Genomic DNA, 69,536 nt, shown 5'->3' on the forward strand with positions numbered 1-69,536 from the left:
ATGCAGCTGGTGTGCAGTCAATGCATGTGAACTAGCTGATAGGCTAATCAGAGGAAGATCAGATCAAGGAAAGTACCTTACTTAAGCTCTCCGCTCCCCACCCAGTGTTCTGAAACAGGCAGCTACAGGTGAGAGACCGGCCTGCTGAGAGCTGAGCTTTGTAGCCAAGACCCGAGTGGTGTTACTTGGACTGCTGGAGTCCAGAGGAGCAGGATGGCCCGGTTACCATGGCAACCCGAGGTTGCTCTAAGGGCAGCTGGTGTTCAGATCTCATTTGGACTTAGAGATGCAGTGGAGAGCCTAATGTAATGATGGTTCAGATGCCACACAAATCCAAATAATCCCCTCACGCATTTGGCCACTAGAGGCGGGCACGTGGGTGCCAGGTTATACGAACTGGAAGATGGACCGTGATCCTTTCAGGAGTGGAAGATGCCGACCCAGCTCCAGTCTGGGAGAGAGTTCCCTCAAGGACAGGTACACATGCTTTACAGATGCCACTGAAGCCATTTGTGCAACTGTCTGCTGGTCTATTAGTATCAGTGGCTTGCTGGTGATGGAGGTCACGGCCGGGAGCCAGGATCCTGGCCTCAGGTTAAGGAAGGTGTCAGGAGAGCATGGTCCCTGGAGGGAGACCCCGAGGCTCCCCCATGGATTAGCCGTGTGACTGTGGGCAAGTATCTTGGGTTCCCCAAGACTCCATGCCCTGTCCATCAAGTGGACGTTCACAGAATCTACCCCATTATGCTGCTGAGGGAACTTCAGAGCCTCACAGGGTGCCCAGCACACCACAGCCCTCAACAAAGCACTGCTCTGGAGCACGTGCTGAGTGGCTTTGGAGAAGTCACTACCTTCTTCAGGGCTCTGTTCCCAGAGTGAGTATTATCCAGGGTTCCTTCCACTGCAGACTCCAAAACTCCGTGTTTGCTGTGTGCTCATCCAGAACCCGAGTGGTGCTGCACAGGCCATATGCCTAATGCCATCGTGGGGGCAGGAGGAGCCTCTCTTCACTTTTGGATTTCACTTTCTTCAAAATGCAGGATGCTTTTTTAGAAATCAGATTGCTCAGCCTCACAACTGTAACCCCAGCACTTCGGGAGGCCAAGGCGCATGGATCACCTGAGGTCAGGAGTTCAAGACCAGCCTGGCCAACATGGTGAAACCTCGTCTCTACAAAAATACAAAAGTTATCCAGGCATAATGGCGGGTGCCTGTAATCCCAGCTACTCTGAGGCTGAATAGGGAGAATGGCTTGAACCCGGGAGGTGGAGGTTGCCATTGCACTCCAGCCTGGACGACACAGCAAGACTCTGTCTCCAAAAAAAAAAAAAAAAAAAAACACCACGTGCGGTGGCTCACACCTGTAGTCCCACCACTTTGGGAGGCCAAGGCGGGTGGATCACCTGAGGTCAGAAGTTCGAGACCAAGCTGACCAACGTGTCAAAACCTCTCTCTCTACTAAAAACACAAAATTAGCCGGGCGTGGTGGCAAGCACCTGTAATCCCAGCTACTTGGGAGGCTGAGGCAGGAGAATTGCTTGAATCTGGGAGGCAGAGGTTGTAGTGAGCCAAGATTGCACCACTGCACTCCAGCATGGGCAACAAGAGCAAAACTCCGTTTCCAAAAAAAAAGAAAAAAAATCAGATTGCTCTTTTCCTCATTCTAGCAGAGAACTTAGTCCACATGGGAATTAGCACCATCTCTTGCTGTTCTGTCTTTGCCTGGCACACTGACCTCCTTGAAGGTCTTGTGTCCTTAGTAATCCTACCTCAGCACCTTCCCTTTTGATTTTCTTAGTAGTCCTACTGTGTCCAGAATTGGTGAGTTCTTGGTCTCACTGACTTCAAAAATGAAGCCACGGACCCTCGCGGTGAGTGTTAACAGTTCTTAAAGGCAGCATGTCCAGAGTTTCTTCCTTCTAGTGGGTTCATGGTCTTGCTGGCTCAGGAGTGAAGCTGCAAACCTTTGCAGTGTTACAGCTCTTAAGGCAGCACGTCTGGAATTGTACGTTCACTCCCGGTGGGGGTTCGTGGTCTCGCCAGCTTCAAGGAGTGAACCTGCAGACCTTCGTGGTGAGTGTTACAGCTCATAAAGGCAGTGTGGATCCAAACAGTGAACACTTACAAGATTTAATTGCAAAGAGCAAAAGAACAAACCCTTCACAGTCTCAAATCACTATGCTAGCAGATTGCCACTGCTAGCTGGGGCAGCCTGTTTTTATTCTCTTATCTGGCCCCACCCACATCCTGCTGATTGGTCCATTTTACAGAGAGCCAATTGGTCCATTTTACAGAGAGCTGATTGGTCCATTTTGACAGGGTGCTGACTGGTGCATTTACAGTCCCTGAGCTAGAGTCAAAAGTTCTCCACGTCCCCACTAGATTAGCCAGATACCAAGTGTTGATTGGTGTATTTACAAACCCTGAGCTAGACACAGAGTGCTGATTGGTGCATTTACAAACCTTGAGCTAGATACAGAGTGCCCACTGGTGCAGTCACAATCCCTTAGCTAGACATAAAGATTCTCCAAGTCCCCACCAGATTAGCTAGACACAGAGCACTGATTGCTGCATTTACAAACCTTGAGCTAGACACAGAATGCTGATTGGTGCATTTACAAACCTTGACGAGCTAGACACAGAATGCTGATTGGTGCATTTACAAACCTTGAGCTAGATACAGAGTGCTGATTGGTGCATCCACAAACCCTGAGCTAGACACAGGGTGCTGATTGGTGTGTTTACAAACCTTGACCTAGATACAGAGTGCTGATTGGTGTATTTACAATCCTCTAGCTAGACTTAAAGGTTCTCCAAGTCCCCACTAGACTCAGGCGCCCAGCTGGCTTCACCCAGTGGATGTCGCACCAGGGCTGCAGGTGGAGCTGCCTGCCAGTTCCGTGTGGTGCGCCCGCACTTCTCAGCCCTTGGGCGGTCGATGGGACCGGGCACCGTGGAGCAGGGGGCGACACTCGTCCAGGAGGCTCAGTTCACGCAGGAGCCCATGGCGGGTGGGGGAGACTCAGGCATGTCGGGCTGCAGGTCCCCAGCCCTGCCCCGCGGCGCGGCAGCTAAGGCCCGGCGAGAAATCAAGCGCAGCACCGGTGGGCCGGCACTGCTGGGGGACCCGATGCACCCTCTGCAGCTGCTGGCCCGGGTGCTAAGCCCCTTACTGCCTGGGGCCGATGGACCGGCCGGCCGCTCCGAGTGCGGGCCCGCAAAGCCCACACCCATCCGGAACTCTAGCTGACCCGGAACTCTAGCTGGCCCGCAAGCACCATGCGCAGCCCCGGTTCCCGCCCGTGCCTCTCCCTCCACACCTCCCCACCCGCTGAGGGAGCCGGTTCCGGCCTCGGCCGTCCCAGGAAGGGGTTCCCACAGTGCAGCAGCGGGCTGAAGAGCTCCTCAAGCGTGGCCAGAATGGGCTCCGAGGCCAAGGAGGCACCGAGAGCGAGCGCAGGCTGCCAGCACGCTGTCACCTCTCACTACCTCAGTACCTTCCCTTCTCATTTTTCTTCTGCTTGGAGAAACTCCTACTTCTTTCTTTTTTTGAGACAGGGTCTCACGCTGTTGCACAGACTGGAGTGCAGTGGTGTGATCACAGTTCACTGCAGCCTCCACCCTCTGGGCTCAAGGGATCCTCCCACCTCAGCCTCCTGAGTAGCTGGGACTACAGGTGTGTACCACCATGCCTGGCTAATTTTTTTTAATTTTATTTTTTGTAAAGATAAAGTCTTACTAAGTTGCTTAAGCTGGTCTTGAACTCCTGGGCTCAAGCAGTCCGCCTGCCTTGGCCTCCCAAAGTGCTGGGATTCCAGGCGTGAGCCACTGTGCACGGCCCTTCCTTTGTATCTTGTACCTGTTATTACATGTTTCTCCAGTTACTTTAACTATTCCACTGGCCCCTGCGCATCTTGAGGGTAGGGATTATGGATTATTCATGTCTATATCCCTAAATGTATCACACGGTAGGTGCTCTACAAACATTTGTAGAGTTGAATCAAATGGAACATGTGAGGTGTACACTTGTGCAAACAGATTGAGCTTCTTTTCTGATAATTTTATTTTGGTGTAAGTTTGCTTTCAGTTTAAGTAGTCAAAACATTTGGATAGCTATTCTTTTTTTTTTGGATAAGTATTCTTGAGTGGACTAAAAATAGATTTTAATTGATTTCTAGTGCTGATGCTGCAAAACTGGAAATCTAAAAGATTTTATCCTTTTATTAGAGTCTGAAGAAGAAAAAGAACAAGGGAGTGGAAATGCTTTTAACATTTTATCTGCCCCCTTTCCTGTGCCTTTTTTTTTTTTTTTTTTTTTTTTTTGAGATGGAGTCTTTGTCACCCAGGCTGGAGTGCAATGGCGTGATCTCGGATCACTGCAACCTTGGCCTCCCAGGTTCAAGCGATTCTCCTGCCTTCCTGTGCCTAAGGTTAACACAGCGCCTTAAGAGGCTAACACAGAAGGGCAAGGTAAGTCTCCATAAAACCCAGAGAAGACTGTGAACCCCTCTCTGGATCCTGTCTGGAGTCACAGCTGGAAAACAAAAACACATTTATCTGGTAGGAATAAAGAAATTTAGAAGAAGCAGAAAAGGAAAAATGATTTTCAGATCTAGTTTTTTGTTCTTCCAAAAGGAGGAATTTAAACATGAGGGAGACTAATTTATTTCCCCTTTTTACTTTGGGTTTCATAACTCAACAATCTTCCCTGAGGCCCCAGGTGAGAACAGTGAGTTAGCTATGAAGGCAGAAATAAGTAACTAAAGATCTTAGGTGGTTAATATTAACTGCCTTTTTCGTGAATAAACCATATCACCTGGGATTAATGGGTGAAACACAGAGAACTATTAACTAAACCAGGGATTGGCAAACTTTTTCTGTAAGGGCCAGATGGTGACTATTTCTCAGCCATAGTGATGCAAAATCAGCCAGAGAAACATGCAAACAAACGGGCGGGTAGCTGTGTTGCAATAAAACTTTATTTACAGCAACAGTTGGAAGTTAAATTTGGCTTGGTGGCTACAGATTGCTGACCCCTGAATGCAACACTCCATTTTCAGGTCTAAGTATTCCCATTCTCTTAAACACACCATCCTAGCTCAGGATGCTCTAACAGAATACCACAGACTGGATGGCTGAAAGAATAAATGTTTCTTTCTCACAGTTCTGGAGGCTGGGAAGTCCAAGATCAAGGTGCCAATAGATCCAGTGTCCTGCGAGGGCTGTCTTCCTGGTTTGCAGACAGCCTTCTTGCTGTGTGCTCGCATGATGCAGAGAGAAGAAAGGGGCAAGCTCTCGGGTCTCTTCTTATATGGACACTAATCCCAGTCACTTGGGCTCCACCTCATGACCTAATTACTTCACAAGGACCCCACCTCCTAATGTCAACACACTGGGGGTTAGGATTTCAACCTGTGAATTTTGGAGGAACACAAACCTTTGGTCTGTAACACACAGCATGCTTATATAAAAGGAAGAGATGTCCACCAAAGTTGTAAGGTCCATATGGCACAGGGACCAAATTATTATTATTTTTTGTTTGTTTGTTTTGAGATAGAGTCTCACTGTGTTGCCCAGGCTGGAGTGCAGTGGTGCAATCTTGGCTCACTGCAATCTCTGCCTCCTGGGTTCAAGCGATTCTCATGCCTCACCCTCCAGAGTAGCTGGGATTATGGGTGTGAGCCACCACGCCCAGGTAACTTTTGTATTTTAGTAGAGATGAGGTTTCGTCATGTTGGCCAGGCTGGTCTCAAACTCCTGGCCTCAAGTGATCTGCTTGCCTCAGCCTCCCAAAGTGCTGGGATTATAGATGCGAGCCACAGCTCCCAGCCATGACCAAGTTATGAGTGAAAAAAACACACCTCTCAGGACTGGAAAGATGTCAGATGAGGCCGGGAGCACTAGCTCATGCCTGTAATCCCAGCACTTTGGGAGGCCAAGGCGGGCAGGTCACCTGAGGTCAGGAGTTCGAGATCAACCTGGCCAACATGGCAAAACCCCGTCTCTACTACAAATACAAAATTAGTCAGGCATGGTGGTACACGCCTCCAGTCCCAGCTACTCGGGAGGCTGAGGCAGGAGAATCGCTTGAACCCAGGGGGCGGAGGTTGCAGTGAGCCAAGATCACGCCATTGCACTCCAGCCTGGACAACAAGAGGGAAACTCCATCTCAAAAAAAAAAAAAAAAGATGTCAGATGTGTGTGTCTGGATGGTAGAAAGGATGACTCACCTCCCACCTGGGTAGACATCCCCTCTCTTTGTCCCTGGCGCCTTCAATGGCCTATCTGGCTTTCACTAACACCCTGTTTTACCCAGCGCCCACTGACTTTGAGTTCTGAGGGGCCATGAAGGGAATGGGCTGAGATGTGGGGATTTGCTTTACAGTTGGGAAGGCCGCAAAGCTACACAGAAGCATGGGCCGGCTCCGTGACAGAGAAAGCCCACGACAACCAACTAGAAATGTCAAATTTTAAAAATATGTAGGAATGAGAATTTGCTTATTACCCAGAGAGATTTTATGTGACTACCATTAAAGTAACTTTTACCAAAAAAAAGTATAATCACAATGATTAAAATCTTAGTTTCTAAGAATGTATTTAAGACTAAGTCCACTATCAAACTTACTCATGTTTAAAACCCCCGAAGAGATACAGAAGGTTGAGCTTTGACAAGTGCAAACCTAGACCAGGTACGGGAAACAGGGTCTTAGGACTGTAATCCCAGCACTCTGGGAGGCCAAGGCAATAGGATCACTTGGGGCTAGGAGTTCAAGATCAGCCTGGGCAACATAGTGAGACCCCTAACCCTACAAAAAAAGAAAAAAAATAGCTGGGTGTGGTGCCTCGCACCCGTAGTCCCAGCTATTCAGGAGGCTAAGGCAGGAGGATCACTTGAGCCCAGGAGTTCAACGCTGCAGTGAGCTGTGATCGTACCACTGCACTCCAGCCTGCGCAACAGAGTGAGCCTCTGTTTCTTTAAAAGAAGAAGAAAACTGCAAAGCTGACTCCATTACTCTCCAGGGGAGCTGTGCAGCTCATAGAATCAAGTGCACGTTTTCTTACTTTGAAGTCTCAGTGAGGACAGCTGGGCTGTGCCACAGCAAGAAACGGCCCCCAGCAGAAATGGCTTCTGACAGCAAAGGTTTGGCTGTCAGCCAGGCTACACGTCCATCACCAGCCAGCCAGGGGACCTGCTCCACGACTCCCCTTCCAGGACCCCGGTTGATGGAGCTGCCACCATAGCGAGCGGTACCAGTTGCTGCAGCCAAGAGAAGGAGAATTTGGATGGCATCTTTCACCGGGATTGAATGCTCCAGGCCAGAAGTGACACCTGATCACACGGGGCGGGGAGTGCCTTCCTGCTGTGTATCCAGGAGGAGATGTTTGGAGAACAGCGTTCAGGGCTATCAGACATGGCATTTTGGATCTCTCCTATTTCTCCAGCCTCATTTCCCATGACTTGAACAGTTTATAAGAACGTGATTAGGAATGTGTGTGTGTGTTTAGGGGAGAGGGAGAAATTCCCTGGCAAGAGAGAGGTTGGTTTACAATGAGATCATTACCCAAATCACTGAGCTGCTCAAACTTCCGGGTTCATAGTGTCAGAGGGACTAGTAGGGCCTTAGCTAGCCCATATTGTACCTTCCTCTAGGGGGATACAGCCCTGCTCCATGAGGACAGCTTGGTGAATGGAACATGGCTGGCTTGCGGCCTCTATTTGCTTCTTGGTCAGGCACTCTTGTTTAGTGAACAACCTGTACAACCCTACGTGTAGGGTGACCAACTAATCTGGTTGACCACCATGACCTGCGAATATTCTCAGTTCTGGGGAAACAGAAATAGGTGGTCACTGTATTAGTCTGTTCTCACATTGCTATAAAGAACTACCTGACTTTGGGAGGCCAAGGAAGGCAGATCATGAGGTCAAGAGATCGAGACCATCCTGGCTAACATGCTGAAACCCCATCTCTACTAAAAATACAAAAAAATTAGCCAGGCATGGTGGTGGGTGCCTGTAGTCCCAGCTACTCGGGAGGCTGAGGCAGGAGAATGGCGTGAACCTGGGGGGCGGAGCTTTCAGTGAGCTGAGATCGCACCACTGCACTCCAGCCTGGTTGACAGAGCGAGACTCCATCTCAAAAAAAAAAAAAAAAAAAAAAAGAACTACCCGAGACTGGGTAATTTATAAAGAAAAGAGGTTTAATTGGCTCACGGTCCTGCAGGCTGTACAGGAAGCATGGCTGCTGAGGTCTCAGGAAACAACCATGGCAGAAGGCGAAGCAGAAGCCAGCACATCCTACATGGCTAGAGCAGGAAGAAGTAGGCAGGGGGACACACTTTAAACAACCAGATCTCACGAGAAGTCACTCACTATCACGAGAAAACCAAGGGGGATGTCCACCCCCATGATCCAGTCACCTCCCACCAGGTCTCTCCTCCAACATTGCCGGGAATACACTTCAACATGAGATTTGGGCAGGGACACAAATCCAAACCATATCAGTCACCCCACCTACATGGTGGCCCAGGGTAACGGTAATAGTTGCATATATTCAGAGCTCGGCTGGTCTATTCTGCTAGGTTTGTCGTTTATTTGGGTACAGATAGCATCATGAAAGAACCATGGGGTCTGGAGAGAGAGTGGCTTGAGTCCCAGCTCTGGCTGTCACTGGCTTCAAGACCTTAGGCCAGCTCCCCACTCTTCGGAGCCTCAGTTTTGCCATCTGTAAAATAGAGGCAGAAAATATCTATCTTACAAGGTTACCGTGAGGCTCATTTAACGAGCCACAGTCGGTAAAGGGTCAGGGCAGGGCCTCTCGAAGTGTCAGCTGTCCCCATTGGGTGGAGGTTGACTGCGCGGTGAAGGAAAGTTGCACTCCAGAGGACAGGGATCGTGCAGCCAGGGAGACTTGTACAAATGTGCACAGGCATTAATCAGTAATCGCCATGAGCAGGCTGGGACTTCAACTCCACTTACCAAGTTAAACAGCTACAAATTAAAGAGCTAAGAGACGCTTTTAATATTTAATCTGGGCCTTGACTACAGCACTCTATTCCTTTGAGCTGATTAATTGACTGGTTGGTTCTCAGCTCTCTAATGAGAAGAAGGAACTTAAGCATCTTCCCAGGTGTCTGGGACCATGGGATGTTCGTGTGCAGAGGTGACCACCCCCACCGGGCAGCTTCCACATTAGAGAAGTTGATATTCACAGTGGGGGGTTTGAGCTTAAAGTTGGACATTTTATGTTTGTTGCACACTCTTTTTAGCCAACAGTATTTAAAGGTTAACCTCTGTAATAAATATTACATGTTAATGGTCAAATTTACACAGACTCAATTCCCTTTCCCAGCACTGCCCTCCCTCTCCCCTCAAACCTTGTCCTCAGGATGATAAATGACCCCACCAAAGCCTAGGGTCCGAGTATGTTTTGAGTGGCCTCCAAATCTCACGCTCAAAACTGTGGGTTCATGGACAGGGGAGTCAGCTCACAGATCACTTTGTGTAGCAGATTTGCAAGGAGAAGGAAGCTTAACGTTCACTGAGGCCAGCGGCTGTGGACACTGTACTGGACCTTTCTCAGCTGCTGTGTGCATTGCCCCTGGAGACAGGACAGTCCCACACAAACATCATCTCACTCAGTGGGCCAGGGATGGGCACCTGAACCTCAAGTAGCTCCAGTTCAAGGCGGCCAGCTTCCTGCCTGCTCAGCTAATCGAAGCCTGTCCACCCCACAAACCCACCAACCCCCGCCCCCCGGTCTAAATTCCTAGCCGGAGTAAAAATCCAATGGGAAAAGAGTCTTATACACATGGCAGCGGAGTGAAACCACATCAGCTACCTGGTCATTTTTTTTTCTTAAATATAAGCAGGAGTCAGTGGGGGATGATGCCCTCGTCCCATGTAAAGATCTTAATCACTCCTTAGGTCCGATGCCCACTTCTCACTCCCATCTCCTTTTATCCCCGCTGACTGTGTCCCGGAGTCTCATCTGTCAGTCCATTGACCCTGTTTCCTCTCCAGCGTCTGTCATCATGGCATAGACTGCAATTGCTCAGCCTGTGTCATCTGGCAGCTCTCTACTGTCAGTTTTCCATCTTTCAGAAATGCGTTGAAACCTCTCCTTCGTGATTTCCCTCCTTCTTACAACTCCTCCTCTATCCCTTTTTCTTTTATCTTAATTCCAGCAAAGTCGCAAGTACCAAGAGAAGGCAACTCTGCACCCGGTCTGCTGTTTTGAGCCAGAAGCCATGAGATGCCTCTAAACGAGAACTGCTCTAGTCATGGAAAGTATGCATCGTAAATTCCAGTGCTAAACCTTTTGTTTAGATGGGGTACAAGTCATGGTCATTTTACTGTCAGAATTTTTTACAGTGTTATAGAACGCGCCAAATCAGCCATGACCTGGACCTGCCAACCCCGAGGACCTCACGTATCTTATTTCTGAGTAAATATTGAAAAGAGTTCTGTAACTCATTAATTGTCCTTAATGAATAATGGTGATTCGCCCTTATATTTTGTTTTCCCCTCTTGATGCTGAAACCATGAAACCAAATGCAAAAGCTTGGACACTTTGGTAAAAGACAATAGCAATTATGTGGGCTGCTGCTGTCCAAACATATCAGCATTCGTTAATAGCACTGTGGCTCTCTCAAGTTACCGATTAAGCATTAAAAATAGAAACATGGCTTGCTTATGTTTCAAATGCCGTCTCATTTATCACCCAAATGCAAATATTATCTGTCTGCATATTCATAAGAACCAGCACCTGCACAACACATCTTTCTTACGTAACGGCTTGGGAGTGCCATGATTGGTGGGAAACTGCAGGATATCTGAGCAGGGAGAGTAGATCTGCGAGTCCTGAAGCAGGGGCCCTGGAGTGGGGTTTTGAAAGGTGGGTTGGTTTGGCAGGCTATTGTAATGACTGGTCCACGAGTCGTGGTGGGAGGAACTGGCTTCATCTGCAGTAGATGCCTGGCTATTCCTGAAACCAAGGAAAACATCGTTCGGGTGCCCGAGTCCTTCCAAAAAGTATCACCAACTGTAGTCCTCTTCCAGGGTTTAATTTGTTTAAGGAAAGGAAGTTCTATTTTCCCAGAGTTAAGCAGAGAGTTCCCAAACTGGGCTTCACCTTCCACCCACCATCACCAGCACCCACGAGCACTATCACCGCATAAAAGAATCCTTCAGCTGCAGGTGTGACTGCCAGATATTTTCTTAAGAAGGATTACACCCCATTTCAATTCTCCAATATTCCTGAGACGTTGCTAACTCTTTCGGACAAAAATTCTTATTTATTTTTAGAGACGATCTTAGGGACATTAGTCATGCGGAAAGCTTTTAGGTTGTTTGCTTATTATGGGAAGCTTCTAATAAAATCAATCTGGGTTTTCAGCATATTTGATGGAAGCCAGGTCTACAAATGTAGCAGATTTTAAAATGTTCTCTCAAAGTGGAAAGAATGCTGGCTCTGGCATTCCTCCCGCTGAAGCGGAGCTAATGACAAGTTTTGGGAAACAGTGTTGGAATCAAGAGTGGCCAGAAAAATTGGTTGCCCTGGGAGGTGAACGCAGGGAGCTGTGGATATATTTAAACGTGAGTCACGTGACTAGCTTCTATTTCGGCAGAAGCAAAACATGTTTTCCTTTAAATGATTAAACTGAGTGAACTCAAGAAAAATCTTGTTTGCCTCTAAATGCTGTTGTTCTTTGGGGTTTAAAGAGTTTCAAGATGAGATTTGTTTTCTTAAAAACTTATATCAATAGCTTCCAAACGAGACACATCTGTGGACTTAGCGCACCCAAATGACATCTGTGTTTGGCCCCACATCCTACACCTGGATGGTTAAGATGGCACATCAAAAAAAAGGGGGGGAGAGGCCAGGCACGGTAGCTTACGCCTGTAATCCCAGCACTTAGGGAGGCCAAGGCAGGTGGATTACCTGAGGTCAGGAGTTCAAAACCAGCCTGGCGAACATGGTGAAACCCTGTCTCTACTAAAAATACAAAAATTAGCCGGATGTGGTGGTGCGCGCCTGTAATCCCAGCTGCTCAGGAGCCTGAAGCAGAAGAATCACTTGAACCCAGGAGGCGGAGGTTGCAGTGAGCAGAGATCCGGCCACTGCACTACAGCCTGTGCAACAGAGCAAGACTTCGTCTCAAAAAAAAAAAAGGCAGGGGGATCATAAATACTTTCTTTTTAAAATTTTTTTTTCTTTTCTTTTCTTTTTGCTTTTTCCTTATTTTTTGTTTGTTTGTTTGTTTGTTTTGTTTTGTTTTTGAGACGGAGTCTCTTTGGTTGCCCAGGCTGGAGTACAGTGGTGCGATCTCGGCTCACTGCAACCTCCGCCTACCGGGTTCAAGTGACTCTCCTGCCTCAGGCTCCCGAGCAGCTAGGACTACAGGTGCTCTTCACCATGCCCGGCTAATTTTTGTATTTGTAGTAGAGACAGGGTTTCATCATATTGGCCAGGCTGGTCTCGAACTCCTGACCTGAAGTGATCCGCTCGGGTCAGCCTCCCAAAGTGCTGGGATTACAGCCTCATTTTTTTTCTCTTCTTTTTCTTTTCCCTCTCTGTCTCTCCTCTCTTCTCTCTCTCTTTTCTTTTCTTTTCTTTTCTTTTTTTTTTTTTTTTTTTTGAGACAGAGTCCAGCTCTGTTGCCCAGGCTGGAGTGCAGTGGCGTGATCTCGGCTCACTGCAACCTCCACCTCCTGGGTTCAAGTGAGCATGCCCAGCTAATTTTTGTATTTTTAGTAGAGACAGTTTCACCATGTTGGCCAGGCTGGTCTCAAACTCCTCACCTAAAGTGATCTGCTCGCCTCAACCTCTGAAAGTGTTGGGATTACAGGCATGAGCCACCACGTCCAGCTAGATTATAAATACTTTCTTGTTCTTTTTTTTTTTTTTTTTTGAGACGAGCCTCACTCTGTCGCCCAGGCTGGAGTGCAGTGGCGCGATCTCGGCTCACTGCAACCTCCACCTCCCGGGTTCACGCCATTCTCCTGCCTCAGTATCCTGAGTAGCTGGGACTACAGGCGCCCGCCACCACGCCCGGCTAATTTTTTGTATTTTTAGTAGAGACGGTGTTTCACCGTGCTAGCCAGGATGGTCTCGATCTCTTGACCTCGTGATCCACCTGCCTCGGCTTCCCAAAGTGCTGGGATTACGGGCGTGAGCCACCGCGCCCGGCCTCTTGTTCTCTCTTAATAATAAAAATAAATGGATGTGAATCTGAGTCCCATTTTTATTCCATTTTCTTAGGCATATGTTTTTTAATGTCTACTCCTGAAGTGATAAAATAGTAAAATATCAAGTCTGTAGTTGGGAAAGTTTAGCCGAAATTCCATTTTCACAATTATTCTGGAATCCAATCAATCAGGATAAAAGTTAACGTCAAGTCAAGATAGGTGAGTTAAACCCAGGACTTCTGAATTGCCCTGTCTTGGAAAGGCTGGAATTTAAAGTTGCGGGAGGTGGGCAAGGGAAGGAAGTAATCACATTTAAGTAAAACACAGAACCAACCAACAGGAAGGCTCGCTGGGTTTGAATTCGGCAGCTTTGGAGTGTTTTCTACTCTGGGTTGTGGTTAGTTCACTTAAAAAGAAAAGCGGTTAAGGAAAAAAAAAAATTCCGAGACCAAAAGCTAGACTTATGACCACCACCTAGGTATTTCCTTTTGCTTCTTTCCTGTGGCGGGGGGAGGGCGGGGTGGGGGTTGCTTTGCCTTTCTCCTTCATTTTCAAAGTTTTTCTTTCCCAAAAGTGGTGACTATTTGGAGGTTTTGATGAGGCTCAACCTTCACACATCCAGTTTCCGCTGGGGCAACAGAGGGAAGGAGAAGGCCGGAGGGGGCTGTTGGTGCCCGGAGGATCGCCCCTTCCCTCCCGAGGCGTCTTAGGCCTGGCGGACACTGAAAGGTCGGGGCGCACTGACGGCCGGACCTCGCGAACGCAGCGCGCGCAGCCCTCAGGGTCTTCCCCTGCCCACCCCGCGCATCGCTAGGGGGCTCAGGCGCTGGGAAGTCCCCCCAAGCTCCCGCCGCCTCCCACGGGCCCGGCGAGCGTCGTCTGGGGAGCGTTTCCATAAATGAACAAACCCAGCCGGGCCCCCCGCGTGTTCAGCAATTCCAGAAGGTCCGGACAGGGCTGACCCGACGGCTGGGAGCGAGGGGACCCGTGGGCGGGAGTGGGGGGACTGTAGGGGGAGACCCGGGAGGGGAGGCCGCGCCCGCACCCGGTGCTCCTCGCCGGGGTCTCGGGCCCGCCCCTCCCTAGGGCCGGTGTGCGCCCCCTCGGCACGCCCATGCAGCCCCTGCCTCGCCCGCCCCTCCCCAGGCTCCGGCTCGCACCCCCGTCCTCGGGCCGCGACCCCCCGGGAACCCTAGCCCCTGGCCGCGGCCGCTTCCCGGGCCTCGCCCCGCGCCTCCCCCTGCAGCCCGCCCCGGCCGCACCCCCTAGCGTCCCCGCCCCCGGCCGCGCCCCCTCACGGGGGCCCCCTCGGCGGTCCGGGAGGCGGCGGGCGCGCCATGGGCAGCGGCAGCAGCCGGAGCAGCCGGACTCTGAGGCGGCGGCGCAGCCCCGAGAGCCTCCCTGCGGGGCCCGGAGCGGCAGCCCTGGAGGGCGGGACCCGCCGGCGGGTGCCGGTGGCGGCGGCCGAGGCCCCGGGGGCAGCCGCGGAGGAGGCGCCCGGCCGCGACCCCAGCCCCGTGGCGCCCCTCGACGGCAGGGACGAGACGCTGCGCCTGCTGGACGAGCTGCTGGCCGAGTCGGCGGCCTGGGGCCCCCCAGAGCCCGCCCCGCGCCGCCCAGCCCGGCCCCGACCCACCGCGGTCGCGGGGAGCGCGGTGAGTGTGGGAGCCGCAGGGCCTCGGGGGACGGCGGGGACCCCACTCACCGGCCGCGCGTCCCTGCCCCAGCCCTGGGCGCCGGTCGCGCTGCGCCCCCTTCCAGCCTCCGACCTGCGTGCTCCCCGCTGCCCCGGCCTCCCCGCCCCTGGGCCCCCAGGTTTCCTCCCTCTCTGCCCCGTCTCCGGGTCTGTGTCCAGGCCTGGGGGCGATCGCGCTGGGAGCGGCCGAGGAAGGACACCCCTAGGCGGAGCGCGCCGGGCTTCCGGCTCCCCTCGGGCCCGCGGCCCCGCCTGGCCTTCCCGGGCCGCCCTGGAGCGGGGCGCCGGCGGTGGTGGCACGGCAGCCAGACGGTGGCTCAGAAGCGCCCTGCCGCGCCCACCGGTCCAGATCCTTGCCTTGCTGGGCAGGCAATTCTCATGTTACTGCTATTTTTAAGATGCTGCGGAATCTCTTTTGCGCTTCCTATTCTCTCTCCCTGAATACTCGTAATAACAGTCCTGCTGTTATAAAAAAACAATAAAACAAGCACTCTGGTTTGGCAACCGTCTTCGCTCCAGCAGAGCTGAATGAACAAGATCTTCAACATCCGCTCCCGGGCTCGGGGAGGATGCCAAGGGCCTCGTCCTCCTCCCTGGGGTCCCGGAGGCTTTGCTTAGCAGCCGCTGGGAGCCGAGGAAGATGCCTTCCTGGGTGGCCACCGCACCAAGGAATCCTGAAAAGGCCCCAGGGAGGGTGGGGGAGAGGGACAGCCCCAGGCGACAGTGCACAGAGCTCTCTCCCTCTGCCCCTGGTTCCCTGCTACTCTCACTTACGATCTTTAAAAAGGAAAAGCGAGCTGCAGTGAGTAGGGCTGAATTATATAACAAGATTCCTTTAATACCACATCAGCCTGCAGTTATATAACACTGCCTGGACAAATAGCTGAGAAATTTGGGAGGAATTCACACATAGCAAGGAGGCAGTTAATTTTAGTGTTCATTTTCAAGTGCTTTGGAAACTCGGAGGTGAAAATGAGAGGCAAATAGCAAGAGTGAATGTTGTGCCCTCTGATTTGCTGATATTATTCATCATGGTGACTGCTCGCTCTTTAAGTCATTTTCCAGCTATCCTTTGAGCACCGGTCCCGCTGTGGGTGCTAGGGATGAGGCCACACGGCATAGCCCTTGCCCTAAAGAAGTCTGCAGCTCGATGGGGGAAAGTAGAAAGCAGGGCGATGAGAGATCCGTATCAAAAGGCCACAGGAGAAAGCGGCTAATCCCAAGGGAGGCAGGTAGGCATTCCCGAAGGGATGAATTTGGAAGTTGTCCTGAATCTGGAAGGGTCTGTGGACGTGATCCAGGCAGCAAGTTCTGTGCAGAGAGAACCTCATGCCTAATGTCACTGGTGGCTGGGGCAGCTGGTGCCCAGGGCAGGGGTCAGAGAGGTCTTAGGAGAGTATGCCAGGCTGCAGTGCGCCATGCCAGGGGTATTCCATGTTAGCGAGTTTGGATTACTATGAAAGTTCTGGGTATCTGAAAAGTAAGGATTGTGACAGTTTGTGTTTTAGGAACGTCACACCGACAACTGTGGGGAGGATGAACTGGACAGAGTCAGACTAGGGATAACATGACCACCTGTGTGAGTGGGTGGGGGAGTCTGCAATGGTCCAGGTGGCCGAGTCCTGAACCGAGGCAGTGGCGGTGAGAGGCTTGCAGAGGAGATGGTTTCAGGAATTGTTGAGGAGGTCAGCCAGCTGCAGTTGCCCTTCTGGGGTGTGAACTGTGTGTATCTTTTTTCTTTCTTTCTTTCTTTTTTTTTTTTTGAAACGGAGTTTCACTCTGTTGCCCAGGCTGGAGTCCAGTGGTGTGATCCCGGCTCACTGCAACCTGTGCCTCCCAGGTTCAAGCGATTCTCTTGCCTCAGCCTCCTGAGTATCTGGGATTACAGGCGCCCGCCACCACGCCCAATTTTTGTATTTTTAGAAGAGACGGGGTTTTGCCATGATGGCCAGGCTGGTTTCAAACTCCTGACCTCAGATGACCCGCCCACCTTGGTCTCCGAAAGTGCTGGGATTATAGGCGTGAGCCACCTCACCCAGCTGACTGTATGTATTTTCTGCACCATAAATGTTTCTTGAATAAATGAATGAATCCTAGAATCACAGATTATTCGAGGCGGAAGGGAGCCCTTGGGTCCAATTCATTATTTTCAGATAACGCCTGCATACCACAGATGCGCGCCACCACGCCCAGCTAATTTTTGTATTTTTAGCAGAAACGGGGTTTCACCATGTTGGCCAGGCTGGTCTTGAACTCCTGACCTCAGGTGATTCACCCGCCTTGGCTTCCCAAAGTGCTGGGATTACAGGTGTGAGCCACTGCACCCGGCCAATAACACTACTTTTAGTTTCTTTAGGAAGAAAGGAGGAAAAGAAACCTTTAATAGCTTCATAACTGTCTAGCATTTTGGAGGAGAGACATAATCTTCATAAAAGAACATCAAACTCAAGTGAAAGTTATTCTTTTAAGCACTCACATTTAAAAATTTTGACCACTGTTGACTGGGAATGTCTTAGAGACGGTCTGTTTATCCCTGAATCATCATTCTGAATATTATGTTTTGTTTTTGTTTTTGTTTTTGTTTTTGAGACAGAGTCTCGCTGGAGTGAAGAAAGGGGGAGTGAGGTGGCAGGCACAGAAGCTGGGGTTGTGCTGGGGGAGGGGAGCTTCTGCAGTCATCCAAGTGAGATGTGGGGTCATTTGGACCAGGTTGGCGGGCGGTGGTGAGGGGCGGTTGGCTTATGGACTCACTAGTGGGGTGACTGGGATGTGTGAGGAAGAAAGGAATCAAAGGTGAACCAGGAGTTCTTGGCCAGAGCAGCTGGAGGGATGTAGCTGCCGTGAACAGACACAGAAGATGTGGAAGGGGCAGGTTTGGGGTGTCATTAACCAGGAAGTTGGTTTTCAGTATGTTAAATTTGAGATGCCTGTCAGACATCCAAACAGAAATGTCAAGTGGGTAGATCTTTGTAAGAGTTTGGCATTCAGGGGAGAGGTCAGGTTTGGAGTTCGTTTAGAAGCCATTAGAACATGGGAGGATTTAAACCCATGAGGTTAGATGGGATCACCAGTGACGATGCTGCCAGCGTGTGCTTAGGAAGCATGGATGGGCACTGGGCTCTGTCCTGGGAGCTTCGTGTATGTGAACTAACGTGGGGCGAGGCCAGGGGTTGAGCACGCTGTTCGAAGGTTGAGGAGATAGAGGCATCCTAAAGAACAGCCAGTAAAGGGGAGAAAACCAAGAGAACATCCGGAAGCCAAGGGAGGAGGGTGCTTAGGACGGAGGGCATGCTCAGCTGCTGGAAGTGCTGCTTGGTGGGATATATGCGGGAAGCCTGAGAGCTGGTGGTTGAATTGAGCCACTCGGAGGTCTCAAGGTCCTTGGTGAGAGATGGGTCAGAGAGTGGTGGGAGGCGCCTTGGGCTGGAGTTCATGGAGAATAGGACACAAGGAGTGCGGTGCAGTCAGCTCTTGTAGGAAGGCTCTTTTTACAGCGTAGCAGTAGTGGATGGCGGTAGGGATGGTGCTGCTGGACATGGAATTCACCAGAAAATCTTAGTCCCAGAATGGGCTGGATAAGAGGAGGTTTTGAGCATTAGAGGCCCTCGTGAAATTTGAAGGAACCTTTGGAGAAGAAATTTTGGTTTAATCAAGTAGACCTAGATTCAGTATTTTAATTTTCATTTAATTTTATTTTATTTTTGAGATGGAATCTTGCTCTGTCGCCCAGGCTGGAGTGCATCGGCTCACTGCAACCTCTGCCTCCAGGATTCAAGCAATTCTCCTGTCTCAGCATCCCGAGTAGCTGGGACTACAGGAGCATGCCACCACGCCTGGCTAATTTTTTTGTATTTTTAGTAGAGATGGGGTTTCACTATATTGGTCAGGCTGTTCTTGAACTCCTGACCTCAGGTGGTCCCCCTGCCTTGGCCTCCCAAAGTGCTGGGATTACAGGTGTGAGTCACTGTGCCTAGCCAGATTCAGTATTTTTATTAGCAGGTGGTAATTCAGATTGTTTTCCTCCCTCTGCCTATAAACCTGGGTCACTCAAGGTCAAGGGAAGTACGTTATCTTGAGAATTTTTCTGTTTTGCAAGAAAGTCTCGGGCAATAGTGTCCTCTCCTTAGGCTGAGGGACTCTGTCATCCACCATTTTTGGAAAGGTTCCATTTGCTGTAGCCATGGAGCATCCGGATAATTCTTTCTTGCCTGTTACCCCAGCCAGGACTTTACAGTAATCTTGGCATGCAGCTGCTATGGAACTCACGGTGTAAAGAGAGCAGTCACAGTGAGTGCCTGGCGGGACAGCACCTCCACAGAAGGACGTCAAGGTGATGGGTAACTTAATGGACTTGCAGCAAAACAAAGTCACTGTCCTGAAGACGGTGACTATCTGCCTGCGTTCAAGTCTGTAGCAAAAAACACAAATTTAAATGGCAATGAGTGATATTTCAATTGATCCAGGGGACAAGAAGAAAGGATGGTGCGGACCCCCAAAAAGCTCATAACTGTGTTGGGAAGGGGTGCGTAAATGCACGTTTGCAAGTTCCCGTGGAAGCATGTTGTAAAGGCATGTTCCAGTGCGTCTGCACACGCGGAGGCGTGGGAATCCCACCCGAGGCAGAAGTCTTCCAGTGGATCTGGTGTCTGAGTTGGTTCTAAAGGATCACTATGTGTTCCAGCGGTTGACAAAGGGTGAAGCTTTCCATAAAGAGGAAACAATGTGTAGAAAACTCCAGAGGTCCAGAAGCGATTTTTTTTTTGAGATGGAGTCTCACTCTGTCTTGCCCAGGCTGGAGTGCAGTGGCGCATTCTCGGCTCACTGCAGCCTCCGCCTCCCGGGTCCCAGCAATTCTCCTGTCTCAGCCTCCTGAGTAGCTGGGACTACAGGCGTGTGCCACCATGCCCAGGTAATTTTTTTATTTTTAGTAGAGACGGGGTTTCGCCACGTTGGCCAGGCTGGTCTCAAACTCCTGACCTCAAGTGATCCATCCGCCTCAGCCTCCCAAAGTGCTGGGATTACAGGCATGAGCGACCGCACCTGGCCCAGAAGTGCTTTTGAACAGCCTGGAGTTTATGTGCCATTCAGCCAGGTGATGTCGGAGAGCAGAAACCAACGAGACGGGTTTGGGTCACATTTTCACAGGATTCCAGGCTAAGAGGTTGAACTGTCCTGTAGGCAGTGGGGAGCTAGGCGAAGTTTTCTGTGTTTCATTATTTTTAAATGTTTATTTTAAAAATTAGAAGAGGTAATACACAGGCACACGAGGGGACATTGAAAACATGCATTGCAAAGAAAATTTCCCTTCCTCCCAACTCTTTCCCCAGCTCCGCTCTCCAGAGACAAGCAGCTTCTCAGTTTCTTGTGTGTCTTCCCAGCCTGTGTAATAGAAGGATCCACAGTGGCGGGGGAGGTTGTACTGGGGGAGACTGCATGGGGGCAGGAGCCCAGGTAAGGGAGGAATCCAGGTGAGAGGTGGAGGAGGAGGTGAGGTGAGCCACTGAGTTTGACAAGCAAGGGAAAGCGAGTTTCTAGAAAGACTCCAAGATTCCCTGCTTGGTAGTTGAGAAGATTCAGAATGCTATTAACGGGATGGGCCTAGTTTTGTACAAGTTGAGTTTTGAGTCCTAGGTGGATAATTTCCGTGGGCTGTCCGAAATTCCTGTCAACTGCGAAAAGTGGTTGGAGCTGGAGCTGTCATTTCGTGGACATCAGCATTTGGATAGTGGCTGATGCCATACCAGAGTACAGTTGCCGAGGGAGAGCGTGTGGATGGGTGGGGAAGGATGCCAAGCCTGGAACATGAACATCAAAAACTGAAGGAAGAATTGTCCTCTCTGGAATTCTATAAAAAGAGTAGGATTAAAAGATGTTAGAAGCCCAGTGCCTCGACCCGGGGGAGGAGCGGGCAGCCTCAGAGGCTCTCTCCCTTCATGGTCCCTGGCTGCTGGCTGCTGTAGGTGATTAGAAGCCTGGTTGCATCACGGTCAGGGGTACAGCCTCACATTTCCTGCCCTGCTGAGAGGCCGTGGTGGCTGCTGCTGAGTACTGGGCACGGCAGGGTGTAGAAATGCCGTGGAAAGGAGGATGTTGGCTCATGCACTCTTCGAGAGATGCTGACCAAGAGCTCTTAACCTTGGAGCTTTGAGTCCCATAGGGCTGGGGCAGACCCTAACTAGACTCTGGGAAGGAGGGTCAGAGCAGTGGTTTGTGCACAACACAGGCCCTTCTGCCCCTAAATGCCGTGAGCCCATTACCCAGCAGGGAAAGCAGCCCCCTGCCCAAGGCCACCCATTCCGATTCCCACCAAGCTCTGTTTCTTGATAGTAAATGGCCAGACTGCTGTCATTTCTTTCTATTGCTGAAATCCGAGATGACTTGAGCTTAAGGGACCTCACAGATGGTTCAGTCCCACCTTCTTATTAACATCGGAGGACTTTGGGGCCCAGCAAGGAGTGGGAGGGTGCCTGTTTGCAGGTCAAGCCAACCGCAGTCCACACCCTGCTAGCACGGACAAGTCTCTCAGACCCTGAGTCCAGTGACAGCCTCTCTGGGTCTCCCTTGCCTTTTTCCCTGTGGCTTTGGAAACACCTCCTTCAAGGCAAGGCCTTCCCAGTGAGACGGGCCCCGGACTGGCAGCCCACAGCCGGGGGTGGGGGGGTGGTTTCCCAGAGCCCCTTGTCACGTCCTTGTCATGTTAGCCATGCAAGACAGGTCTCATCGCAGAGCCCACCTGCACCACTGCCCCCCAGAGCCCACCTGCACCACTCCCACACAGCCAGCCTGCACCGCCCCGCATGCAGAGCCCACCTGCACTGCTCCCACACATCTGCTCTGCTCCCACACATCTGCACTGCTCCCCCGCGCAGACCCCACCTGCGCCATCCCCCCCTACGCAGAGCCCACCCGCACCACTCTCCGACTCACAGCCTGCCTGCACCGCTCCCCCACCGCTCCTCCACCTGCACTGCTCAGCTTCTGCTGCCTGCAAAGCCCTACAGTGGAGCTTCCCCAGGGCACTGGGATCTTGGCCTCTGTGTGGGGAGAACAGTGCCCTCTGGTGGTGAGCAACGGAACGAGACTAGCAAAATTGTGAAAGCTGGGTCAGGTCCAGGAGAGCCGTTGTAGGAGTTTCTCTACCGTACATGTTCAAGTTTCCTTAAGAAAACCGAAAAGCCAAACAAACCAAACTTGGGCTTCAAAGAAGGATAATTCTTAAAGAGGAAGGGGGAAGTGTATCCATACGATGGAATAAAAGGAATGGAATTGTTCTGCCAATTACACATATAACTGGTATGTGTATATACATACATATTAAGCTGCTAAAAATTAAGAGTTAATGGAAGAACTCTTTCAGGAGAAGAAATCCACTGTATATTTTATTTTTGGTAAATATGCAGTGGATTTTCTAAAAAGTAACCTTTGGGCCGGGCATGGTGGCTCACGCCTATAATCCCAGCACTTTGGGAGGCTGAGGCAGGTGGATCACCTGAGGTCAGGAGTTCGAGACCAACCTGGCCAACATGGTGAAACCCCAGCTCTACTAAAATTCAAAAATTAGCCAGGTGTGGTGGCGGATGCCTGTAATCCCAGCTACTCAGGAGGCTGAGGCAGGAGAATCACTTGAACCCAGGAGCAGAGGTTGCAGTGAGCTGAGATCGCACCATTGCACTCCAGCCTGGGCGGCAAGAGCGAAACTCTGTCTCAAAAAAAAAAAAAGTAACCTTTGAAACTTTAATTTTCACAAAAACTTTGGTTTTAAGAGTCAAAAACTTTAAGAGATGATCTTATCCGCTTCATTCTCATATGTTTTCTGCTTCTTGTTTAGCTGTGGTTTGGTCTTTCCAAAGCCCCCCTAGAATCTCAAGGGATGACACACACCCCTCGCATGCACACAAACATACACATACAAACAGGTTCGCACACACACACTGGTCCTGAACTCAGCTCAGTTCCCAGGGCCCCAGCCCAGGTGCTGCCGGTTCCCCACGTCCGTCCAGGTGTCTCAGTGATCTGCAGGTGGAGGCAGCCCCCTGGAGGAGCCCCTGTCTGCAGGAGGCTGGAGCCACCATCTGGGGCTGCTGTGTCTTTGCTTTTCATACCAGCTCCTCCTCGCTGCTTCAGCAAGCTTGTGTGTTCTGGGAGTCTCATGCTTTTTCCATCTGAGAAAGTAAGTTCAAGGCTTAAACAAATTGGCCAGATAAAGGGCCACGCAATAAAATCTCAGGCACAGAGAAAAACACAGGTGAAAACAACAGAAACAGCAAGGCTGAGCCATCAGGGAAATTGCTTACTCCTGCATCCGCTCTGGGGGGCCGTTCACGCACTGGATGGCATTCCATCCTTAAGGCTGCCCTGAAGCTGCAGTGTCTTCATGTTAGTGAGCAGCGCAAAGTCAGGTCCCTACGCCAGGCATTCCAAGGCCCCTGCTGCAAGGGTCCCGCTGCCCTTTCAGAAGGGCAGCAGCAGGCAGCTCAGTGTCCACCCTGACAGGCCCTGGGCTTGGCTGGATGTCCTGCCTTAGCTTTAAGAGGTTCTCAGAGCCGGGCACGGTGGCTCACGCCTGTAATCCCAGCACTTTGGGAGGCCGAGGCCGGTGGACGGCCTGAGGTCAAAAGTTCGAGACTAGCGTGGCCAACATAGTGAAACCCCGTATCTACTAAAAATACAAAAAATTAGTTGGGCGTGGTGGCGGGCACCTGTAATCCCAGCTACTCGGGAGGCTGAGGCAGGAGAATCGCTTGAACCTGAGAGGCAGAGGTTGCAGTGAGCCGAATCACGCCACTGCACTCCAGCCTGGATGACAGAGCGAGACTCCGTCTCAAAACAAAACAAACAAACAAACAAAAAGGGTTCTCAGGCTGGGCGTGGTGGCTCACCATGCCTGTAATCCCAGCACTTTTTAGGAGGCCGAGGTGGGGGGATCGCTTGAGCTCAGGAGTACAAGACCAGCCTGGGCAACATAGGGAGACTTCGTCTCTACAAAAAGTACAAGAATTAGCCTTGTGTGGTGGCATGTGCCTGTAGTTTGAGTTACTCAGGAGGCTGAGATGGGACGGTTGCTTGAGCCCAGGAGTTGAGGCTGCAGCGAGCTATGATCAGGCCACCGCACTCCAGCCTGGGCAACAGAACAAGACCCTGTCTCTAATAAATAAATAAATATGCCAGGCGCAGTGGCTCACACCTGTAATCCCAGCACTTTGGGAGGCTGAAGCAAGTGGATCACTTGAGGTCAGGAGTTCAAGACCAGCCTGGCCAACATGGCAAAACCCCACCTCTACTAAAAATACAAAAATTAGCCAGGTGTGGTGGCATACATCTGTAATCCCAGCTACTCTGGAGGCTGAGACAGGAGAATCACTTGAACCCTGGAGGCAGAGGTTGCAGTGAGCCGAGATCACGCCACTGCACTCCAGCCTGGATGACAGAGCAAGACTCCATCTCAAAAAAAGTAAAAAATAAAAATAAAACAGGTTCTCCATCTCAGCACGGGGACCGCAGCGATAGAGGTCAAGGCAAAGCCACACCCGTCAGAGGGTACTGGGCCGGGCTGGGAGAACCCTGGGGAGCTCCTTGGCATTGAACCAAGTACACCAAGGCCCGGAAGGTGAGGAGACGGGAGCGTGAAGACGCTGTTGTTGCGATCCCTTCTTACCCTTGCCCTCCCCCTCTTCACCTGCTGAGCGTTCATAGTGACCCTAGAAATAGAAGTGCGTGACTTCAGGGTGTGTGTTTGGCCTTGATTTTGAATTCTAAGAAGGGGGCATGAGCTGTTGGATCACCCAGCCTCTGTCTGGCTTCAGTGACAGGCATCTCACTGCTTCCAGGGGCAGCCTCTCCCTCACAGGCAGCTCTGACTTAGTCCTCTGTGTTGAACACAACCCACCTCCCTTTAGTGGGGACACACTGAGCCCCTGGGACAGGCAGAAGAAGTGTGGCCTATTTCCACATGAGCTCTTCAGATATTTGGAGCAGCTACTCTGATCGCTCAGTTTATGTCATGGGAACTTTGGACATTGACAGGTTGCTTTCTGGCCTTATTACACATTATCCGAAGTTTCCTCTGCCTTGCATTCCTGGGTTAATTCCATTAGGCTCATGAAACCTCTATCTTCTATGATTTAAAAAAATTATTTTTTAAAATATTTTTTTCGGCCAGGCGCAGTGGCTCACACCTGTTATCCCAGCACTTTGGGAGGCTGAGGCAGGTGGATCATGAGGTCAAGAGATCGAGACCATCCTGGCCAACATGGTGAAACCCTGTCTCTACTAAAAATACAAAAATTGGCTGGGCGTGGTGGCACGCGCCTGTGGTCCCAGCTACTCGGGAGTCTGAGGCAGGAGAATCGCTTGAACTCAGGAGGCTGAGGTTGCAGTCAGCCAAGATTGTGCCACTGCACTCCAGCCTGGTGACAGAGCAAGACTCCGTCTCAAAAAACAAAAACAACAACAACAACAACAAAAATAAAAATAATTTTTTTTCCTCCAGAAAGGGTAATAGGAGATAAACTCTAAGTCTTTGTATGTCTGAAAATATCTTCATTTTCTTAATACCTGATTAATAGTTTATTTGGAATTAAAATTCTGAGTTCAAAATAGCTTTCCCTTATACCTTTGCAGCCATTATAACAGTGGCTTCCAGTGTCACTGATGAGCAGGTGAGGCCACCTGACTCTTGGTTTCGTGTAGGTGGCCTGTCTCCGCCTGCTCATCCCTTCCTGGAGACTTTTATTTATTTAATTTTTTAAAATTTAATTTTTTAAATTCACTCCAGGCTGTAGTGCAGTGGTGCAGTCTCAGCTCACTGCAACCTCTGCTTCCCGGGTTCAAGCAATTCTCCTGCCTCAGCCTCCCCAGTAGCTGGGATTAGAGGTGGCCGCCACCACACCCTGCTAGTTTTTGTGTTTTTAGTAGAGATGGGGTTTCACCACATTGGCCAGGCTGGTCTGGAACTCCTGACCTCAGGCGATCCACCCGCCTCGGCCTCCCAAAGTGTTGGTAGCCACCACGCCTAGCTGGTTCATCTTGATTATTCTTTCATGTGCCCTCCCCCTTTAAATGTTTGTGAGTCGTTTTATGACCATTTATATTTATGAACCAAAAACTGGTTGACTAGCACATGCAGTTGGAGTGGGTTTCTTTGTAGTCGTGTACACCTATTTACCCAAAAGTTTTTTCCTTTGAACAGAAAGATCTTGCAAGCTCTAGGAAGTTGTAAGCTCAACCCAGGCACCTCTTATGTTTGCAGCCTAAATTCTCATCACCTGGTGGTCCAAAATACTTCAAAGTATAGATTTAATTTGAAGTGGTTTCAGACCAGGGATGCCTGCTATGTGCCTGGCAAAAGCAAATGCATCCCCTCTCTGGAGGAAGGCCTCTTAGGCCTCAAAGAATACCCAGAGGGAATTTTTCAATGATGACAAGCTGCCAATGGCAAAAAATAATCAACTCCCCAAAGAACCAAGTGAAGACTTAGAAGAAACAAGAAACAAAAATATACCAATGAAGATCTTAGTTACTAGGATCACCAGACACAGACTATAATCAGCTATGTTTATTATGTTTAAAGAAAACACCTGCAAAGGACAAGGACTATAGAAAGTGACCTAGAAGATGTGAAAAAGAACCAAATAGGACATCTGGAAATGGAAAATATAATAAGCAAAATGAAAGATATCAATGGTATAAGTTTAACAGATTAGACAGAGATGAAGAGAGGATCAGTGAGATGGAGAGAGGGAGATAGAAATGACCCAGAACACAGCATAGAGAGACAAGGACCTGATAAAAGATAGCCAGAGAAGAAACTACAGCAAATATCATATTCAGTCATGATGTGACAGAAACTTTTTCTTTCAATAAAGGATTAAGATAGAGATGACTGTCATCATCACTTCCTTTTACTGTACTACTGGAGGTCCCAGCCAGTGCAGAAAGGTTAGGGGGAAAATGTATAAGGACCAGAAAGGGAAAAATCAAATGGCCATTATTCCCAGATCATGTGAATGGGAAATAAGAAAATCCAAAGGAAGCCATAAATTACTAGAACTAATAAGAGAATTCAGTAAGACTACTAAGCACAAGATAAATTCATATATCTCTGACCAGGCCCAGTGGCTCACACCTGTAATCCCTACACTTTGGGAAGCTGAGATGGGAGGATTGTTTGAGTCCAGGAGTTTAAGACCAGCCAGGGCAACACAGTGAGACCCCATCTCTACAAAAAATGAAAAATTAGCTCTTCATGGTGGCACGAGCCTGTAGTCCCAGCTACACGAGAGGCTGACATGGGAGGGTTGCTTGAGCCTGGGAGGTGGGGGCTGCAGTGAACTATGATCAGGCCACTGCACTCCAGTCTGGGCAATAGAGCAAGACCCTGTCTCAAAAAAAAAAAAAAAAAAAAAAAAAAAAGAATTTTTTAAAAATGTATATATCTCAGTCATTTCTGAAGCATCAAGCAGGTAGAAAATTTTATTTTAAAAAGTTAACATTGCTGGCTGGGCACGGTGGCTCACGCCTGTAATCCCAGCACTTTGGGAGGCTAAGGTGGGCAGATCACCTGAGAGGTGAGGAGTTCGAGACCAGCCTGGCCAACATGGGAAAACCCCATCTCTACTAAAAATACAAAAATTAGCTGGGTGTGGTGGCGGGCACCTGTAATCCCAGCTACTCAGGAGGCTGAGGGAGGAGAATCACTTGAATCCGGGAGGCAGAGGTTGCAGTGAGCTGAGATCGCACCATTGCACTCCAGCCTGGGCAACAAGAGCAAAACTCTGTCTCAAAAATAAATAAATAAAATAAAAAGAGATATCCATGGTATCTCTATAGGGAAAATGATAACTTCTTAGAAGACACTAAAGGAGTCCTAAATGAATAGATATTCCCTATTTATAAATTTGAAGACTCATTATTGTAAAGCTATAAGTCCCCCTAAAATGATCTATAGTTTAATACAACCCTAGAAAAATCCCCAAGGTTTTTTTCCCCCAAATATGACAAGCTGATTATAATACATGTATAGATGGTCCCTGATTTTGATGATTCAACATAGGATTTTTCCACTTTGCAATGTTTTCTTCGAGCCGTAACCCCATTGTAAGCCGAGCAGCACCTGTACGTGGAAGTGCCTATAGCCAAGAATCACCAAGACTCTCTTGGAAAAAGAAAGAAGCTGGGAAGACATGCTTTAGCGGACAGCCAGGCTTGCCTGATGCCAGGAATGAGACAGGGTGGTTCTGGCACTGCACGGGTAGGCAAGTGGACTGTCGGACCATAGAATCCACGGCAGCCACATGCTGTGTAGACACGTCCTTGCCTTATGAAGAGAAAGCACTTCAGTGGGGGAGGGAGAGGGTTCTGGGCAATGTTTAGAGTGGGGTCGGGGTCACGTGGTTCCTGGAGGTGACACACGGGGTGTCCTCGTGCTAGGTGGCAGTGGGTCCCAAGATCCCTGGAGGTGACACACGGGGTGTCCTCGTGCTAGGTGGCGGTGGGTCCCAAGATCCCTGGAGGTGACACACGGGGTGCCCTCGTGCTAGGTGGCGGTGGGTCCCAAGATCCCTGGAGGTGACACACGGGGTGTCCTCGTGCTAGGTGGCAGTGGGTCACATGACCCCTGGGGGTGAGAGATAACCCTCACATGGGTGGCCGTCTGGGAGGCAGCAAGTCTGGCCCTGGCTCTGCCACTTGCTCTGTGTGTGAGCTTTCCAAGTCGCTTTCTTTTTGCAGCCTCCGTTTTCTTGCCTGTGCAATGAGTGGATGGAACTTGACAGCTCGAGAGCCTTTCCGCTCCGAGGCTTATGGATCCTGGGTTGAAAGTGGTGGCCATCGTCTGTCCACACAAAGCCAAAGCCTTAGGCAGGCTGCACTGTTGACAATCTTTGAATGTCTCTTCATTTCATCTTTCTCAAGGTGTGCGCAGAGCAGAGCTCAGAGGGCCACCCAGGGAGCGGCAATGTCTCTGAGTAAGTACCAGGGAGGCACATCTCTCCCAGAAGCCACGGGTTCTTTTTGTTGACTCCAGCCAGCCTCAGAGCCCTCCTGTCCCCCACTTTCCTCCAGGTCCTCACGAGGTTTCCAGAGGCAGCTCCCTCTAAATGCAAAGCCCTAGCCCTCAAGGGAAGGTCCTGCCAAGGAGATTGCAGAAGGCTCACCATCTCACCGCAGCTTTGCTCTTCCTCCTAAAAAAGGTCGTGACCTGGATCAGACCAGGGCATGCCCAACCCATTTCCTATTTGTGCTGTAACTCATTCAAAAATATTCAGGTGCCATGCTGTGCGCTGTGGCCAGATCTAGGAACAAGACACAGCCCTTAAGGAACTCGCAGCCCAGGGCCAGCAGCGGGCCCACCTGCAGCTCCACAGCATGTTACCAGGGAACCACGCTGAACACCCTTGAAGGTAGCAGGCGAGGAGCCTGGTCTCATTTCCTCCTTTAAAATCCCCCAACCCCAGAGCCCAGGCCTTGTCTGTCTGCTCCAGGGATGTCTTTCCACCCCAGGCCGGTCACCACCTTGGCTTGCTGACCTCCAGCTAATGTGGTAAGGGGTCACTGGGAGTGGGTGATTGTCAGGTAAGATTGTGGGAGTGAAAAAGTTTGGAAATGTTAGCCATTGTCCTTAATTACAAATGATTTCAGGACAGGAACCCTGCTGAACTCGCTTATTTAACAGACACTGGGAGGTCCTACCCTGAGCCCCACAGCGGTGCTGAGGGCTGCAGTGCAGGGGCTGGGTCTGAGGCCCTTCCCGGGAGGGGCATGGTCTCGGGAAATGCAAGCAGCGAGCTCCAGGGGAGGTCAGAACTGGTGTTTAAGATGGCTTGAAGGGGCCGGACCCAGTGGCTCACGCCTATAATCCCAGCAATTTGGGAGGCCTAGGCAGACGGATCACTTGAGGTCAGGAGTTCAAGAGCAGCCTGGCCAACATGGTGAAACCCTGTCTCTACTAAAAAAATACCAAAAAAAAACCCCCAAAAACAAAAATTAGCCAGGCACGGTGGTGCGCACCTGTAATCCCAGCTACTCCAGGGGCTAAGGCAGGAGAATCACTTGAACCCAGGAGGTGGAGGTTGCAGTGAGCCAAGATCGCGCCACTTCACTCCAGCCTGGGTGACAGAGGGAGACTCTGTCTCAGAAAAAAATAAATAAATAAATAAAAATATAAAAATAATATGGCTTGAAGGACGTACAGGAGTTCGCCGAGGAGAGAGGAAGGAAAGAGCCTCCTGGGACACTGTGTGGACAGGTGGGGGTGGTAGGAGGGAATTGGGGAGGGAGGATTAAAGTGTTGGGAGGGCCTTGAATGCCGAGTGGAAACTGCTGGCCATTGCTTCCCAGTAGAATGCTGTGGCCGGCTCTGGGCAATGTTAGAAGCCGCTGCAGAGGGGGAGGTAGTGAGGAGTGAGGATGATGCCCACGCAGCTCTGCCCCTGCACTGTCAGCAGGGACTTTAGAGTTTCCATCAGCCCAAGGAATTTAGGATGAAATCCTACCATGAACTAATTAGCTATTACTTCTTCTGACTTCTACACATGCACATTCCAGGACACCCCTGACATTTCCGTTACTACCACTCACCAGTGGTACTTCACTCATTCAGTATACTTATTTATTTATTTATTTTTATTTTATTTTTTATTTTTTTGAGGTAGAGTTTTGCTCTTGTCATCCAGGCTGGAGTGCACTGGTACGATCTCGGCTCACCGCAGTCTCCACCACCCGAGTTCAAGCAATTCTCCTGCCTCAGCCTCCCAAGTAGCTGGGATTACAGGCACGAGCCACCCTGCCCGGCTAATTTTTGTATTTTTTGTAGAGACAGGGTTTCGCCAAGTTGGCCAGGCTGGTCTCAAACTCCTGGCCTCAGGTGATCCGCCCACCTTGGCCTCCCAAAGTGCTGGGATTATGGGCGTGAGCCACTGCACCCAGCCTTTTCATTCAGTATACTTTAATGGGAGCCTCCCTGAGTGCTGCCCTAGGCGTAGGAGTGCCCAGGGCTCTGTCAGCCCCTCCAGCACCGTGCTCCCACCAGGAAGGAAGCCCCAGGTCCCAGCAGTCCTGCCCCAGGGTCAGGGCTGGCAGCATCTGCCCTGTACCCACTGTGCTTCTCGCTGCCCACGGCACACACCTGACTCCCGTGGCAGCCGTGGACCCTCAGGCCAGTCTCAGCCCCCCAGCGTGCAGCTCTTGGGTACCAGTGCCTCACCCTGTGGCTGCAACAGTGTCCCGCCCTTCAATCTCCTCCCTCCAGTGTCACCCTCACCCTCCCAGGCAGGGTCCTTCCAACGGTGTTTCAGGGTGGAGGTGCTAATGTCTGCAGCTGACTCTGGGATGCATCAGAAAATCAGACGAAGAAGTAAATAAGTACGTGATAAAGTAAATATAGCAAAGTTGAACTTAATTATTGAATCTACAAATTTTAACTTTTCAGTATGTTTGAAATTTTTCATAATAAAATATCGAAGAAGAAACCCTTCAAAGCACAGTTTAAACATCTCCCCCTCATACTCTATCCCCTTCCTGGTGAAACTAGTGTCCCTCCTCCCGCATGGTGCAACTTCCCAGCCCCTCCCACATGTGGCCTCTCCTGTAGTAGGTCCACGTGATGTGGTCCTGCCCTGTCCCCTCTCTTCTCTCCAGGCCTCATCACAGAAGGAATCAGATTCGCCTCTGGGCCCTCATAGCTCCAGGCACATGGTAGCATTTCATAGATGCTTATTGACAGGATTGTTTAATGTCAGCCTGGGGCGTGTAGGCCTTGACCCCAGTCCTGACCATCCTGACAACGCCAGGTCCTTCCCCCGGGAGGGCCCTGCGGAAGCAGCAGAGGGAAGCAGCCGTGCCGGAGGAAGTCGCTGCTTCCCTGAGCTTTTGGCTGGGCCATCCTGACCTGAAGTCTGTAAGGAAGGGCTAGTGGAAGCCCAGGGGCTCATGGAGGGGAACATAGGGGTTCTAGAAACTTCTGTCTGCAGCTGCTGCTGAAATTCACTTATTGTTCATTCTGCAAATGCTTGTTGAGTACCCACTGTAAGCCAGGCCTTGGGCCAGACACATTACGGTATTGGTGAGAGAGGTTACTCCTCCCCATTTTCCTAGTGAGTAAACTGAGATCCAAGGCAGTATTTCCCCAGGTTGGAGAGGCGGCAGATTCTAGAAAATTCTAGACCCAGCCAGGCGCAGTGGCTCATACCTATAATCCCAGCACTTTGGGAGGCTGAGGTGGGCAGATCACCTGAGGTCAAGAGTTCAAGAGCAGCCTGGCCAACATGGTGAAACCCCATCTCTACTAAAAATACATAAAAATTAGTCGGGAGTGGTGGCACGTGCCTGTATTCCCAGGTACTTGGGAGGCTGAGACAGGAGAATCCCTTGCACCCATGATGGGGAGGTTGCAATGAGCCGAGATCGCGGAGTGCGCCACTGCACTCCAGCCTGGGTGACAGAGCAAAACTCCATCTCAAAAAAAAAGAAAAAAAGAGAAAATTCTAGACCCAGTAGAATAACACAAATGTTCTTGCCTCATTTAACATGTGGGTTTCTGAGGCCCAATTACAATGGATTTGTTCTCTCTGGAGAAGCATATTGGTTTCTTTTCTTGGAGTGATTTTCCTTGGAAAGGTCTTTTTCTTTTTAAGAAATTTGTGACTTTCAGCCTGGGTAACATAGGGAGACCTCGTCTCCACAAAAGTACCAAAATTAGCCAGGCGTGGTGGCACATGCCTGGGGTCCCAGCTGCTCACGAGACTGAGGTGGGAGGATGGCTCGAGCCTGAGAAGTGGAGGCTATGGTGAGCCGTGATCCTGCCACTGCATTTCAGCCTGGGTGACAAAGCAAGATCCTGTCTAAAAAAAAAAAAAAAAAAGCATGACTTTAGGAGTCCCTGCTGATGGAAAACCTGACAGTGAATGAGAATTTAAACGAAAATTCATTTCTTGACTCCCTCAAGAGTGGTGAGACTTCCCAAGAATCCCTTTAGGATCAATTTTTCCCTTTTATCTGCGTGCTCCCACCCAAGCAGGGGAAAGAAAGAGCTTATGGCCCCACCTGGCTCTCTAAGCCCCACAAATTGCCCCACGGTGTTGGTGGAGTGTTGCCAGGCAGACAGGGCAGGGGTGGCTGTGGAGCCCAGTGGAGCCTGACCTCTCACAGGCCCAGGACTGCCTACCGTCCTACCCACCCCAGCCCCAGGGCTGCCCGTCAGCTTCCCTTGCGCCAGTCCCTGCTCTCCTTTCTCTCCAAGATTCCACCTACGGGGCATGTCGGGTGCTGAGTGAGACAGGACGAGTGAGGAGAATGGCTGTGTGAATCTGGACAGCCACCTCCCCCAGGGCTCAGCTTCACATCCACAGGCAAGCAGGGGGCTGCCTGGTGAGCCCAGAGGGGCTTTTATTCCTGTGGGGGTCCCCAGGTCCAGAAGTGCTGCTTGGGATTCCTGTTGGCCAGGAGATCCTGTTGCCCTTGAGGGTGTCTGGGTGTCCCATGCCCATTCCTCTTCTTCCCAACAATCCTCAGGGGAGGTGAGCCCAGGAGGATGGTGGGAAACAGGAAGGGCAGTGGCCGGGTCTCTCCTCTGTACTGGGTGCTTTGCTGGTCCCTTACTATGTTTGTTTGTTTGGTTGGTTGGTTTTTCTTTTTTGAGATAGGGTCTTGTTCTGTCGTCCAGGCTGGAGTGCAGTGGCGCAATTTCAGCTCATTGCAAACTCCACTTCCCAGGCTCAAGTGATTCTCCAGCCTCAGCCTACTGAGTAGCTGGGACTACAGGTGCGTGCCACCATGTCCGGCTAATTTTTGTACTCTTTGTAGAGATGGGGCTTCACCATGTTGGCCAGGCTGGTCTCGAACTCCTGAGCTCAAAGCAATCCACCTGCCTCGGCCTCCCAAAGTGCTGGTGATTATAGGCATGAGCCACTGCGCCGGGCCAGGCATGAGCCACTGCGAAACTAACAGCATCGCAGCGACTTCTGTTGAGTGCTTCCTTAGTGCCCAGCTCTGTGGTAGACACACCGCAGATGGCGCCTGGTCCAGCCCTCAGGCTGGACTCGTGGAGTAGCTGCTGGGTTTTATCCACAGGGGCGTGAGGCCTGGTACGTGCCTTGCCCACAGCCACACAGCGACTGCGTGGCAGAGCCAGGTGAGATCTGCCTGGCTCCAGAACGTCTGCATTTCCACTGTGTCTCAGGGCTGCAAGGAACACATATTGCCTTCAGTGCTTTCACAGCCAGGCAGTGTGCCAAGAGCCCTGCAGGCGTCAACAGTGACCACGCAGCTGTTTCTGCGCACTGGCCGCGGGCAGTGCTAATAAGTACGGTCCCTGGAGCCAGCTGGTCAATAGGGGCATGACGTCTCCGGGACATGGGAGGGGTGTGTCCCCTGGACGCCTGGAGGCCCTCTGCTAGATGCCGATCCTTCCTGGGGGATGAAGTCAAGTGGCTGTGCCAGGAGCCCAGCTCTTGCCCTGAGTTCCCAGAGAGCCAGACGGGCACCCGGAGGCTGTGCTCTGAGCATCAGTGGGAGTAGTCAGAGGGACATTTAAGTCCATCCAGCCCAGCCCCCCAAGCTCGCAGAGGGGGAACCAGGCCGGGAAATGGGGGGCGGCTCGCCCTAATGTCTGGCAAGTGGCAAAGCAGTTGGCGGTGTTCCCATTGCCCAGAGTCCCTGGCTGGCCACTGGGAGGGCAGCGTCCAACACCTGGCTGTGGGCAGCTGGCCTGCCTCTCCTGGACCCTGTCAGCTGCAGACCTGCACACCCCCTTCCGAGGCAGCATCTCCAGGAGGCAGCACCCAGCCTGACCGAGGCTTCATGCCCTGCCCTGGGCTCCCGGGACTGCCTCCTGCAAAGGTCTGCACATTTCGACACAACCGTTGGCAGGTCCGGGGGCAGTCAGCACCACCCAGGTGTCCACACAAAGTCCAGAAGGTCTGGGAGAGCAGGACAAGCCAGCAGGGTCCAGGCTGGTGCAGCCGCTTTCTGGAACCCAGGCAGCAGGAGCAGGAGCTCTGGTCTCGGTCCCTCTCAGCTGGGCTGCCAGGTGGGCTGAGGGACTGGCGGGATCCTGAACGTGTGGTTCCCCAAAATGAGCAGCTCCTGTGAGACCCCAGAGGGTACAAGCACGGACCGATGTCGGCAAGCAGCCAACATGACAGTAATTCCCTTTTATTTTTTATTTATTGTTTTTGAGACAGAGTCTTTGTCACTCAGGCTGGAGTGCAGAGGCTCATTCTCGGCTCACTGCAACCTCCACTTCCTGGGTTCAAGCCATTCTGCCTCAGCCTCCTGAGTAGCTGGGATTATAGGCACCCGGCACCCCACCCGGATAATTTTTGTATTTTTAGTAGAGATGAGGTTTCACCACGTTGGCCAGGCTGGTCTCGAATTCCTGACCTCAAGTGATCTGCCCACCTGGGCCTCCCAAAGTGCTAGGATTACAGGCATGAGCCACTGCGCCTGGCCGTGATTCCCATTGATTAAGGCTGTGGTGTGCTCGATTCCACATCACATGCTGCCCATGCATTATCTTATGCCTCGGAACGACTCATGAATAAAGTTACGTGCTTGAGAAAAAACACCGAGGCTCGGAGACGCACTGGCCTTGCCTGAGGCGCGCGGATGAGCCGCAGAGCTGGGATTCAAGCTCGGTCTTCCCACCCCAGAGCCCGTCCTCCCTCAACCAGGGCAGGTGCTGGCTTCCGCTCTGCGAGGGCTCAGCGTTGTGGGAGATGAAGCGGACGCAGTAGAAGCCTGCTGGTGGATATGTGTTGGGCGAGAGAGCCACAGGGCGTCCCAGGGCAAAGACTTCGGTTTGGGTTTCAGGATGGGCCCACTAGGAGCCATTGTGGTGGCCAGGGGAAATGAGTGTGAACGCACCATCCTGCCTCCTGACAGCCCTGTCCCATTTCTGACCCACAGAGCCCCAGCCAGCGGTCGCAAGAAGCCCGAGAGGCCGGCAGCCATCTCCTACGACCACTCGGAAGAGGGGCTGATGGCGAGCATCGAGCGGGAGTACTGCCGCTGAGGACAGCATGCTCCACCCCCGCCAGGCCTCGGAGGCACCTGCTGGCTGGGGCACCCTCTGCTTGCCCAGAGCTCTAGCAGGAGCTGAACCACCTCCAAAACGCAGTCACTCCCGGATATTCAAAGCTGACCGTTCAAATCCACTTTCAGACCGTGCTGACCTGGGCCAGCCACTGGCGGTCATGGTTGCTGGTGGGGGCGATTAGCTGTGTAGACCCACAGGCGCGTGGGCCTGGGCCGCCGGCGCCTCCTCCCCCACGCGGGGAGCCTGCCCAGTTCTTCTGGAGCCTGAAATGCGTGCCCCTCTTGGTTGCCCGCTCTCCACAGTGGGGAGGGCTCACGAGGACTAGGTGACACAAGCGAGCCCCTGCTGGCATCTGCGCCACAACACTTCCGGAAGGTTCTGCTGTGGAAGGTGCACCCGCGCTGCTCCCTCAGTCTCGGGCCCATCTCTCCAGGGGTGGCCGGGTCAGCTTAGTGCTTCTCAACTTTGACTCCCTAATGAGCAGCCTGGGGGTGCTGTTGACTTGCAGGGCCTGAGGTTCTGTACGTCTAACCAGCTCCCAGCCCAGGCCCGAGCTCCGAAGCCCCAACTGCACTTTGAGGAGCGAGAACCCCAGCTCTGATCTGCCTTGCAGTGGGAGGTAGAGCTCGTCACTGCCTCTCTGGGCCTCAGTTTCCCTCTCTGGAAAATCAGCTCTGGCAGCTCTTGGAGGCCCTCCCCAGCTCTGACAATCTGGAACTGCTGCCACTGCTGGTTCCCTGCCCCAGGCACAGCACTGCCTTCCCTGCGGGGAGCCAGCGCCCAGGTCCAACCGGGAGAGGGTCTGCCTGATACTGGCTTTCCAGTTCTCCCTCTCACAGGCAGCCTGGCCAGTGCCTGCGGGGCTTTTAGATTCTCTTCCTGCCTGGGTGGAAGGTGGGAAACCACAGCAGTGAGGCAGGAAGAGCCTTGGAATGTTCCTGGTTGACAGATGGGAAAACTGACCTGCCCAGGACGCCCTGGGAACAGGGGGCGGAGCTCCGGCTAGAGGGGACTCCTGTGTGGGCGGGCAGGTCTGGAGCCTGGGCCCAGGTGTGGCCTGCTGGGGGACAGCTCCGGGGGAGAGCTGTGGGGAGAACAGCGGTCTAGGGAGGCGGGAGGCAGGCGGCAGGCTCCTCCCCAGCAGCCTGCAGGGCATCAGGACAGAGGGGGAAGGAGGAGACAGAAGGGAAAGAAGGAGATAGAGGGGGAAGGAGGAAACAGCGCGGCTTCTGCTGAAGCCAGTACAAGCCTGGTTATCTGGCTTGACCCGCCCACACGGAGGCCTCCCCAGCGTTTTCTTTTTCCCGAGAAGAGCTCCAGCTCGCATGTCCTTAGAACACGGCAGAGCAGGAGCATCTCAGGAACCAACGGCCAGCTCCTTGGCGCTGTCCCCAGACCCACAGGCCTGCTGCGGCCATCCGCAAACGGGCATTTCCTTGAACTTTTGAGAGTGCCTTTGACCAGCTGTTCGCAGCTGGGAAACTCCAACTTTTGAAGTGGGAGCTTGGAGCGGCCCCCGCAAGGGCGTGGCTCAAACCCTCCCCAGAGCTGGGAGCCGTTGCTCATGCAAGCCCGTTTCTTTTGATGTAAAGATGGAAGTCGTTACTATATTTTAATAATGCAAATACATCTTTTAAAATAAGTTAACATTTTATTTCTTACCACCAGATGGATCAGGCTTTGAATTTAATCATGTAAATGTTTGTAATTTTATTATGTCATTTTGTTAAAATGGGACGCTTTCAATTGGTTTCCAAGAAAGATGATACCTCTGCATTTTCTGGTGGAAAAGGTGTAATACCCTTAATGAGATCAAAGTGTTAGGGGAAAAAAATTCCAAAAGTAGTTACAAGCTATATCAATGTCAAAGTAAATGCACTTCATCAAAGCTAAGAAGTCACAGGAATTGTTCTCAGGTTTTTTAAAAAATTCTTCCTGAATTCAGGAAGTGTCTTCTGAATAGCAGCTAGCCAAATAAAGCAGTGTGTGTGTACTGCAGCTGTAGGTGAACTTAAAAATAATAATAAAAAGAACAAATAAAGCAGTGTGTGCCAGCCGCTGAGCCGGCCCTGTCTCTGTCCTGTGAGACGGAGGGGCTCTGCCTGGAAGTAGAGGGGTGGGCGTTGCTGCAGCCTGCAGCCCGGCCCGAGTCTGTCCCAGTGCCTCCTGTGTGCCTGGCACCTCCTCAGGCATCTTCCTGGCTGCCCCATGTTGCAGCTGAGCCTCAGCGTCCTGCTCAGAACTGCATGTGGGATTTGCTCACTGCCAGGATAGGACTGTGGCCGGAATGGAGGCAGAAAGAAACACACCTCAAAGGCAAAAATGAAGCACATTGTTGTCTGGAAAAATCTTAAGTGACCACAAATGTGTCTCCCGGTTTCTTTTTTTTGTTTTCTTGAGACAGAGTCCCACTCTATTGCCCAAGCTGGAGTGCAGTGGCGCGATCTCGGCTCACTGCACCCTCCGCCTCCCAGGTTCAAGCAATTCTCCTGCCTCAGCCTCCCGAGTAGCTGGGATTACAGGCATGCGCCACCACACCTGGCTAATTTTTTTTGTATTTTTAGTAGAGACGGGGGGGGTTTCACCATATTGGCCAGGCTGGTCTTGAACTCCTGACCTTGTGATCCGCCCGCCTCTGCCTCCCAAAGTGCTGGGAATACAGGTGTGAGACACCACACCCGGCCATGTGTCTCTGGTTTCTGTAGTATGAGAGTTCCTCGAAGATGCTACAAAGCCGCAGGAACTGAGGAAACACTGTCCACCCCTGGCTCTGAGAAATGCTGGGTGTGTTTTCTTTGGGAAGGAGCAGAGTCCTGCTGTTGCCCCCTCCTGACATGTGTGTTCCCAAGTCTCTCTTCGCCGGCCCGTGGGCTCCTAGCCTCACCCAGGCAGGGACCTCCTCCCTCGGCTGCTGTTGGCTCAGGTTCCCTGCGCCTCCGAGACAGCCCTAAGACACTTTCCTCTGCTGTTCCAAAGACCTAGGGCCACTTGTCCCCACTCACACACGTTGCCTGGACACCTGCTGCTGACATTGATTGGTGGATCCGTGAGAGCATTCTGTTCCCAGGAGTGGGGCACGCTCGTGCACGTGTGAGCACACAGGAGAGCGTAAGGCTGTCGAAGAAGCGTAGCCAAGCACCTCACAGAAGAGAGAATCCGTGGCTTTTTTTTTTCCTTTCTGGCAATAATGAGGCAGGAGAAAAGTCTTGTCAGTTGCCACGAGAGGGATAATCACACTTGCGGCTCTAATACTTCCCTCTAGAAGGAGGCTCCGTAATCAGACCTTTTGTGTGGTGAGGGTCTGGACCCCCTGGGGACAAATCGGACTTTCTGAGGTGGGCAGGGGCTGTGTTTTCTGAAGATATATGGCAGCCTTTAGTTAGGAAGGAAAAGAAGGAAGAGTGAAGCCTGTGGCTCCATGATGTACTTTGTAATCCTGGGCCGGGGGTGGAAGGAAATAATGGAAGAGACTTCCAAGCACTTCTTCCAGAGTAGCTGGAAAACCACTTTCAATTCTACCTCTTTGCAGCCACCCCCTGGCACAGGACGGGCACGAGCACTGACGGCCACAGGGTCACCCGGCACACTACTGGGTCTGTCTGGACCAGACCCACTGCCAGAGTGGCCACTTCACATGTTGGCTTTTTGAGACAGCGTCTTGCTCTGTTGCCCAGGCTAGGTGCAGTGGTATGATCATAGCTCACAGCCGCCTCGAATTCCTGGGCTCAAGGAATCCTCCTGCCTCAACTCCCCAAAGTGCTGGGATTAGAGGTGTGAGCCACCATACCCAGCTCGCTTCACATTTTTCAGAAAGAACCCTCCAAAGAACCCAAAGAAACAGAATAAAACTCCAGAAAACAAAGAGGAGAGTTTAGTTTGAGCCAATACACAATGAATTTTATAGACTCTTCCAAAGTCTCTAGGTATACCAGGTACAGTTAAATGACACAGGACACACATCCAATTTAAAATCAAGTTTTATATGATTCAAAGAGAAAAGTTACATTACACATGCTCGTTTAAATAATGTCAAAGTCTGTTACATAAAACATAATTATGAAACATTTTAAGTCTTATCATTCAAACTACTTAAAAGGCTCAAAGTCACAAAAGATCAAGCAAAACTGCCCAGGCAATAAAGTGCACGAGGGGAGCCCACCTCTCCGGCGGCCGCCAGCACCCAGAGCCGCCAGCTGAGGGCTCCACGCCGAATCCATACACAAGGTTTGTGGTTCTCAGAAGAGTTTTCAGACAGGAACTGTTTCCAACTTAAAATCTTTCAACAGACAAATGGAGGTGGAAGGGAGATGGTTTACACAAAGTATTTCCAAATGTAATCAGGAAATGGAAGTGTAAATTAAAACCGTTTTCAACATGTATCTCCTCTTTAGAAATATCACTACTTGGAGAATGCTGTGACAAGCAACCAAATACTCAAAAGACCTTATCCACCAGAATACTGGCAGGACTCACATTACTTTGCATGTCATAACTAAGAAAAATATCCAAATTTGATGCCATTTATAGTGTGTACAGTCAAAAATGTGTATGCTGATTTTGATGAGCAGGAGAAAGGACTGGGTGGTGAGGAAACACGAACTATGCACAACATGAGACAACTGTGCTGTCTCACAACGACACGACACTCACCTATGGAGTGTCCAGACTGAAAACCTCTGAAAAACACACACATTTGTGTCAAGTAACAGCTGATACTAAGGGGCAAGTTAACTGGTATCAAGTCACACACAATGAATGACCAGGTGGAGATTTTATCAGACTACAAAGAACAAAACACAAAACCTAATTTTACTCAATATTCCACCTTACCATCATTTAAATAAAGGTAAATGCTGATAATTAACATAGACAAAATTTAAATACATACTGCACAATAAAAAAAATTCCCAGGCTACCAAATTAGTGCAACATTCTGTATGTTCCTACATTTATTCCATTGCCTGAACTTCCAATGTTTAACAAAAACCAGTATCAGTGGCTTCTTGAACACAGGTGGCCACATTCTCTCGGTTATCTATGTGCTCACACAGTTGAAAAATATTGTCCATCTATTTTCTAGGTAGACTGTAAAACACACCATTCCAAGTAATTTTCTGTTTGGTCAAAACAATTTCCTTCGAACAAAATGAACAGAAAGGCAGTTGGGTAGTATTACTGCCATTTAGCGTAACCTGCATTTCCTTGCGTTTCTAGTATTTGGCAAACAAAGGAAGCGGAATCTTGGCACTGCCTGCCTTCACATGCATCTCGCCCCAGCTAAGCTGTGCTCTGGTGGAGTTTCATCCAACCAATACAGACATTTCCTTTTTTTCTGAGAAGTTACTCTACCCACAATATAGTACGGATAAGGCCACAGCAAAAGGAGTCAGAACTGACAATTGACAAAGCAGCTGGATTTGAGTGTTTCTTTTTTGGTGTTTTAGGTACAAACAAGAAACTGAATGGCTTGCTTTCAGCAGAGCCATGGCCAAGACTATTACAGACTAGATCCTGCAGCAAGTACTGGTCCCTGGGATCTGCCCCGTGGCTCATGTTACTCTCTGGGGTACATCCTTCATGACACACCATGGACACAGCTCACTAGTTCCAGTCAACCAAAATTCTAGTTCTTTGGTGACAGGAATGATTGCCTAGAATTTCCTTGAAAACGTTATCAAGAAGCTGACGGCAAAATTTATTTTTCCCTTTTAAGAGGTCCTTACTCAACCAGGTCCGATTCTAAAAAGATCTAAAAGGCCAGATAACTTATGATTTTTGTAGTGGAATAACATGTCGAGTTTACTAAAAGAAGGGCCATTAGAAAAAACTTTGTTATTAAACACTGAAAAGAAGGCTGCAAAATGATCTAGCTAGAAATTGGTGATTTGAGCACCAACAATATAAATATTTTTCTAAAAACCAGTATAAAAATTAGTACCCTGTCTTATTTCTACAAAACATCAATAGAAAAGGTTGTAAAAATCCAGATTTTGTAAACTTTATTGCCGAAATATTTGTTTGAATGCTGGTGATTCAGATTATCAAATTTTCTACCATTTCTTTAAAAAAAAAACCAAAACAAAAAAACTTCTGAAACTACAAAAGATACTGAACAGGGTCCCAAGTGGAAAAGAAAAGTTAACATACTTTCATCAAAACCAGCTCCCCGATCTTCCCCTAGGCCGCCAAGACCGTTTTTTTTGGGTGAGGCAGTGGGAGAGGAATCCATCACTTCCATTCCTGGAAAGAGGCTTTTTAAAAATCCCATGAGTGATGTCCTAATGGACCTTTCAGGCAGAGGCTGGCATGCTCACCAGTGGGCTCCCCGGGCTCTCTGCAGAGGTGATTCTGTTCAGCTTGCCAACCTCTGCCTGCCAGCCTGGGATCTTCTTGGTCGTCATGTGGCGCCGGGCATGCTTTGTCAGGTGGTCACTGCGCATGAAACGTCGGTCACACACCGGGCACACAAACTTCTTCTCCCCTGTGTGAGTTCTGCGGTGGCGTGACAGCTCATCCGAACGAGCAAACTTTTTATCACAGCCATCCCAGCTGCAGTTGAAAGGCTTCTCCCCTGTGAGGTGAGAAAATACATATTAAAGACAAAGGAAACGCTAAGCACCTTATTCAAGGGGTTAATTCATGTCATTTTAAAATCGTGTTCATCAAACTCAGAAGAAAGTGGTATCTTATTACTCTGGAATTGGATGATTTGGGTCAAGAAATCCTCCAAAAGGCATTTATTCCTCCCACACTTAAGATGCAGTATGTTAGCACCCAAAGATTTCAAGCTAATCTTTCAAAATATATTTAAAAATAAATCAGGCGAAGTACAAGTACAGCGGCTCAAACCTATAATCGCAGCACTTTGGGAGGCTGGAGACGATCAGTTGAGCACAGGAGTTCCAGACTAGCCTGGGCAACAAAGTAAAACCCAATCTTTACCAAAAAACAAAAATAAATTAATTAAAAATGTAGCATCCAGCCAGGCGCAGTGGCTCACGCCTGTAATCCAAGCACTTTGGGAGGCCGAGGCGGGCGGATCACAAAGTCAGAAGACCGAGACCATCCTGGCTAACACGGTGAAACCCCATCTCTACTAAAAATACAAAAAATTAGCCGGGTGTGGTGGCGGGCACCTGTAGTCCCAGCTACTTGGGAGGCTAAGGCAGGAGAATGGTGTGAACCCGGGAGGCAGAGCTTGCAGTGAGCCGAGATTGCGCCACTGCACTCCAGCCTGGGCGACACAGGGAGACTCCATCTCAAAAAAATAAAAATAAAAAATGTAGCATCCAGCTGGGCACGGTGGCTCACGCCTGTAATCCCAGCATTTTGGGAGGCCGAGGCGGGCAGACCACCTGAGGTCAGAAGTTCGAGACCAGCCTGACCAACATGGCGAAACTGTCTCTACTAAAAATACAAAAATTAGCTGGGTGTGGTGGTGGGTGCCTGTAATCTCAACTATTCCGGAGACTGAGGCAGGACAATCGCTTGAACCTGGGAGGCGGAGGGTGCAATGAGCGGAGATTGCGCCATTGCATTCCAGCCTGGGTGAGAATGAGACTGTCCAAAAAAGAAAAAAAAAGTAGCACTGGCCGGGCATGGTGGCTCACACCTGTAATCCCAGCACTTTGGGAAGCTGAGACAGACGGATCATGAGGTCAGGAGATGGAGACCATCCTGACTAACATGGTGAAACCCCGTCTCTACTAAAAATACCAAAAAAATTAGCCAGGCATGGTAGCTGGCACCTGTAATCCCAGCTACTCGGGAGGCTGAGGCAGGAGAGGAGAATGGCGTGAACCCGGGAGGCAGAGCTTGCAGTGAGCCGAGATCGTGCCACTGCACTCCAGCCTGGGCGACAGAGCAAGACTCCATCTCAAAAAAAAAAAAAAAAAAAAAAAAAGGTAGCATCTATTCACTCTACCTTACTCCAATTTAAATATTTTTCAGGTTGGCAGAAATATATATAAAAAGCAATCTTATCCAAGGTAAACTTGCCCAGTTTCTACTTCTCATGAAAACTCCAAGTTTACAAAATGGCACAAGGGGATTCTTCAGAACTCTTACAGTTATTTATTTTTATTTTTTGAGACGGAGTCTCACTCTGTCACCAGGCTGGAGTGCAGTGGCGTAATCTCGGCTCACTGCAACCTCCGCCTCCCAGGCTCAAGCGATTCTCCTGCCTCAGCCTCCCAAGTAGCTGGGACTACAGGAGCGTGCCACCAAGCCCAACTATTTTTGTATTTTTAGTAGAGACGGGGTTTCACCATGTTGGCCAGGATGGTCTCAATTTCTTGACCTCGTGATCTGCCTGCCTTGGCCTCGGAAAGTGCTGGGAATACAGGTATGAGCCACAGTGCCTGGCCAATTTTTTTTTTTTTTGAGATAAGAGTCTCGCTCTGTCGCCCAGGTTGGAGTGTAATGGCGCAATCTCCATTCACTGCAACCTCCATCTCCCAGGTTCAAGTGATTCTCCTGCCTCAGCCTCCTGAGCAGCTAGGATTATAGGCATGCGCCAGCAGGCCCAGCTAATTTTTGTATTTTTAGTAGAAACGGGGTTTCACCATGTTGGCCAGGCTGGTCTCAAACTCCTGACCTTGTGATCTGCCCACCTTGGCCTCCCAAAGTGCTGAGAGGACAGGCATGAGCCCCTGTACACGGCCTGTTATTGAATTGGAAATACTTTAGGAAACATGGAAGCAACTTGTTTCAATCACTGCAGGTCATTCTGTCAGTACTTCTACCAAGGTAAACCAAATAAACGGTAAAACTTCATTCAGTCACCTCCAACATTTGGAAGCTGTGCTCTGGTGTAATGCAAAGTTCCCCTGGAGAGTCCCGGTGAAATGCAGAGCTCACCAAGTCAACACGCCCGTTAAAAGAGGCAGGCAGGTCAATTCCCCTCAGAAACACCCGTTCCCTGACACAGCCCCACGTCCATCTGCCATGCAAACGACCAACCCTCATTTACTGACTAGTGTCAGGCCCTTTTATCAAGCACCAGGAATATATCCAGGTGAGATATACAACTAACTAAAAAACAAAGGGAGACTATAGTAAGACCTACAATAAACCACTAGGGTCAAAGAAGGAAGATAAAGAAACAATCTAATAACTAATCCTAGGAAGGCCCTCAGAGGGTTTCAGTAAGTAGAGATGGGCAGAGGGCCAAGGGGGAAGGGTGGAAATATGGAACCAGACATAGAATGTTGGGGAGGCTGTTTCTGAATGGGCAGAGGCGAGTACCTCATGGGCCAAGTTTGGCTTTATCCTCAAAGCAAGCAGCCACTCAGTAGAATGGAGTAGTAGAGTTCCTCTTATAATGTCTGAACACCAGACTGCACTTTATTCTACACGTGGAGGCTACCACGATCAGAGCAACAGAACACAAACTCACAGAACACCTGAGAAACGGTGCCCTCACCTACTGAAGCGACTGTCTATCCAGCAACACTCAGACCACTGCTGGGCAGCAGGGCAGCCACAGGTCCCATGGAGCTATTTAAACTTCAAATACTAAAAAATGTAAAATTCAGTTCCTCAGGCACACTAGCCACACACTTCAAGTGTGAGCAGCCAGTGGCTACCCTAATGGACAGACAACAAACATTTCCACCATTGCAAAAAATTATATTGGACAGAACTGGTTAGACAACAGAGAGATCATTAGGTCAGCATAGTTTCTTGTGTGACTTACTTTAAATTAAAAACTACTCTCAGAGGTAAGAAAACTATACTCTTTTAAAAAATATTTTAGAATTTTAACTTTTCTATAGTTTGGCCAGACCTTTTCTCACATAAACATAAGTCACACTGGTAAGATACATTTACTAAATGTGAATGAATGCATGTTTTCTTTAAAAAAAAAAAAAAAAAAAAAGGCATGAAACGTCTACTGCAATGTGAACAGAAGGGGGCACTGTGAGTCACTCTAAAAGCTACCAAAAGACGCAATCACAGAACTATACTACATTTTATCTTCCAGGGCGAGCGCTCTGTATGCAAAATCCTGATGGCTGTGCAAACAATCCCACCCTTACAAGGTTGTGCGGGCTTTTCAGAACCAAAGAAAAAGCCACACTTCCACCTTCGCCAGGGGTTCTCATGATCCCCTCCCAGCCAAAGGCGGCTCAAGGTGTGCTTCCTAACCACAGGGTCTGGTGTGCCCAATGCCCCACCTGCCCCAGCGCTTACCTGTGTGAGTGCGAAGATGGGCCTTAAGGTGGGAACTTTTGAAGTAGGTCTTCCGGCAACCTGGGAAGCTGCAAACATAGTTCCTCCTTCGGGAAAAGTCTACCTGAGGGACACAGTTTTGGCTAGAGGCGATGAACACTGGAGCAGGGGCAAGGGGCAACAACTTGGTACTCCCGGCAGCCATGACATTGGCTGCACAGGGGGCAGGCGGAGGGAGGGCTCCCTGGGGCAGGACCAACATCACAGCTCCCTGAGGCACAGGAGGTCCCACGAACACAGGTTGAGGCGCTGGAGCAGCCTGAGCTAGGATGGGTCTCACAGTCCCCACAGACAACTGGGGAGGGGGCTTCAAAAAAGCTGGTAACATGCTACTTTGTCCAGTCACAGGGATCATCTGGCAAAGGACAGGGGGAGCAGGGACAGAGACAGAAATCAGAGGGGTGGTTTTCCTGGGCAGGTCATTTTCATAATTCTTTGGTGAGCAAGTCTGAACTGCAACAGGCCACCCTGCCTGCTGGCCTTTGTCAGTGAGCAGCAGGCCACCAGACTTGTGCAAGCAGGGCTGACAGGACACCAAGTTAGTGCTGAGTAAACTGTCCGTGAGGTGTGTGTCCTGCAAAGTTTCAAAGTGTCCCAGAAGCTGCTCTTCTCCTCCTCTGCTGTCAGAAAGCCGGCAATCTGGAGTCTGGGTGGTGGGAAAGCAGGCAGCAGGGCTCTCCCCAGTGTGTCGGATCACGCTAGTCCCCTTGGCCCTGCAGGGAGAGCTGGGCACTGGCTCCAAACCCAGCAAGCCCCTCTCCGCGCCCCCGCTCAGAGCTCTGGCCACTACGGCAGAGGACTGGAGAACATCCGTGGCTGTGCATGCTTTGGAATCTGTTACTTGGGGAGAAACAGGTGTCCTTGTCGATGGCTCCACGAGATCAGGGCTCTGAGGAGGAGTTATGCACTAAAAAAAAAAGTACCATGTGAAAAGGTTGCTTTAAATTTTAAAAGGGATTTAATTCATCACAATGCTCCCAATACCTTTACACAGAATCATCTAGACACTCAGTTAACCCTGTTTTCAACATCCCAGTGGGTTTCAAGGCTGCATGGGGCACTCTGCTTTCTCAGCTTATTCCCACAGTGTTTACCTCTCCCAAACCTACACAAGAGCCCAGTGCAGGGAACTCTGAGAGGAGCTCCTGGCCGCCAGGCCCACCACTTCTGCAACCCTCCCGACAACCCACAGGCGCTTCCCATCCCTCTCCAAATCTGCTTTCTACACTCTTCTTTCAGAGCAAGCTTCCAGCCCAGGACAATCACAATTTCCACTTCTGTTAGCAACCTACAGTTCTCAGCTTCTCCAAGCTGAGATGCAATTTTTCCAAGTACTTTCACAGATGTAGCAAATTAAAAAAACAAAAAGAAAGAGTGACTTACTGCACCCAACTCACAGAACTCACATTAAGGAGTCGGCTGCCACGGGAGGGCAGAGGTGCCACCCAACGAAGGCAATCTGATGTCAAAGTACATGCTTTCTCCAGCTGCTACCGATATATTCTGACACTAGGCTGGAGAACCTAAGCTCCACCCCGAGATTCCCCTGGGGAAGTAAATTTCACTTTCTCACATTAATCTGTAGGTTTCATCCCACGGACATTAACCACGTAGCTAGCAAGGTATGATCCATCCATAGAAAGAGCACATTTTTCAGAAATGAAAGAAAAGTTTCTTTTTTTGTTCTTTTATTTTTTTTGAGATGGGGTCTCGCGCTCTGTTGCCCAGGCTGGAGTGCACTGGCACGATCTCGGCTCACTGCAACCTCCGCCTCCCAGGTTCAAGCGATTCTCCTACCTCAGACTCCTGAATAGCTGGGACTACAGGCGCCCGCCACCACACCCGGATAAATTTTGTATTTTTAGTAGAGATGAGGTTTCACCATGTTGGTCTGGCTGGTCTCGAACTCCTGACCTCGTGATCTGCCTGCCTGGCCCTCCCAAAGTGCTGGGATTACAGGCTTGAGCCACCATGCCTGGCCAAAGGAAGAGTTTCTACTCCTTCAGACCCACACAGAGAGGATATGCAACTTATTTGCCAGCATCCCAGGGAATCTTCTCACAAGTTCTTCAACACACTGAGTTCAGCTACTCTAGTCATTTCACAAAAATGCTCCTCCCTCCCACCTCCTCTTACCAGAGTCGATAAAGAATGGAAGTCTTTTGGTAGTTCAGGTGTGGCTGCATCCATGTGCACAGTGGTGGTGACATCCCCAGAGTCAGAGACAGGCGTGAGGGGTCTTATCCGCAACAGGTCACCTTTCTGGGATCTTTGACCCCAAGAGCTCATACAAACAAGAGCCTCGACAGCTTCCATGTCTGTCTGCTCCAAGATGCTACAAGTAGACCTTTCGCTGTCATGCCGCTTCCTCTCCAGGATGGACTCACATATGTCCATGATGTCAACCTAAAGGCGACAGAACACAACGGCTTCTCAGTGCAAGGGAAATACAGAGGCCACCCATGATGGGCATGTGGATATGCATATCAGAAGCCTACAGTAGGCATGTAATGCACATGCAATAGTCTATAGCAACAAACACCGAGCTGTAGTAAAAGACATTCAAGGAATGCTCATGACAATTCGGCTTTTAAGCCAACATTTCAAAGACAGAACTAAGCTGGCAAGCGTTGCCACCAAAAATCCTGACTCTTAAAAAGGGCTACTAAGTTCATATTTTTCTTGGGTAAATGATTAATAAAATTAACTCCTGAGGTTCAAGCCAAACAGTGGCTGGGGTAAAGCAGCTGCCCAGGGAGGAGGAGCCAACACTGAGGCCATCTAGTCAGTCTGCCAGTGGCCGCGGCGACCTGACCATGGCTCTCTGAGGCGGTAAAGCCGCCAAAGCAGTGTTCCTACAGATGCTCTCAGGGACTCTGGGGCCTTCCGCCTAGGCTTCCAGCACTCCACGCAGGTAGGGCCCATGGCGATTCCACCAGTTCCCTCCACAGATTCGGGAGTGGAAGTCATCTGTTACTGTCCCAAGGCTAGCAGGTGGTGACAAGAAGCCAACCTGCCGCGACCCCGGAGAGGATCTCTTTGCAGTTTTTTTCTTCTTTCTGAGATGGAGTCTCAGTTGCCCAGGCTGGAGTGCAGTGGCACAATCTCGGCTCACTGCAGTGCCCGCCACCACACTTGGGTAATTTTTGTATTTTTAGTAGAAAGAGAGTTTTGCTATGTTGGTCAAGCTGGCCTTGAACTCCTGACCTCCCGGGTTCAAGCGATTCTCCTGCCTCAGCCTCCAGAGTAGCTGGGAGGCGTCCGCCACCAGGCCCAGAAAATTTCGTATTTTTAGTAGAGACGGGGTTTCACCATGTTGGCCAGGCTGGTCTCCAACTCCTGACCTCAGGCGATCCACCCGCCTTGACCTCCCAAAGTGCTGGGATTACAGGCGCCCGGCCTTGTTTTTTTGAGACAGAGTCTTGCTCTGTTGCCCAGGCTGGAGTGCAGTGGCACCATCTCGGCTCACCACAACCTCTGCCTCCCAGGTTCAAGCGACTCTCCTGCCTCAGCCTCCCCAGTAGCTGGGATTACAGGCGCCCACCACCACGCTCAGCTGATTTTTGTATTTTCAGTAGAGAGCGGTTTTCCCCATGTTGGTCAAGCTGGTCTCGAACGCCCGGCCTCAGGTGATCCGCCCACCTCGGTCTCCCAAAGTGCTGGGATTACAGACGTGAGCCACCGCACCCGACCCTCACCGTCTCTTTAATCTGGAGGAGAGGAGGGAAGAGGCTGGAATGAGCTGATCTCTTCCAAAAGAAAACTAATCCGGGGGCGAGAGGGTGATATTACTCTCAGAAGAGTAATATCCCTCCCTCCCAGGGAGGTTACAGTGGGCCGAGATCGCGCGCCCACTGCACTCCGGCCTGGGCGATAGAGCGAGACTCCGTATCAAAAAAAAAAAAAGGAAAGGAAACTTTAAGTGTACGAAGATACACGTTTCCTCTCAATCTGCCATGCACCAAAGCATCAAAGCTTTCCGCCTGCCGAGGTTCCCCAAGATCAAACAAGACGAGGCCACCTCAAATCCCCGGCCTCTGTACCGCAGGCTGCGCCACGAAACCGCCTGTGATGTCACAGAACCGGGCGCCGAGGCCGGCTCACCACACGGGCGGGAAGGGGCTCGCCCGGCCCACAGTGCCCGCACACCACGAGGCCCGCGCTCTGCCCACGTCCACGGCTACCTCCCCGAAGCCCCCAGGTCGCGACGCTTAGGGCCCCCAACGCTCGCGTGCCGCGTTCCCGCCTCCAAGCGTTGCCCCGCCTCCCGTCGTTGCCCCGGCCCCCAGACCTTGCCCCGCCCCCAGGGCCGAGCGGCACTACGGCTAGCCGCTCTTACCCCGCCCCACGGCCGCGTGCCCCGCCCCCGAACCTTGCCCCGCCCCCAAAACCGTGCCGCGTTCCCGCCAGCAGCTCTTGCCCCGCCCCCAAGGCCGCGTGCCGCGTTCCCGCCAGCCGCTCCCCCGCCCAACGGCCGTCCGGCTCACAGGACCGGGGTGACGTCATGGCTGGAAATAGCCGCGGGGCCAGCGGGGCGGGGCCGCCCAGGAAGCGCAGGACAAAGCTGCGCGGGGAACACGCCCCCTCCTCGCCCCCGCCGACCCGGGCGCGCCCCTCGCGGCCACCGCCCCGCCTGGCTCCGGAGCCCGCCCAGGCCCCTACCGGCGCGGCCGCAGCGAAGCCCCGCACGCCCCACCTCCCGCATTCACAGGCGCGCGAGTCCCGCACCACTTCCCCCGCCTGGCCCCTCGCTCAGACGAGTAGTCCCGCCGCGGCAGCCCCACCACTCACTGCGCGCGCGTCGTCTGGGCCCGCGAAGTCCGGCGTGTGCATCGTGCAGGCCGGCCGGGAGCAACAAAGCGGCCGCGGGGCGTGAGCTCGGGCGCAGCAGCGGCCGCACGTGGGCTGCGGGCGGCGGCGGCAGCTACCCGGAGCTCCTGCGGTCGGCACGCGCCTCGCCCGCCCGCGCGGCTCTGCCCCGGCGCGGCCCTCGCGGCGCGGGAGGGGCGGGGCGGCCGCGGAGGGAGCGGCCGGCGGGGCGGGGCGCGGAGGCGAACCAAAATACACCGCGCCCCTGCCGGGGCGGGGCCGGCCACCACCAGCCAATTCGTGCCCGGCCCGTGCCCGGCCGGCCAATGAGCGCCGCGGGGGGCCGCGTGATCGGAGCCTGGCCGCGGCGTGATCGGGCAGGGCGGGACGCGGCACGTGTTTTGGTCGGAGCGAGGGGCGGGGCCTGAGGCCCCGGGAAGTAAGGGAAAGGTCGCAGCGGCGCGCGGGGCGGAGGGGGCGGGGCGGCGGCGGCTGGGGAAATCCCAGGGCCGGGGCCGGAGACGGTGCGGGGAGAGGGGACCACGCTTATAGGAACCTCCTGCAGCCCCACCAGCTGAATCCATCGGTAGAGGGTCTCAACCCGGCTTTTGTTTGGTTGTTTTTAACTTCTGTCATTCTCCCTTCGTCTCTTAGGAATGCGTCCTTGACCGGAGAGGTCGGAAAGCTGGCCGGTTCTAGGTGACATTCCTGCATCCGGTCATTTTTGCAGACAGCGGGAGTCAGAGCTTCTCGGCCTGAGTGTCCCGCTGACGCCCCTCCTCTGGCGTCTCTGGGCCTCTTCCGCTCTGTTACGGGGTCAGGGGAAGCCGAAACGGGCAGTCACCCAGAAGGCGCCCGCTGAAACCCGCCCATTCTTCCCAGGCCCTGAGAAAACGCCGCCCCCTCCGGGAAGTCCTCGAGCCTGCAGGAGACATCTAGCCCGCTGTCCAGGGCACCTTTTTTTTTCTCCCTATATTTCGGTTGCTCGCGTCTCTTGGTGTGGTTTGCCCACGTCTGCAGCGCCAGGTTCGTGGAGAGCAGGAACCATGCTGTTTATTTGCGTCGCCGCAGACTTCAGCTCAGCGAGGAGCCACCCCTCCTCCGTCTGTTCACTGCGCGCGCCTTTGCTGAGCTGTGATGCGGGTTGGCGCTCAGTGCAAGGGGCAGAGGCCGCAGTGAGGAATCCTCCTTTTTTAAAAGCTCCATCCAGGGAGCGGGAGCAGAGAGAGAATCCCGGCACCCCGGGGCTTTGCTCTGAGCGAGAGAAGCCTGGTCTCAGGGGAACAGGCCGGGCCCCACCACTCACATGAGCAGGACTCTGGTCCCCACTTGCTGCTTCGGGGCCCACTCGGGTTGGGCAGAGGGGTTGACCAGGCTGAGGAGAGGGTGTTTGCTGAAATAGTAAGAGGGTTTAAGACGAAAGAACCGTGATAAACTGCTCGCATGAAGACCCCGGAGGCTCTGAGAGGGGCGCAGGGTGTTCTGTGTGTAAAAAGTTAAGTCTTAAGATACACACTGGAATATTCTCTTTTGCCTGGACTCCTGCATTCGCCTTATAACTGGTCTCCCTGCGTCCACTCCAGCTCCCAGAGCCCCTTCCCACTCAGCACCCCCGGGGGTCTTTAACCCTTTCAGTGGCTCCCACTGTACTCAGCGTAACGCTTCCGCTCCCCACTGTGGCTTGTGAGCTCCTGCAGGGACCCAGCCCCATGCCTCTCCCCACGCCCCGGAGGGACAGCCTGGGCCTCCTCTTGGGCGCCTGTCCCACCAGCCCCTCTGCCGTCTCCAGGTCCTCGCACTTGCTGTTCCCTAGAATGCTTTTCCCCCACATGCCCCCTTTACTCTCACCCGCAGTCCACCTGGAGAGGCCCCCTCTAGCGGACGCACCCTCGGGGCCGACCTCCAGTCCCCTTCTGGCGGGCCTTCTTGTTTTCTTCCTCCACAACACTTTTCTTGAACTGCCCCTTTTCCATTACTTCAGTTATTTATCATCTGTCTCCCCACCAGAAGGACTCTCCCAAGGCCAGGGAGCCTGGCTGTCTAATTCGTACACGTAGGTGAACGAGCGAATCGAAGGTATCTACCAGCCTCCCTGCTTGAACATCCCGTGAGCACCTCTAATTGTGTCCTTAAAAAAACTGAACTCAGGGCCGGGCGCGGTGGCTCACGCCTGTAATCCCAGCACTTTGGGAGGCCGAGGCGGGCGGATCACCTGAGGTCAGGAGTTGAAGACCAGCCTGGCCAACATGATGAAACCCCGTCTCTTCTAAAAATACAAAAATTAGCCTGGCACGGTGGCAGGCGCCTGTAATCCCAGCTACTCAGGAGGCTAAGGCAGGAGAATCGCTTGAACCCAGGAGGCAGAGATTGCAGTGAGCCGAGATCGCACCACTGCACTCCAGCCTGGGCGTCAGAGACTCAGTCTCAAAAAAACAAACAAAAAACTGAACTCGGATTCCAGCCAAATCTGGATTTCTCACCTCCGTGAAGGGTACAACTGGAGACCCTGTTCCTTGATCTAGAAACCTGAGCGTCACCTTTACCTCCTCCCTTTCGCACAGTTGCTATCTTCTGCCAATTACATGCCCTTCTTCCTTCTCAGTTCCTCTCAAACTCTTATGTCACCCACGCCAGCCCTTGTCCTGGCCGCCACCTGCTCGCCTGAATTGTTGCCACTGCCTCCCAACAGGTCTCCCTCCCTCCAGCCAGACGCCCTACAATCTGCCCTCACCTCACTGCCAGAATGATCTTCTGGAAGCAGAGGTGGAGCTGAACCTGTATTCAAGCCGTCAGTTGGAATCCAAACAGTTATAGGACTGACTTCAGGCTCCATGGCCAGGAACCCATGAGTCTTTGTAGCCAGGCTCCAGCCAGCACTTCCTGCATCATTTCTGACCAGTTTCCCAAATTGCTTTCCCTGCTGCCTTCCTGCCCCCAACTGACCCAATACAGAACCCTGTACTCTCAAGGTCACGCCACTCTCTTCTGTTTCTAGACAGCATTCCTTCTGCGTGGAACATGCCAACCCTCGTCTGCTTTGACTTTGCAAAACTGCATGAGACCGCTGGGCGCGGTGGCTCACGCCTATAATCCCAGCACTTCAAGAGGCCGAGGCAGACAGATCACCTGAGGTCAGGAGTTTGAGGCCAGCCTGGCCAGCATGGTGAAACCCTGTCTCTACTAAAAATACAAAAAATTAGCCAGTAATCCTAGCTACTCGGGAGGCTGAGGCAGGAGAATCGCTTGAACCCAGGAAGCAGAGGTTGCGGTGAGCCGAGGTCATGCCATTGCACTCCAGCCTGTGCTACAAGAGTGAAACTCCGTCTCAAAAAAGAAAAAAAAAGAAAGAAAAAAAGACTGCATATGACTCCCCAGTGAAGCCCTCCCTGATTGGCCTCTGCAGAAGGCAGCATGCCTGGGCTTTGGAGTCAGACCTGGATACAAATCCTTGTTTTGCCGGTGTGACCTTGCCAAGTCTTCTTTCCTGCAGGACAGAAGGCGGCAGCAGCTCTCCCTGAACTGGCACTCTGGCTTCTCTTGCCCCAGGGTCTGTTTCTGCTCCTTGGACAGCAGGCGCATGTGGGAACTGTGCCCTCTTCAGCCATGAGCCCCTGTTCTGTGCACATCTAGCCCATCTTCCAGATGGACAGACAGGCTGTGGTCGTTGCCAAACCCCTGATTCTGGCCCTGCCCGCAGTCAGAGGGATGGCAATTTGTAAGCTACAGACTATTGCGAATCATTCACTTGGAGACTGAACTAAGACCACTGGCACCAGGCTCCGTAGACCCTCGGGAAGAGCATGGTCTGGCAGGCAGACTGGATGTGGCCACAGATAACATCCCCTAAGGGGAGAGCGTGAGCCTGCAGGCCAGAATGCCACCACTTTCTCCTGTGTCCTTCCAGAGAGAGCCTGTGGCTATGCACGCTTGCTGCTACAGAGGGTAGCGCTCTATACCTCCTGGGCTCACTTACTGACTTTTCAGTCTTAGGGCTTATTGCAATTGGTACATAACGATCAACTTCATACTTTGTGATGGTTAAGTAATATTCCATCATATGGATGTGTTGTTTATTTAATATTCTGGTTGAATAACCAAGACGTTTAGGTTTCCAGTTTTCCAGGAACATCATGCCCCTCCATCATTTGCCCACCTGGAAGGATAACTACAGGATAAGCAGCTCTTAGAACTGGAATTGCTGAGTTAACTGCTCTGTGCATTTCCTTGCTTTTTCTTGCTTTTCTTTTCTTTCTTTTATTATTTTTTGGGTAAATTTTTATTGAACTATAGCATAGTGTAGATACAGGAAAGTGTAAAAACTTAAATGTACAATTCAATGAATTTTCACTAGGCAAACACACTGTGTCACCAGCACCCAGATTTAGAAACAGAATATTACCAGAATCCCAAAAGCCCCTGAGCTGCCGTCCAGTCACTACTTACCGTTTCCCTGATCCCCTGCATAGGATAATCCTTATCATGGCTTCTGACACCGTCGGTTGGTTTTGGATGTACTGACACTTTTTGTGTGTGTGTGACACTTTTATAATACAAAGAAAATCATACAGTATGTTCAGTTTGGGGTCTGGCTTCTTTCACTCCGTGTGTTGTGGGCAGTTGGAGTTTGTTTATTCTCATTCTTCTGTTCTCTTTCTCTTTGGTTGAGCTTACTGGGCTGGAAGCAGTACAAGGACCAGAATATGCTGTGAGCTGACCAGCCACTGGGCTGGGTGGCTGGTTGACAAATGACCTAACAAATGGTTGACAAAATGGATGGATGAATGAATCACAGACCCACTAATCCACTGACCTGTTCAATGCCTGACTGGAAATTGAGTGTCCATTCCTCCCAACACCCCAGGGCCCCTGTCTCCCTTTGCTAGGGGCACTCATGATGGTGAGCAGAGAGGTCTGTAGGGGTAGCTGAGGCACAGATCATCCAGGTCAACCTGTGTATTTTAGATGGTGAAACTCAGGCCTAGCAACTTCACACAAAGCCACTTTGCTCAGGGGAAAAATCATCATGACGCTGTGTCTGATGTGGTTGAGGTACGAAGGAGGACCAGGTCAGAAGACGTTTATTAAATACCAAAAGTAGGCCAAGTATCATGCTAGGGGCTAGCTCTTCATGCCTTTTGATCCCCTGATTTCAGCCCCATTTATAGATGAAGTCACTGAGGGACGAGAGGTGAAGCCACTTGCCCGTCATTGTCGGCCAGTGAGTGGAGGGCCCAGGATCCATCCCTCCAGCTCGGGTCCAGTGCTGCTTTGTCCCAACTGCCTGCCCCTGGAAAAGGGGCTGCTAAGAGCACGTGCTGAGTCCTTGTAAGCTGGCCCAGAGTCAGGGGCTGTGGGCAGCTCCCACCAGGCACAAAAGGGGGTGCTCAGTCCCATCACTCCAGGGAGGGTGAGGAGGCCAGTGCAGTTTGTTCCTGCTGTGGCTGCCATACCCCTCCCCACACTGGACACACCTCCTGCTGCGTGGTTCTGGCTGCCTCAGTGGCTGCACTCGGCCTTCTTTCTGTGTCTCTAGGCTGGGCTACAACCTCACTGTGCGATACGTCTTCAAACCTCCCGAGAGGGAGAACCAGGTTGGCTTAGGCTTTTAGGCTCAGAGTAGAGGGGCCACATGGCCCCATCTGCAACTTTTGCCAAAGGAAAGCCCCAGAATAGGGCTATGGGTGTAGTGGGCCCTGAAAGCTTCTTTGAGGACATGGGCACTTGGCAGGGGCCTTGCAGAGGCTGGGCTAGTACAGTCTATGTTGGGGAACGGGACCCCTTGGTGCTCAGGGCTGTGGGACCGTGGAGGAACAGGAACCACCCTCGGTCCTTCCCATCCCTACTGTTCAGCAGGAAACTGACTCACGAACAATGATACATCCTATATACCAAGAGCCGTGCTGGCACAGGCGTCAGGGGAAGAGGTGGGACCCGATTACTCGTGTCTGAGGAACTGGTGGGAGGGCTGGTCTGGGACAGTGCCCAAAGAAGACATCATTTGAGCTGGGTGCTAAGGACAGATAGGAGGTAGCCACCCAGGAAACAGAGGTGCCCTTTTGGTACCAGCGTCATACCTCGTCTGCCTTTGCATTCTCCAGCTCTTGGCACAAGCCCCTCCTATGCGGTGGGTGCCCAGTGAATTGAAATAAGCCTAGGAAGAAGCTTAGGCCTTTGTCCAGGCCAGTGGTTCTCCAGCATGAGCCCAGAAGGCGCGTTAAAACACAGATTGCCGGGCCTACCCACTGGCTGCTGACTGAGCAGGTCTCCCTGGGGTCTGTGAATCTGCATGTCTTTTTTTTTTTTTTTTGAGATGGAGTCTTGCTCTGTTACCCAAGCTGGAATGCAATGGCATCATCTCAGTTCACTGCAACCTCCACCGCCTGGACTCAAGCAATTTTCTCGCCTCAGCCTCCCGAGTAGCTGAGATTACAAATGCCCACCACCATGCCCGGCTAATTTTTGTATTTTTAGTAGAGACGGGATTTCGCCATGTTGGCCAGGCTGGTCTCGAACTCCCGACCTCAGGTGATCTGCTGGCCTCGGCTTCCCTAAGTGCTGAAATTATAGGCGTGAGCCACTGCTCCTGGCCAAATATGCATGTCTAATAAGTTCCCAGATGTTGTTGACACCACTGGTCCAGGAATCGCGGCAGTGAGAACCACTGATTTAGTCCAATCTCTGCATCTTACAGAAAGTGTGGGCAAAGGAATGACTAGATGCCCTGCCTCCAGACTCACGCTGAGTCCCGCCCCGAACCACACTGCAGTGCCACCCTGCCACCTCTTGGACAGAGTGCCCCAGGAGCAGCCCCAGAAGAAAGCCTCAGGAGGCCAGCATGTCTCTGGGCAACAGAACAAACCGCCGACTGGCCTGGGAGGGCAGCCTTCCAAGGGTCCTCGTGGCTACCCAGCCCATCTGCTCAGCCAACTGCTTGCATCTGGGTATGTTGCCAGCCCGACTTCCCCAGTGACCCAGCGTAGTGCTGGCACCAGTGCAGACAGGGCAGCAGGGCCAGCCAGGCCAGGAGCTCAAGGCACTGACAGAGTGACCAGTGGAGAAACATCTCACAGGGTGACTTGGTGTGGATCCCTGCGGGGCCTGAGCAGGAATCTGTTGGGACGCTGCTGTCATTCCTGTCCCCTGGGCAGAGCCAGGGGGCACTTACCCAGGTCTCTGCTTAGGCTGATGACTGGTACTATGTGCCACTCAGCGTTGGAGGTGGGGAGGCCCAAGCCGGCTAGCTTCCTGACTCAGCACAAAAACGAATTTTAACCACTTGAAGGAAATGCCCCGTCTGAGGCAGGCCAGCCTCTGGCTCAGAGCTGAGCACATTGGAACCAGGAGTCACCAGCATCCCCCAGACAGGCCAGGCCCTCTGCCAGGGGCTTTCCTGGCACCAGGGCACTCATCACCACTGGCTCCTCCTGCTGGCCTGTTCCGTAGCCACAGCAGCTCCCCCTCTGCCCAGGAGCCGCCACCCAGGCTGCAGTCAGTGCCCCTCCCAGGAGTCCTCATGTGGGCATCTCTTCTATTGCTTGGTCAGTTTATACTTGTCTCTGCCCTAAACTGGGGGCTCCAAATCCAAAGACCGTGGAAACCTTTACTGAGTAGGCCCAGTGCAGGCTGAGGCTGATCCTTACCTAAAAACTGGCAAAGCACTTAACCAGGGTGGGCTTAGAAAGAGGCCTCGTGCCCAGGTTGGTCTGCAGCCCCTCCCTGGACACCTTCCTGGCTCAGTGTCACTCATAGATCCATGCTGGGTCTCCTTGGGTCACTCTAGGTCACTCTGCATGGCATGGGGAGCTGAGAGAAGCACAGTCCGCCTGTCTGCAATCATCTGGCACTCACAGTTTGGACGGAATCGTCATTCCTTTCACTAACCCTAGCTGCCCTCTCCCCAGTTTACCACTGCTGTGTGGGAACTTGAAAAAGTGGGTAAAATTAGCCAGGCGTGGTAGTGTGCACTTGTAATCCTAGCTACTTGGGAGGCTGAGGTGGGAGAATCGCTTGAACCCAGGAGGTGGAGGCTGCAGTGAGCCGAGATCGTGCCACCGCACTCCAGCCTGGACAACAGAGTGAGACTCCATCTTAAAAAAAATAAAAAATAAAAAAAGAAAAAGAAAAAGTGGGAGCCGTCGCTCTACTACAAGAAGGACCCCTCTTACTGTTTGATGGTGTTGGGCCATGGCAGGAGGGGGCAAGACCCTGGACTGAACTCACTGAACTCCCTGACTATAGGCTCAACTCCCAGAGGCAGTGATGGACAACCACCTGGGAGTTTGCTGTTTTGCTTTTTTATGCCCATTCACGTGTGGGCTGCTCTTCAGTAAGCAAGTTCCTGTTGAAGCCGGATATGCTGCCAGCCACTGGGCTGGGCACTGGGGAGAGAGGGGTGTGACACAGTTCCTGTGTGACCTTGGGCCAGTAGCTTAACCTCTCTGAGCCTGTTTTCTCATCTGTAAAATGGGGATGGAAACTATAACCACAGGACATCATGGGAGTAAAATGAGATCATGCTCAGAAAAATACTTGACAAAGGTGCCTGCCAATGACTACTAAATAAATGACTTTTTAAAAACTGTCCCTTGGTAAGGAAGCTCACAAGGAAAGTAATGATTATGGTATAGTTCACGAAATGCAAGGAGAAAGCACAGGGATGGAGCTCTCCCTTAGCACATGCCCCAGGGGAGGGGCTCACCTAGCCACTCAGCTTAGAGGGAGGGGACAGGAGATAACGAAAATGCATTGTAAATAAGCAAATGGAAGCAAAGGTACAGTTCTGTACAGAAGAATTGCAAATAATATATGGAGAGAACTCCCCTCCAGGAAATGGAGCTTAATTTTCCTCCCCTTGAGTGTGGGCTGGACTTAGTGACACATTTCTAACAAATAAAGTATGGAAAGGGAGATAGCAGCTTTGCCGTGGAGAAACCTTGCAGTCATCATTTCAATCAAGAAACAAGGTTAATATCACCAGTGATAAATTGTGTTGAAATTACCTACTCCTGATATGACATGATTGGAAGGGCCCTTCATCGCCATGTTATTCTTTCCAAAAACGCAGAACTCCAGTTTAATCATGAAAAAAACATCTGACAAACCCAAATGGAGGAACACCCACAAAATGCCTCGTCACTGCTTCTCAAAAGGGCCAAGGTCATGAAAACCGAGAAAGAACTGAGAAACCATCTCACATCGGAGGAGGCACGATGGCTAAATGCACCCTGGTCGCCCTGGACTGGATCCGGAAATAGTAAAAGTGCATTAGCGGAAAACTGGTGAAATCCAACGAAAGTCTGCAGTTGGTGATAGTATTGAATCAATGTTAATCTCATAGTTTTGACAAATGTACCACGGTTACGTACGCGAGACGTTAACATTCGGGGGAAATGGGTGGAGGGTACATGGTGCTGTGTACTATTTTTGCAATTTTTGTTTGTTTGTTTTTGAGATGGAGTTTTGCTTTTGTTGCCCAGGCTGGAGTGCAATGGCGCGATCTTGGCTCACCACAATCTCCGCCTCCCGGGTTCAAGCGATTCTCCTGCCTCAGCCTCCCGAGTAGCTGGGATTACAGGCATGTGCCACCATGCCCAGCTAATTTTGTATTTTTAGTAGAGACGGGGTTTCACCCTGTTGGTCAGGCTGGTCTTGAACTTCCAACCTCAGGTGATCCGCCCGCCTCAGCCTCCCAAAGTGCTGGGATTACAGGCATGAGACGCTGAGTCTGGCCTGTTTGTTTTTTGAGACACAGTCTCACTCTGTCACCCAGACTAGAGTGCAATAGTGCAATCTCAGCTCACTGCAGCCTCCACCTCCTGGGTTCAAGCGATTCTCCTTCAGAATCAGTGCCACCCGACTGGAACACATCACCTGGCAGCCCATTCTAGTACAGAGCAACAGCCCCCATGTCCAGGAAGTCCCTCTTTACTTCTTGCCAAAGTTGCCTGTGTTATCTGCCCCAAGCCATGCCCCAGAAGTCCTCAAGCTAGGGCTCAGGCCCGGCTTGCTATCTCCCTTTCAGTACGTAGATCAGCTCATTGAGCACGTGGCGCCTGCCAGGGAGTCACGCTGAAGCTCATGCCCCCACATCAAGGGTCTGTGAGATGGCAGCCCCAGAGGCTGGCCCAGGGTCCGGGGAGAGGGCCTCTAAGCCCCTCTTCCTCAGGAAGTGCCCCTCACCTTGTCCTGCCCACAGGCAGCAGCAGTGTTGGCCCTGATGGGCTCTGGCATTGGGAAGGGGCAGCGGGAAACAACTCCTCTGTGCAGCCTCCCCAGGGGCTGCCCCACAGCCCCACTCCCCGCCTGTGTGCTGCACGCTGGTCACCTTGTTTGCTCTGGGAGCTCCTTTACCAGGGGCTTCCTGAGGCCTCCGGCCCTGCTGGTACCTGGAGGCCCCAGCCTCTTGGCTCAGGAGGAGGCCTGGGGCTGGGCGTGGTGACTTAACGCTTGTAATCCCAGCACTTTGGGAGGCCAAGGCTGAAGGATCAATTGAGCCCAGGAGTTCAAGAGCAGTCTGGACAATATAACAAGACCCTGTCTCTACAAAAAATTTAAAAATCATACAATTTTTTAAAAAAGTAAAAAGGAGGAGGCCTGAGGGGCTGCAGTGGCTGCAGGGTAGCATGACCACTGGGGCTGCGGAAGCATTTGCCCTGCGGGAGAAAGCGCTTTCGAGGGGGAAGGTGGGGTGTCTCTGACCCGGGCAGCGAACATGGGGCACCAGAGGGCAGCTTGACCCTGCTCCCAGGTGGAATCTCTGAACCCTAGTTTCATCTGCTCTGAGAGCCTGGCCTCCCCTGTCTAAGGCTGCCTGGGTTAGGAGCCTGGCACACACTGGGCTGCTATACCAGTCTTTTACACACACATTTACCAGGCACTTTCTCTTTTGCCATCCCCTCATGATCACCCGGCAGGGATCATTATCTGTAGGTGAGTGCAGGCTTAAGAGAGGCTGAGCGGCTTGGCCAGTCCCACAGGCAATGGTGGCTGAGGCCTCCCCAGGACCCAGGTATTCTGAGAGAGCCTCACACCGTGGGGCTGGAGGCCAGCATCTGTCCCAGCCATGCTATCCACGCGCATGCGGGGGGATGGGAAGAGCTCTGGGGCTGCATACATCTGGGCTGCCAGCGTGTCTTCACCACTGTCTGGCTCTGCACCCCAGGATTTTGGGGTCAGCACATGGCGTAGGGGGTAGAGGGGTGCATCCTGAAGGGTGGACCTCTAATGCACCTGGCCAGACACAAAAAGACAGCTGGGAGTGAGTCTCTGAAGAGTGGGCAGCGGGACCAGCACAGTGTGGAGAGGGCAGAGAGAGTGGGGAGGGCGGTGTGGGGCCAAGGGCAGGAGGTTCTGGGCGCATGTCAGGCTGCTCCTGTCTCACCGAGTATAAACAGCTCCTTAAAAATGAACTCCAAAACCCAGCTCACTGGGCCATTCATGGCAGGCTAACCTTCGGGGGGTGCCCAGCATATCCCAGAGGGGCCTAGGATGGGAAAGCCCTGTGGCCAGTCTGCAGCCGGTGCCTGCACAAACCTAGGCCTTGTGCTCCCTCTGGCACCTGGGTGAGGCCCCCTTGGGTGGAACACCTGCTAACTGCTCATTAAAATACAAGAGTTGGGGAGCTGGGCTTGGTGGCTCACGGCTGTAATCCCAGCACTTTGGGAGGCTGAGGCAGGCAGATCACTTGAGGTCAGGAGTTTGAGACCAGCCTGGCCAACATGGTGAAACCCCGTCTCTACTAAAAATACAAAAATTAGCTTGGCATGGTGGCGGGCACCTATAATCCTAGCCGAGGCATGAGAATCGCTTGAACCTGGGAGGTGGAGGTTTCAGTGAGCCAATATCGTGCCACTGCACTCCACCCTGGGCGATAGAGCGAGACTCCTTCTCAAAAAAAAACCAAAACCAAGAGCTGGCAGGGAGGGGCAGCAAGACGATAAACAATACTTGGAAATTTGGGGCTTAAAAAACTGTGTAAAGGATCAATTTGCTTGTGAAGGCTAACAAAGCTTGGGGCTTGATTAACAAAATGCTCCTAATTTATCATTCTTAGTATTAGGACCAGGAGCAATATTAAGAATATTCACATAATGTGAACACACAGTTAATCATGTTAGCCGCTATTTATCAAACACGGTGTGCCAGACGCTGTTGCATACACACGTACCCAGTCTCTCATTTAATTTTCACACAGACTTGTAGGTATTCTCAGCCTATTTTACAGAGGGGGTTGAGTGTGGGGGGTGGGGCTAAAGGGCTTGCCCAAGTCTTGCTCACACAGCTGGCCCAGTTAAAGACCTCTCTGCCCGCTGTCCCTGCCGCCCCTGCCCCAAGCCTTGCCCTCCCAGTGTGTGTGTGGCCTGCATCGTCGTGTGTTGGTGGACTGTGGTGGGGGGAGGAGGGAATCCCCTATTTAGATCTTTTTTTTTGAGACAGAGTCTCACTGTCACCCAGGCTGGAGTACAATGGCACCGTGTCAGCTCACTGCAACCTCTGCCTCTCATATTCAAGCGATTCTCCTGCCTCAGCCTCCTGAGCAGCTGGGATTACAGGTACGTGCCACCATGCCTGGGTAGTTTTTGTATTTTTAGTAGAGGTGGGGTTTCATGATGTTGGCCGGCTGGTCCCAAACTCCTGACCTCTGGTGATCCACACACCTTGGCCTCCCAAAGTGCTGGGATTACAGGCGTGAGCCACTGCGCCTGGCCTCCCTAGTTAGATCTTTAACTAATGCTTTTGTGACGAGCACAGTGGAAGATTTGTTTAATATTTTTATGTAGTGCTTTACATAAATTGTAATATTATTATTGCAAAAGCAGCTCATCCTTATTACAGAAAGCAGAAATACAGAAAAGTATGTAAAAAGAAAGTCCATTTTTCTCCTCTCCTTTGCCCTGTCCGTCTCCCCTTCCCCCTTTTCCCTCCTCCCCCTTCTTCTTTCCATCCACCTGCTCACCTGTTTAATCCTGTGAAGAAACAAGTGAGTCCTCCCCTCTTTCATTCTGCCTTAATCCAGTCAGCTGTCTCAAAACACCATAAACTGGGTGCTTCTCAACAACCGACATTGATTTCTCCCAGTTCCGGAGGCTGGAAATCCAAGATCAGGTGCCAGCATGTTCGGATTCAGGCAGGGGCCGTCTTCCGGCTTGCAGATGGCTGCCTTCTCATCATGTCCTCACGTGACAGCAGGGAGGCACCAGCCCTCTGGCCTCTGGTAAGGGCACTGATTCCATCATGAGGGCTCCCCCGGCACAACCTAATTACCTCCCAAAGGCCCCACCTCCTAATACCATAACGCTGGGATGAAGTTTTCAACATATGCGTCTAGGGGGACATGGACACTCAGTCTCTCGCATCCTCCTACCTCCTAAGGCAGGCAATCAGGGCTGGGCTTTCTTGGGTGTGTAAAGTACACACACATGCACACGCACTCTCTCTGGTTTGGGTTTGGAATGTTTTCTGCTCACAAGTGTATTCCGTGGCAACCTATTCCACTGTGCCTGGCTTTTTGCGTCCTGGGAGTCATTGCCCAGCCCACACTTGCAGCCCTAGCTCATTGGCTTTATGAGCTCTCCAGGAGCCACGCAACATTGTGAGGCCTCAGTTTCCTCAACTATAAAATGGGAGTAATAATTACAAGGCTAGGAGAAATTGAAAAAAAAAAGATAAAATGGGAATAATAATAATAAAACGCTCCAGGCTGAGTTGTTTCAAGAATTAGAGATTATGCTCCACAAACATGGCACTTACAGTCAGTCAACAATCCCCACCCAGAGCAGGGGAGTTTTTGGCTTGACTGGGCCAAAAGCAGAAACAGCTTGTGTGTGTGTGTGGCGGGAGTGGGGGTTGTTTTATGCCTATAGGAGGACGGGACAGCTGGGGTACCTCATTCTTGGGGGACTGCCTCTGTCGCCCCAGCATGGGGGGACCCTGGAAAGCTTGGCAGGGACGGGGGCTGGCGTCTCCGGGGGCAGGTGAGGCACTGCAGGAACCCTGGGGTGGGCAGCCTCAGCCGGGAGAGCAAACTGTCCACTGTCCTACAACAAGGCCTTGGGGCTGCTTGTGGACGCACGCGGTTTCCTGCTCAGCGGTGTCACAGCAGGGGCTACAGACCTTTCAAGTTCCCCACACTCCGGCTTCCTGGCTCCAGCTTACAAAGGTCCAGCAGCGGGGCAGGAAGGGAGGGGATGAGGGTGTCTCAGTCCCTGCGTTTTCCTCTGGGTGGAGACAGGTGGAAAGGGACTGCCGGACGCCCCTTGTTTCACGGGGGCTCACTGAGGGCTTTGTCTAGTATCCAGGGAGCAAGAAGCTCCCGCCCTGGGGAAAATCCCTCCCTGGCCCTCAGGGTGGGCCGGGCCACCACTTCCCCTGCAGAGGGACACACCCAGGCCGATTGTCTCAGCAGCCAGTGTGTGTGGGGGGGTTGTTGGCCCCAGCCTTGGTTCCCTCTCTGGAATGACAGGGTGTTGTCAGTATGCTGGCAAGGGGGTGGCAAGCACAGATAAAACAGCCCATGTAGGCATCAACCCACCTCCCTGGGTTCCAGCAAATGGCAGCTGGGTTCCAGGTGCCCAGGTGGTCCAGACCAGAGGGCTGGGGAGCATCTGTTCCCAAGACTGCCCTGCGTATGTTTCACGCCTGCTCCTCATTCAGAGGACAGGAAAGGGTGAAATGACCCCTACCCCCTACGCTTTTCACGATTTCATTTCAACAGACCCTCACTGAGGGCCCCGGGCCGAGCTGGTCCTGGGAGACGCTGAGGATTTGCTGCCACCCCCAATATACCATCCGTGGGTGGGCAGTCATGTGACCAGGCAATGGGGCCAGGCCCTGGCCGGAACCTCATCCAGCCCCTAGGGCCGGAACCCTGCCTCCCGGCCACACTTGAGCTGAGCATTAAAGAGGGAGGGGAAAGGGAGGGGAGAAGGCGTGTGTTTGCATGTGTGTTGGAGGCGAGGAGGGAACAGAGATCCAGAGGAAAAATGCAAGGATCAGGAGGGCCTGGAGCATGAGGGCCTGGGGGGAGTTGACCTCTCCCACCCCAGCCCTACACAGACAGCGAGTAGGGCAAAGGCCCATTCCTATGGCCTTGCTAAAGAGTTTGCATTTTATTCAGAGAACCAAGAGGAGGCACTCGTGGGCTTTAGCTAGAGAACGAGGCAATCCCTTTGCATTTTAGGACACTACTTCTGAAGTGGACCATGGCGAGGGGCTGAGCAGGCACCACACTGGGGTTGGGGGCCAGTTTGGGCCTATGGCAGCTATTCCACAAGGAAAAGTGGAGGTACACTGGTTTTCTGTGCTGTGTAACAAATAGTCATAAACTCTGTGGCTTAAAACAACACCCATTTCTGATCTCACAGCTTCTGCGGGGCAGGAGCCTGGGCCTGGCCTAGAGCCTGCTGCTGGAAGCCTCATAGCCGGCTGTGGATCCATTCGCTGCCTGTGTTCTCATCTGGAAGCTCCCCTGGGAGGAACCTGTCCTTTCCCTGTGGCTGTGGGCTGGAGGCCACCCCTAGGTCTGCCACATGGCCCTCTCCGTGGGCAGTGCAACCTCAGCTCACTTCTTCCAGGCCACAGGAGACGCGCTCCAGCTAAGCAGTGTGGCCACTGAGTGACATCCCTGTGCCATATCTTGTTGGCTAGAAGCAGGGCACAAGTCCCACCCATGCTCAAGTGGAGGGGCTTACACAGGGTCCAAGATCATGAGATTATCTTGGAATTCTGCCTACGACAGGGGCCTCCTCCCGTTTATTTGTGTACACAGCCCTTCATATCCACGGAGTCCTGAGAAGACGTTATACACAGACCCACACACAAGGCTGGCTCTCTTGGCTGGGAAGCGTCTGGAGCTCTCCTCCCTTCCCCACGGGTCCTCGGGGTTTGGAGGCTGCAGGGAAGTTGCACGGAGCTCTTCCCCTCACGTATCTGTTTCTATCCACGAATTCATCTGAGGGCTGAAAGGCCTCATGGGAAAAATGGGACTGAGCTCTGACCACTCCTGTCTCCCACCAGTGGCCCAAGTGGGTCAGTCCTAATTCTGCATTCCTCAGGACACAGTGTGGCTGAAGGGTGGGCATGGGATATAGCCAGACCCACAGGGACTCTCCCAGGACTGCTGCTAGGGCTGGCAGGAGTCACAGCCTCTTCCTTCCCTGGCTGCAAGATGTTCCTGGGCCTGCCAGGGCTGTAGGTCTAGCAGACATGGCCAGAGTCTCTCAGCAGCAGGAGAGATTGAAGCCAAAACCACGGAGAAGCAGAGACAGTGACCTAATGGCTCGCCTGAGCCCCTGGATATGGCCAGGTCTGAAATCCGCAGCGGACTCCCTCATTGGGTTTGGAGGCTTCTCTGTGGCCTTCCCCAAAGGCAGCATCAGGTAGGTGACAATGAGGGTGGCTCATGGGCTCATGGGGGTGTTAGAGGAACCCCTGCTTACCAGGCCCCTGGTTTAATAAAACATCACTAGAGTGACTCCATCTTGAGGTGAGTAGCTAGGCACTCACAAGAATATTCAAGGTCTGAAAATAGCCACATTCTAAGCCGACCACCAATTAAAACAACAAAATATCATCTGCCACCACGCCTGCAGAATGCCCACATGTCTGGAGAATACAGCCCTCTTTACTTCAAGATAACATCGATGAGCAAGCTTAGGCTGAAGGATTAATGGTCATCAATAACACCGATAGCCCCGCCTCTAGTGAGCACATCTGCACATTCCAAGTTTCATTACCACTCCTTAGAGTTTCTTTTTCTTTCTTTCTTTCTTTTTTTTTTTTTTTTTTTGAGACAGATTTTCACTCTTGTCGCCCAGGCTGGAGTGCAGTGGTGCAATCTTGGCTCACCACAACCTCCACCTCCTGGGTTCAGGTGATTCTCCCGCCTCAGCCTCACGAGTAGCTGGGATTACAGGCACACGCCACAATGCCCGGCTAATTTTTTTTTTTTTTTTTTTTTTTTTTTTTTTTTTTTTTTTAGTAGAGAGAGGGTTTCACCGTGTTGGTCAGGCTGGTCTTCAACTCCTGACCTCAGGTGATCCACCCGCCTCAGCCTCCCAAAGTGTTGGGATTACAGGCGTGAGCCACCGTGCCCGGCCTCCTTAGAGTTCCTTATAAGCAGCGACACTAACACAGCACGGTGCATTCCTCCTCCTTCTTCCCGAGGATGCCCCACTCTGTAACAGAGTCGTCTCCAGTAAACTCGCTTCTTTCACTGTGCTCTGTGATTTGCCTTGAATTCTTTCCTATGCAAGATCCAAGAATCCTCTCTTGGGGTCTGGATCGGGAACCTCTTTTCCAGCAACAGGAGCACCCCCCTGGGAAACCATAAGCACATCTTGGGAAAGGCTATGGTTCCCACTGGGAAAGGGAGTGGAGGCTGGCACCATCCTTTCAGCTATCATGCTTAGAAAACCAGCTTTACGAAGATACAACTTATGCTCAAGAGGCTACATTCAATTAGAGTGGACAATTCAATGAGTGTTGACAGCTGTCCTCACCTGTGACGCTGCCACCATATTCATGGCCCAGAACACTTTCCTTTTTCTTTTTTTTTTTTGAGACGGGGTCTCGCTCTGTTGCCCAGGTTGGAGTGCAGTGGTGCAATCTCGGCTCACTGCAAGCTCCGCCTCCTGGGTTCACACCATTCTCCTGCCTCAGCCTCCCGAGTAGCTGGGACTACAGGCGCCCACCACCATGCCTGGCTAATTTTGTTTTTGTATTTTTAGTAGAGACAGGGTTTCACTGTGTTAGCCAGGATGGATTCGATCTCCTGACCTTGTGATCCGCCCACTCGGCCTCCCAAAGTGCTGGGATTACAGGCGTGAGCCACTGCGCCCAACGTGGCCCAGAACATTTTCATCCTGTTTCTTGTGCCCCTTTGCAGTGAATTCTCCCCTGGAATTACTGGCAACCACAAATCTGCTCTTTTGTCATTATAGAAGCTCATAGAAATGGAATTATACAATTTGTACTCTTCTGTGTCTGTTTATTTTTTTTTGGGGGGGGGGGCGGCGTTGCCCAGCATCATGTTTTTGAGATGAATCCATGTTGATGGATGTACCAGTAATTCTGTCTTTCTTGTTTTATGTTTATGTGGTTTTGCTGAATAGTACTGTAGGGATGTACCACAGTTTTTTTTTGTTTTTTGGGTTTTTTTTGAATCAGGGTCTTGCTCTGTCACCCAGGCTTGATTGCAGTGGCACACAACGTCCAGGCTCAAGCGATCCTCCCACCTCAGCCTCTCAAGTAGCTGGGACTACAGGTGCACGCCACCATGCCCAGCTAATTTTTGTGTGTGCATAGAGATGGGGTCTCACTATGTTGTCAGGGCTGGTCTCAAACTCCTGGGCTCAAGCAATCCTCCTGCCTCGGCCTCCCAATGTGCTGGGGTTACAGGCGTCACCCACTGTGCCCAGTGCATTCACTCTAGGGCTGTTTTGTTAAACCAGGGGCCTGGTAAGCAGGGGCTCCTCTAACACTCCCATGGGCCCATGAGCCACCCTCATTGTTACCTGCCTGATGCTGCATTTGTTTATCCATTCATCTGTTTGTGCACACTTGGGTTGCTTCCAGTTTTT

At 51.7% G+C, this 69,536-nt stretch overlaps 2 protein-coding genes and 1 pseudogene across 8 annotated transcripts; 2 read left to right on the forward strand and 1 right to left on the reverse strand.

Moving 5' to 3' along the window:
- Positions 1–4,421: 4,421 nt before the first annotated feature.
- Positions 4,422–4,536, forward strand: LOC112208267 (small nucleolar RNA SNORA26; annotated as a pseudogene).
- An 8,382-nt stretch (positions 4,537–12,918) lies between these two features.
- CYS1 (cystin 1) lies at positions 12,919–37,957 on the forward strand. 2 transcript variants are annotated; one of them, XR_677932.5, is made up of 4 exons: positions 14,496–14,844; positions 28,797–28,849; positions 28,947–29,074; positions 35,787–35,870. XR_677932.5 is itself a non-coding variant. In XM_001155543.6 (3 exons), exons 1-3 carry the CDS (start codon positions 14,527–14,529, stop codon positions 35,890–35,892), a joined length of 477 nt encoding a protein of 158 aa, XP_001155543.2. In that variant the 5' UTR covers positions 12,919–14,526; the 3' UTR covers positions 35,893–37,957. The 2 variants fall into 2 exon arrangements, 1 of the variants encoding a protein (XP_001155543.2); XM_001155543.6 differs by lacking the exon at positions 28,947–29,074 and having other exon boundaries at positions 12,919–14,844; positions 35,787–37,957.
- Positions 37,958–39,877: 1,920 nt separating this feature from the next.
- KLF11 (KLF transcription factor 11) lies at positions 39,878–51,172 on the reverse strand. 6 transcript variants are annotated; one of them, XM_016946973.3, is made up of 4 exons: positions 50,941–51,172; positions 48,286–48,555; positions 46,111–47,056; positions 39,878–42,487 (listed from the first exon to the last, which is right to left on the reverse strand). In XM_016946973.3, the coding sequence occupies exons 1-4, from the start codon at positions 50,980–50,982 to the stop codon at positions 42,207–42,209; spliced, it is 1,539 nt and encodes a 512-aa protein (XP_016802462.1). In that variant the 5' UTR covers positions 50,983–51,172; the 3' UTR covers positions 39,878–42,206. The 6 variants fall into 6 exon arrangements, with proteins under 6 accessions (XP_016802462.1, XP_054534214.1, XP_063645391.1 ...); XM_054678239.2 differs by lacking the exon at positions 50,941–51,172 and adding an exon at positions 50,489–50,529; XM_063789321.1 differs by lacking the exon at positions 50,941–51,172 and adding an exon at positions 50,334–50,475.
- Positions 51,173–69,536: the final 18,364 nt, after the last annotated feature.

This window comes from Pan troglodytes, chromosome 12, assembly GCF_028858775.2.
Source record: "Pan troglodytes isolate AG18354 chromosome 12, NHGRI_mPanTro3-v2.0_pri, whole genome shotgun sequence".
Lineage (NCBI taxonomy): Eukaryota > Metazoa > Chordata > Mammalia > Primates > Hominidae > Pan > Pan troglodytes.

Bases quoted from the DNA above. Each gene is read 5' to 3' on its own strand.
- CYS1 (XM_001155543.6), top strand. From the start codon at position 14,527: ATGGGCAGCGGCAGCAGCCGGAGCAGCCGGACTCTGAGGCGGCGGCGC. The intron at 14,845-28,796 runs GTGAGTGTGGGA...ATCTTTCTCAAG, and splicing joins CCGCGGTCGCGGGGAGCGCG to GTGTGCGCAGAGCAGAGCTC. The intron at 28,850-35,786 runs GTAAGTACCAGG...TCTGACCCACAG, and splicing joins GGGAGCGGCAATGTCTCTGA to AGCCCCAGCCAGCGGTCGCA.
- KLF11 (XM_016946973.3), bottom strand. From the start codon at position 50,982: ATGCACACGCCGGACTTCGCGGGCCCAGACGACGCGCGCGCA. The intron at 47,057-48,285 runs GTAAGAGGAGGT...TTTTTTTTTTAG, and splicing joins TCCATTCTTTATCGACTCTG to TGCATAACTCCTCCTCAGAG. The intron at 42,488-46,110 runs GTAAGCGCTGGG...CTCACCTCACAG, and splicing joins CCATCTTCGCACTCACACAG to GGGAGAAGCCTTTCAACTGC.